Source organism: Cryptomeria japonica, chromosome 11 (assembly GCF_030272615.1).
Source record: "Cryptomeria japonica chromosome 11, Sugi_1.0, whole genome shotgun sequence".
Lineage (NCBI taxonomy): Eukaryota > Viridiplantae > Streptophyta > Pinopsida > Cupressales > Cupressaceae > Cryptomeria > Cryptomeria japonica.
Window position 1 is genome coordinate 389642002 of NC_081415.1, and position 72089 is coordinate 389714090.

General features: G+C 37.1%; 1 protein-coding gene across 8 annotated transcripts; it reads right to left on the bottom strand.

Annotated features, from left to right (window-relative positions):
* Nucleotides 1-12694: 12694 nt before the first annotated feature.
* LOC131071610 (uncharacterized) lies at nucleotides 12695-15490 on the bottom strand. 8 transcript variants are annotated; one of them, XM_058007523.2, is made up of 7 exons: nucleotides 15303-15489; nucleotides 15123-15214; nucleotides 14101-14623; nucleotides 13829-13992; nucleotides 13282-13334; nucleotides 13118-13178; nucleotides 12695-12951 (listed from the first exon to the last, which is right to left on the bottom strand). In XM_058007523.2, exons 1-7 carry the CDS (start codon nucleotides 15391-15393, stop codon nucleotides 12910-12912), a joined length of 1026 nt encoding a protein of 341 aa, XP_057863506.1. In that variant the 5' UTR covers nucleotides 15394-15489; the 3' UTR covers nucleotides 12695-12909. The 8 variants fall into 8 exon arrangements, 6 of the variants coding, with proteins under 6 accessions (XP_057863506.1, XP_057863503.1, XP_057863504.1 ...); XM_058007520.2 differs by having other exon boundaries at nucleotides 12695-12958; nucleotides 15303-15486; XM_058007521.2 differs by having other exon boundaries at nucleotides 12695-12958; nucleotides 14101-14614; nucleotides 15303-15484.
* Between the last annotated feature and the right edge of the window lie 56599 nt (nucleotides 15491-72089).

Here is a 72089-nt window from a genome sequence, read left to right on the forward strand (position 1 = left end):
AAAACCATCCACAAACTATCCCCCAAAAAATTCACAATATCATCATTTGTGCAACATTTAATAGAGAGTTCTGGTTTTTTGGGGTCTACAGGTTGACCAGTGTGGGGATTCACAAACAATGCAGCGATATCGGCTTTGGATATCTTGAGATCCTTGATCTCCTTATAGGACAAGTCATCCGCATATTTTTCCCTCATAGAATCTCGCCACAAAAGAGCAACATTGTGCTCCTCGGTGACGGTTTCTATACTCTTTATGATGGACGTGAGGGGATCAAACATTGGGTTTAGGTGAGGGATCCTATGATAGACATTTGCAATCCCCCTCAATTGGTTCAAATTTTGTGCAATTAAATCCTGAATTGAGGGGGGGGGTTTGGCAAAGGAGGGTTTTGTGCAGGAGGGTTTGGTTGTTGTGGTTGTGGTTGATCAATGTTTTCACTGTTATCCCCCATTTTTAACTTAATTGAATGTAAACAATTGAATTTAGTTAACAAATTTGAACAATTTTGTATTTGATTAAAAAAAACCTAGTTTTCATGAAAAACATATTTTGAATGAAAAAACAAATAAACATGCAAAAATTTGAATCAAAATGATGAAAAACAATAAAAATCCTACCTTTTATTGGATTTCTTTTTGCAAATTTGGGTCACAAAATTGGATATCGGGTCCAACTAGATATCAGATTTGCTTGAATTCGCGCAGCCCATTTGTAAAAAATAACCCACGGGCTATCATAGTCCTCTTTTATTGTCTCAGAGAAATCGGATATCCAATTTTTATAGTTAAATTATTTTAAAATAACATTATATTATATATTATATAATATATACTGTATTATATAATAGATAATATATTATATAATATATAATTTATTTTTTAGTTTAAAATTACCTATGAAAATCAGATATTGGATTGCCCAGGTGTTTACCATGCCAAGGTGTACTGATACCCAGGCCAAGAAAAAAGTCAACACAGATTTTCACATTTTTAGGCGAGTGGAAAAGGCTATTTTTTTAACATCGCCACTTTTTGGCCCCCCATGATCCTGCACTAATCCAATACTCTCACACGAGAGAATAACCAAAGATTGCAATCACAAGTGGTCAAAACCAAACACCCGATAACCACAAATTTCCCTAAAATGACAAAACACAATCACGAAGTCCGGGAGTTGCAGAATACAACTAGAAATTACAACACAAACTCCAAACATATGGAATACAATTTATAACACAAGGATCTGAGAATAAGAATTATACAAAGGAAGACACAAGGAATGTACTCTCGACAATCACATCCAAATTTTCCAAAAATCAAATACATTAATAAATCCCTTTCTCCAACTCTTCCCCCAAATGTAAAATTGATTCTTAAAATCAAATCTAAACTCCCCAACAATCTATAAACAAATTCCAGAAGACAATCTTTGAACAAACACAAAGCGGACAATTTCTTTCTGAAAATCAAATTCGAAAGATGAAGAACCAACTTGGAAATCACAATCCAATAATGGTAGATTTGAAGAAGAGTAACAATACAACACGCCAAGCAAATCCAATCTTCAACCAGCTCCCAATCAAACTCAGAAAACCAAAATGCAACTCAAAAACTTCCAGATGGTAACCCGACAACGTTCACAGAATGCTCAATAAATAAAAATCAAACCTCAAACTATAGAAAAATTCTTACAAATCAGAAAATCCGGAGAAACAATATTTCATACATACCATTACTAAATTCGAGGTAAATATTATTTACTTACCCATTCAAAAATAACCAATCGAATACAAGGGTAGGTAACTTTATATTATATCTGTTTATACAAACAATAATAATGTAACAATATAATTAAAAATAGATTATTAATCAATGATAAATAATTAAATAGTTAAATTAAATAATAAATCAATAATAAATAATAGATAAATAATACAACTATATTAAACCAAATAAATTGATCCCAACAATAAATTTAATAATTAAATAAATCAAAATGATAAATAAATAATAAATAAATCATTAAACAATAAATCAAATAAATTAAATTAATTAAATAAACCTCAATTAAATAAATACAAATCTCAATACTAGATAATCATCAAATAATTAAAATAAATAAACAATAGACATACTATAGGATAAGTTAACTTAGACATTCATAAATTACCTTATCCCATTAATTAATTAAATATTAATCATACATTTACATACTCAAGCAACCTGATGAAAAGGGAACATCAACACAACACTAGCCACCAACTTATGCCAAAACACAACTTACAAGGTGAACAACTAACCCTAGAGTGAGTGAGGGAAACTCATGCCATCTCCAACAACTTGCCATTGGGATAGGACACACTCAGATCTATGAGACCAAGTGGAGTCAATGTCCGGTACCTGCAATCACCACTACAACACAATACGATACATATACAACTTATATATATCATGTTAAACATGCAAGTGAAAAGAGAATCACAACACCTTATTATGCTCGCAATGAGTGATAAGGCATCGTCCCTTTCATGAAGTCAATCACACAATACAACATCAATACATCACATAATACCATAATCACGAAATAGGGGTTAGACTCATCTTTGCATCATAAATCATATAATCCACATAGGAGTATCTAGTGCATATAATCCATCAATCAAGTAATCTAGAATGTATCCTCACTCTCATGAATCATCAAATAGCATATGTCCATATAAGATATCTAGCAGCATCAATATCATCCGAATAGAAGTAAAGCCATAAGTAATCATCAAAACATCATCCATGTGTTTATATAGGTCTATCAAAGCATAAATCAAAATGTGAGTCTAGGAGGGACACTACATAGTCCAAAAAACAACCTTAGTTTGAAAAAGTCAAGGCATGAAAATTGAGGTTAATGTTCGTGATTATTGAATCCATAAGGCTGAAAAAACATTTCCAACATAAGACCTTTCGTGCTACAAAATATAAATAAATTACATGTTCTATATTTAGAATTTCATAAATTTAGTGGCTGAAATCACATTTCACCTTGATGAATAATGAAATTATTTAAAAAAACAAAACAAAAAAACTATGAATTTCTCAAATCCAATTATAGCCTTATTGATCTTATTTTCACAACATCACACTTTTCACATCCCATAAGAAATTGGATAAATTTTGCCATTATGATGGCATAAAAATGAGTTTCTCAAGATTAAAATACATAATTTGAAATCATCTAGTTGCATATATTTTAATATTCACTTTATATGAAATCCTTGGGAATAGATCACCATAAACAACTATCTAGTGTGGGTGTGGTTGAGAGCATGATCAACAAGCATAGTCAAGAAATATTTAAATGAATACCTTAATATTCCAATTCAAAAGTCACACAAAATCTTTGAAGAGATTTTGTTTTCCTTCACACAGGTCCGAAAGAGACAATTTTTCTAAAATATTCTTTCTTCACAAGTGTAAAAGTCCACGGAGAAATCAAACACTACTTTCAAATCAAGCAAACCAAGAAAGCAGAGAGGAGTTTTTTAATCAAAGACGAAAGAATGAATTCAAACTCCATCCTTTTTCTCTTCCAATTTTCATAAAAAAATTCCTTTTTGTCATTTCTTGCTAGTTAGATAATTCACAAGTAGCTATTTTCAATTAGGTATTCCAAATTATAGATATTTTTCCCACAATATATTTACAATTAGATATGTTTCCAAATAAATATATTTTTAGAAAAATACCAACATTGCCTCTTCATTTTTTTTTATGACTTATATAATTTTACTAAATTCACTAAGGCATGAAAAGCCCAAACAATCTTTTATATTTAATGCATTTTTGAATATCCAAATATAAAAAATGCATACTTCTAAATCCAAATAGCAATAAAGAAGCTAACTTCACATTTAAGAATATACATTATTTGCAAATATTTTAAAATAAGCATTGTCGAAACTAATTAAAGCCAAACAAAAGCTAAACATTAAAATAAACACACATAAGAGAACACACACTTCAAGGGTTTATTCACACATGGATCTAGAATAGACACTAATTCAAACCATGATTTTACAATATATTTCTCCCAACTCAGATTGAGTGAAACAAAAAGATTTACACAACATAAATTTGCCTAAACCAAATATCATTGCTAAAGTAAAGCTTGTGTCGATATGCTGAATAAAAAATCATTCATACCTTCTCCCTACGAGATAGTCAAATCACACCATATACATCTACCATGATATGATACAAATAAAATAATATGCACAAGCTACAACAACTACAAATTGTAAGGAAGCAAAGGTGTGCGGAAACGCTTCCTACACTAATCTTGAGGGGATGGTTATGCAACTTTCAACTTAAATATTACTAAGATATCAAGAAATGCACAATAAAGCATAAACAAAATAGCAATGTACACATAACACAGTGATTACCGTGGGGAAACCCTTCTGGGAGAAAAACCCCACCCTCCAAAACTCGCACAATGTATTATCAAATCAAGCTGATTACAATACACTTGCAATGCAAGTTCTTACAGGAGTGCATCACCACAACTCGAACTCAGAGAGACTCCTTCTAGCATCCAGTCTTGCAAAAAACTCAATGATCAAACTCCTCCCCAAGCCCTCCTTTTATAGTGATTTTACAACCTGGAAACCACTTGTGGTTTTACAAAACCATGGGCTTAACCACCATACCACATGGTGCCAATTTTTGACATTTACATTTCCAAAATGGAAAAACAACCAGGTTAAAATAGTAATCCCGTCCATAATTTTGTCCCCTAGCTTAGACCCTCTTAAAAGTCACAAAATGAGTCATTAAGGCTCTAAAAATGGCCCACCTATATTCTACTATGGACAAGACTCATTTTTAACAACTCACTAACCATTTTCCAATGCATAAACATGTGGAAAACTACCTCAAACAAATTCTGGAATTTTCCAGAAAAAGACTGCAAGGTTGAGACACATGTTTCTCAACATTCTCCCACTTGTCGAACACCTTGCAAGAGTCAGGGGATCCAAAATATCATGGACTTAATTGCTAGGGGCCGAGAGGCCCATAGACTCTAAACACCATCTGAATTTCTCTGTGCTCACGGGCTTAGTTAATGCATCAGCAACATTCACCAAAGTTTCTACCTTTTCCAGTTTCACCTTGCCATCCTCAATCATATCTCTCACAAAATGATATTGTACATCAATGTGCTTGGTCCTGGCATGAAAAGTAGGGTTCTTCGCTAGGCAGATTGCACTCTGACTGTCACTGCACCCTGTTTGAACTCTATATCTGAACACAATCTCTTTAGCCAGATGGCTTCCTTACAGGCATGAGTAGCTGCCATATATTTTGCCTCAGTAGTGGACAAAGCGACCACAGCCTGTCGCTTGCTCATCCAACTGATTGCACCACCGAATAATGTAAACACATATCCACTGGTGGATCTTCTTCTATCAACATCATCAGCCCAGTCTGAATCCACATAGCCTAGAATATCTAAGGAATGCTCATTTCCTGTTCCATGAAAACATATCGAGTACTTTGAAGTACCCCTCAAGTATCTGAAAACTTTTTTTACTGCATCCCAATGTGCTCTTCCTGGATTAGAAATATAACGAGAAAGAACTCCCACTACTTGGGCAATGTCTGGTCTTGTACAGACCATAGCATACATCAAACTTCCAACAACACTCTGATATGGTACTCGACTCATCTCTTCCATCTCCAATGGGGATGTAGGACACTGTGAACTAGAAAGCTTTGTTCCCATTGTAATAGGAACACTCAATGGTCTTGAATCCTGCATATTGAATCTTTTCAAAATAGTACCAACATACTTGCTTTGGCCTAGCCAAAGCTTTCTGTTTTGTTTATCTCTTACAATCTCCATTCCCAGAATGTGCCTAGCTGCACCAAGATCTTTCATTTCAAATTTTATCGAGAGCTAAGATTTTAACTCTGCAATCAAACCTTTTCCTTTGCCAATAAACAACATGTCATCAACATACAGGGCAATGACCAAGAAACGATCACCATCAGATTTAAAATATATACAGTGATCAGATTTAGATCGCACAAATCCCAAACTCAACACATATGTATCAAACTTCTGGTACCACATCCTAGGACTCTGTTTTAAACCATACAAGGATTTCTTCAACTTACAGACCAAATGACTTTTACCTTTCATCACATAGTGCTCTGGCTGTGTCATGTAAATTTCTTCCTCCAAATCTCTATGAAGGAAAGTTGTTTTCACATCCATTTGCTCGATCTCTAGATCATAGGCTGCTGCAATAGAAAGTAAAAATCTAATGGATGTCATTTTCGCTACTGGAGAAAAAATCTCACCATAATCTACTCCCTCAACCCAAGAGTAACCTTTTGCAACCAAACGTGCTTTATACTTCTCAATGCTTCCATCTGAACCCGTCTTCTTCTTGAACACCCATTTACAACCAACAGGCTTTTGTCCTTCAGGCAAAGGTACAAGGTCCCATGTTTCATTCCTCTTAAGAGCTGCCATTTCTTCATCCATGGCTATTTTCCAGGACTCTGAATCATTCATACCAAGAGCCTCTTCTACAGATCTCGGTTCATCAATGTTAGCATTCAATGCAAATATGCATCTCCAATCATCAGGAGAATACCCATACCTTTCAGGTGGTTTCCTTTGTCTAGTAGACCTTCAAGCAAGATCTGGTTCAGGTTCAGGTTCAGGTTCAGCTTCAGGTTCAGCTTCAGGTACCTCTTCTTCCTCTGATGATTCAGAACTCATAGAGCTCTCCTCGACTTCTTGTCTTTCTAAGGGCCTCGATTCAACTTTCTTCGGTGTAGCAGGTAGTTGAATCACATCTTTCTTTTGTTCTGTTTGTTTTGGCTGCACTGTAACAGAAGAAGGCTTAGTTTCTCTAAAAATAACACTTCTTGAATAAAATACCTTTTGTTCAACAGGATTCCAAAGCTTGTATCCTTTTACATCATAACTGTATCCGATGAAAATACATTTAACAGCTTTGTTGTCCAATTTTGTCCGCTTCTCCTTTGGCACATGAGCATATGCTTCACAACCGAACACTCTCAGATGTCTAAGTGAAGGCTTGTGGCCCGACCATGCTTCCATTGGCGTCTTATCAACAAGAGCTGATGTAGGAGACCTGTTTATTAGGTAGCAGTCAGTGGCTACAGCTTCAGCCCAGAACTTTTGTTCTAGTCCAGCTCCACTCAGCATACTCCTAGCCTTCTCCATCAAGGTCCTGTTCATTCTTTCTGCAACTCCATTCTGTTGTGGAGAATACGGAGTTGTCTTCTCTCTTTTAATACCACAATCTTTACAAAATGTGTCAAAATCATTGGAGCAAAATTCACCACCATTATCAGTTCTCAAACATTTTATTTTCTTTCCAGTCTGCAACTCAACCATTGCTTTAAATTCTTTGAAACGACTGAAAACTTCAGTTTTACTCGTAAGAAAATAAACCCATGTTCTTCTACTGAAATCATCAATGAAAGAAACATAATAAACTGATCTACCAATAGAAGGAACATCAACTGGACCAAATACATCCGAATGGATTAGATCCAAAATACATGAAGACTTATGAGAACTCGAGTAAAACTGAATGCGGTTTTGTTTACCATAGATACAATGCTCACAAAAATCAAATTCAAGATTGCAATCATTCAACCCATCAACAAGGTTCTTATTTTTCAAGGTTCGTAGACCCTTCTCATCTATGTGGCCAAGTCTCTGGTGCCATAACATGGTCTTCTCTGCAGGCAACTTTGATTCAGTAGACAAAGCACCCTTGGGTACCCAAAAACCACGACCATCTATTGAAAGAGAAACCCTCTCCCTTTTCCAACTGAGTAGTCTTTTTCACAATCTTATCAGAAGTACTATTGCACTCAACTGTGCATGCATCAAGCTGGTACAATGTACCCAATCTGCTTCCTCTTGCTATCACCATAGCACCTCTTACCATTTTCACACCTGCTTCAAAAAACTGTACATGCACACCCGCATCTATTAGCTTGCTAACAGATAACAAATTCCTTGCTAGTCCCGGGATATGCAAGACACCATCAAATCTTCTAATTCTACCATCAGAAAATTTCACACGAATACTTCCACGACCAACAATATCAAGTACTGAGTTATCACCCAAATACACCTTACCACCATCAAAATTTTCATACTTACTAAACCAGTTTCTATTAGGAGTCATGTGGAAAGATGCACCTGAGTCTATTAACCATGCATTGTCACCTGCACGAGTGGCCAAGGCTGCGATGAAAGCATCTCCATCTTCCTTCTCGGACTCAGAATCAGAATCTTGCTTCTTCTTCTTCTTTTTCTTCTCCTCTTTGCAGTCCTTTCGGAAGTGTCCGGGTTTGCCACAGTTCCAGCAGATTGCCTTGGACTTCGCAGGAGATTTTGATCTCCCCTTATTCTTGGACTTAGAACGACCATGCTACTTTTCGTTCTTGCCTCTTTCTTTTGGTCTTCCTCGAACACTCAAAGCCTCTTTGCATTCAGAGAGACCTTCCTTCTCATCTCTTCAGAAAGTAGAGAACCAACAAAATCCTCCATCTTCAAGGTAATTGAAGTGCTCCCTATGGCCATAACAAGGTTGTCCCATGAGTCTGGCAACGAACATAGCAAGATTTGACATCTTTCTTCTTCATCCATTGGCACCCCAATAGAGGTCAACTGAGTTACCAACATATTAAAGCTTTCCAGATGCTCAGAAATTCGTCCACCTTCTTCCATTCTCAAAGAATACAATTTCTTCCTTAAGAAGATCTTGTTCACAAGTGATTTCGCTTGGTAGATCTCACTTAGCTTCTTCCAAAGCTTCTTTGCAGTAGATTCTTCATGGACATTTATCAGAATAGAGTCTACAAGACACAATCTGATGAGACCTTTAGCTTTTCTATCAGTCACATCATATTGTGCAGCTAAAGTCGGATCTGTGGGCCTATGCTTATTCTCATCAATCGCATCCCATAGATCTCGATCAATCAACAGATCTTCCATCTTCAGCTTCCACATCTCAAAGTTTGTGCCAAAAAACTTCTCTACATCAATCCTCCCTGAAATGCTTTCCATCTTTTCAATCCTGCAACACAGAAATGAAATACTCTGCACAAGCTTCCACTCAAACCTTGATTAGCTCAAAAAACCCTGTACCCAACAAATAGAACCAAAATTGGTCAGGCTCTGATACCACTTGTAAGGAAGCAAAGGTGTGCGGAAACGCTTCCTACGCTAATCTTGAGGGGACGGTTATGCAACTTTCAACTTAAATATTACTAAGATATCAAAAAATGCACAATAAAGCATAAACAAAATAGCAATGTACACATAACACAGTGATTACCGTGGGGAAACCCTTCTGGGAGAAAAACCCCACCCTCCAAAACTCGCACAATGTATTATCAAATCAAGCTGATTACAATACACTTGCAATGCAAGTTCTTACAGGAGCGCATCACCACAACTCGAACTCAGAGAGACTCCTTCTAGCATCCAGTCTTGCAAAAAACTCAATGATCAAACTCCTCCCCAAGCCCTCCTTTTATAGTGATTTTACAACCTGGAAACCACTTGTGGTTTTACAAAACCATGGGCTTAACCACCATACCACATGGTGCCCATTTTTGACATTTACATTTCCAAAATGGAAAAACAACCAGGTTAAAATAGTAATCCCGTCCATAATTTTGTCCCCTAGCTTAGACCCTCTTAAAAGTCACAAAATGAGTCATTAAGGCTCTAAAAATGGCCCACCTATATTCTACTATGGATAAGACTCATTTTTAACAACTCACTAACCATTTTCCAATGCATAAACATGTGGAAAACTACCTCAAACAAATTCTGGAATTTTCCAGAAAAAGACTGCAAGGTTGAGACACATGTTTTTCAACACAAATTATCATAAAATCATATGATCCAAAACATAAATGTACGGGTCAATAATCATTATATTGAAAGTAGATAATATAATCATGTAACTTGTAACAATATAGTGAAAACAATGAAGTTGAAACATCAAAAAAGTTTAGACATACAAATCCACATGATCCATAAATCTTGATGACAATCCAAAGGAACCATATCAGTAAATATGAAAATAGTACCAAACTATAATATGAGTCTAAGCTTATAAAATCATGGCATACGCATCCCATAACATAGTCAGATAATACCTGTTCTAAATCAAGCTGCTTTGGTTTGGTGGTTTATCCACTTCCAAACTCTGCATAATCTCTTTTTGTTGATTCTGTATTAATATAAAATTTTGACTCCGCCTTTGATGGAAAACGTAGTCAGATAATAGATGCTAATACAAAACCTCACTGATAAAGTATATTGATAGCAATCCCAAAATATCAAGTTGATAAGTGCAGCAGTAAAACAAGCATAGACGAGTAGTCATACAAGGTGCACACACTTGAGGCTATGTTATGAATTCTCAGTATGATAATGACATGGGTTTTTGTCAAGACAAAGAATAGATTATCAATATACTTAAAATTTTGAACCTTTGCTATTCCATTTATAGATCAACATTGTCTATGCACAAATTAAGTTCATTTTTATCCAAGCTAATCCCAACCCACCTTGGATCCATATTGAAGGTGACAAATCAAACATGGAGAAATCGGGAGATACCTTTTGGTTTGGGAGTTCCTCTTATTGACATGTGGAACTAGTTCTTAAGCAAATTCTAGAGGAAAAGTTGGACTCTTGGGAGACAAGTTTTTATCATTGCCTAGTAGAATTCATCTTGTCAACAAAGTGTTCGTTGTCACACTTGTTTAATGTTGCTTGTGCTGCCTTCCTTTTAAGTCCAACTATAGTTTGATTCACTAAGTTTATCAAACATTTTCTTTAGATCAAATGAAATGGTAGCAAAGCTTTGCCAAACATCTCTTAGCAATAGTATATCCAACCAAAAGACAAAGGTGCTTTGGGTATCATGGGCCATGGGACACAAGACAAATGCCTTATTGCCAAATGGATTTATCCTCTTGTTGCATGATAATGAATCATGAAAATCCCTTGTGCCGCACTACATTGCTACTGCCACAGCCAGTGCTCAATGAAACCTCATACACATGAAGGACAAGTTACTCTCAACCAAGAACATCAAGCTCTTTGTTTCACTTCGCCTCAACATATTGAAGAGTTGGCAAGTAATAACCAATTAGAATTGAGTGGTTTTTTCCTAGGGAAGTGCTTACGTTTCCTCACCTCTTTAATATGGTGGAACAATGTTGTTCAATGGAATGTTCTTCCCTTACTCTATTTGGACATTTGTAAAGCAAAAGACTTAAAAGCAGGAATTAAATAATTTAGTGCCCACTCGTCAATGAACCAATGGCCCTTGCTAAAACCTTATTCAACTAGGCTACTTTTGACAAGTCATTAATGAAATCATGATTTTGGTGGATGACTCCCTTCTCACCCAGATGTCCACCTTGGTCCCTTGAAAGTTTGCAAAATATTGGAGGTTCCTCAATGATAGACAGCTGGACCATCTCACTTAAATGTGCTTATAGGCGTCTCAATTCAATACTACCCTTAGAAAAAAGATCCAATACCAAATGGAAACGTAAGTTCAAAGACTCCTAGTGGTGTTCCCTGTGTGCTGGTTTGTGGAAATCCAAGGCTGACTCCATGATACAAGTGATCGCATGAAAACTGTTACAGATAAGCTATCCTGTGGGCAAATGTATCTAATTTATCAACATTGCTTATGCCTAGTCCTCCTATTTGCTACAATCCTAAAATCATGAAGTATGTATTTTGGCTCTGCATATTTTTCAAACATACATTGATGGCATGTCATTATTATTTTCCTGCTCTGTTTGGTCAAAAAATTTCCTGGAAACAAGTTGTCCTTGCTTTACATAAATTTTACAAGGTTGTTTCTGAATCCTTTTGCCAGTTGATTATGTAACAGATGGAAATCACATTGTATTTCTGCTTTCACTGAAGTTTGAACTCCTGGAATAGTCATTCAAAAGCTTTACTCTGACATGTTATAAATGCCTAACGTGTCCAGATTCTTACAGGACCTTCTTAATTTAATATGCTGAACTAGGGCAGCATATGACTCAACTACAACAGTAAATGAAAAAAATGGACAATGCTCAAAGAATATTACCAAGAAACTGGTACAGATCAATGAATCTGTTGGTCAGCTTTCAGATGTGGATAAGAAGCTCAAGGAACAACAGATGTTTAATTACTTAGGAAAACCTCTGTTCTTCAAGGTCATCCATGGTGAGATATAGGGCATGTCCTTCAAATTGATGGGCAATTGTGATACTCCCATTGTTGAGGGGTGACCTTTGTTGTCTTCTGCTCTGTTTTTGCTTCTGTACATGTATTTTTGTGGTTGTTCCCATGTGAGGGGCCCTTGACAATTTAAAATGGCTAAGTAATCTTATGCTCAGTTGCTAAGCTGTTTCCAGTTGCAAGGCTTAGCCACTGAGTGCTGCAATACTCTTCATTGTGTATGATTTTCTTTTCTAACCGGGTCAATATAAAAAAATGCATTGCAAGGAGGGGATCTGGATGTAACACAGCAACGAATGGGGAGACAATATGTTGTAAAAACATGAATCGAACACAAGTACAGAACGTAAACGTTAAAAGCAAAAATATATTGTATGAAGCACTAATTGCACTGCCATTCTTTTAAAAATATATGCTTTGTTTCTTAAATGCCACATGTAAATCAATTTTCTTAATACAAATTTATCAGAAATTTAATACTTTGCAACAAGAGGAAATAGTGTTCCCTGCATATTTTCAAGAGGAATAACCCCAAGATTTAGTGTAGAGGATGGAAAAAGCAAGGCCCAGCTCCAAAAGTGTTGTTCATAGTCTGAGTAGCATCTTGTAGCATTGCTTGAAGGAATTCTGTAAACTGAATTGTAATCAGGATTAGTGATATGCTTCAATGTGACACTACTTAGATCTCATGATTGAGAAAAAGGAATTTTTTGACTAAAAGTGGCAGAAAATAGACATGCCCGTTGAAAATTATTAAAATTGATTTTTGCAATAAAAAATGGTCACGACTCACTTGCCCAATCTGTTCACCACATCTTACAATCTCTTCCCTGCTCCCCAAATCTTCATACTCCCTGAAACATACAAATAAGTATGCATCGCCAGCTCAGAATTATGAGCTTTAATGCAAAAGGACAAGGAAAAAAAAGAATAGAAGATTACTACAATCCAACAAACCTGATTCTGCACAGCAGTTGTTGATTAGTGGTGTCAAGTTTACCACATCTTGCCTGAGAAATTAGAGTCTTCGGATAAATACCCTCATTATTAAATAACTAGGTTATTACTATAGACGCATTTAATCTCAGATGCAATGCATACATTCTTGAATGAAAAAATAATTTCAAGGAAATCAAATGATCAGGTCACGAAATATATCTTGTCAGTAAAATTGTCTAGACTCTAGATTACTTGGACTAATGTAATGCAATTTAGTATTGTAAAGCTAGTAAGAACCTTTATCCTAAAATCACACGAGAACTAGAAAAGACAGCATGCAAAGATACATAAGTCTTTAAAACAAACAGAAAAATTGCTGGCCTACAAGAGTTTGGAGGAGATTAATGGAAAATAACCGAAGCACAATTAAGCCAAAATTACAAGCTATGAACTACGAGAATTTCTGGCCGTACCAAAATTAGGTATCGGTGAACTGTTGGATAAAATATTTAAGCTACATTGACCTGTGCATTGTCTTCAAGGTAGAGAAGAGAAACGAAATTACCTCAAGATCAAACATTTGATAGGACAGGGATGCAAGTTCGTTCTTCAAACCATGAACTTCATTTTGAAGAGCATCATTTTGGCTTGTCAAAAGTGCTGCCAAGTTACAGCAAGCTGAATGTCTGCCTTGAACGTCTACTGTAGCCTGAGCCTCTGAATTATTTTCTAAAATAGTTAATATAGGATTAATTCAAATTTGCAGTCAAATAATAACTAAAAAGATTTTACGGAAGACAACATGGGGAGAGAGACAGAGAGAAGTGGTTAGCATACCTTGAGAATTGTTTACTTCCGCCTCCCCTGAAATAATTTCAGTGTCATTAATGCTTGAGCTCTTCTCAGGCACTAATGTTATGTTGGCATCAGTGTTCAAATCCTCTAGTATTTGCGGTTTAATATGTTCATCGTTGCATATTGTAACGAAAGAAGGGCTATCCGGATGAAAGAATTGTGTATTTGGCACAAATTCCTGTGAAGTGCTTTTACGAGGGGTTCGGGGATCTTCTGCACCATCGTCTTCAACATTGTGGGGATTAATTCGAGTTTCTTCCACACCGCCGGTTAATAAAGTGTCTGGAAATGTGCAGGCAAAGATATTGGGATTTATTTCAGATTCCCCTGTAAGCGTGGAAACAGGAGCTTGGTTGAATACTTGATTGATTACGAGCTCCTCTTGGGCTTGCAAATTTTCCTCCACAGCAGATGACCCAACCTTTTCCGGATTCTCACTCTTGCTCTCTTCATACTCATGCGGGGGGATAGCTTCCCTGTCTCTTTCCACTGCTTTCTGCAATCGCTTAAACCAAAATAATGAAATATCAAGATAAATTTGCATTAGATCTTTGAGGTAATTTCCCCGCCCTTGCATTTTATAAACATATATCCGGATATTTTAAGACATAAACAAGTAGTTTGTTATTTCAGAGCTTTGGATGTCCCAAACAACAAACAACGTGGCCCTTATTTAAGCTTGACCATAAACATCACCATTTTCAATCCTCTTTGTTACATTTTCATCTCTGACAAAAATTGCGGATAGCCGTGTTTTAAGCATCATCTTATTTTGCTTAATTTATAGATTCAAGAATTTCAAATTTTCACAGATAAATAAATGATTAATCTCAAATCCTTGCCTAGGTACAAAAGGCATAGATATTCTGCATTATTATTTAGAGGTTACCTTGGAGCAGAATGCAGGGGATATTACAACGGCAGAGACATTTTTCCCGGAATTTAATTCAATATTTTTGCTAAAATTACTGAAATTGGTGGAATTGAAAGCACAATCATCTTACTGGTGACAAAGGATTTTCTGTAGCCTTGTTTTCTTCTCTAGCTTCATCAATGTTGGGGACATCGCTTGCCTTTGCCTCTTCCACAATATTATCTTAAAGCGAAAAGAAAATTGCTGTCATAATAGAGAATATAGTGTACAGCACTTTGTTTCTCAAAAAGTTTGTAGAAGAAAACCTTACCAGGCGAAGGAACGTTTTGGCGGAGAAGAGCAGAGTGCTTCCTTTTACAGGAAGGGGTGCCGCTGCCATTGCCATGCTTTCTTCTGCCCATTCTTGATGACTCTAAATTTATGGTCTTCCGACAAAAAACAATTTATAGCAAATGTTTCTCACTCACCAGGGAGAGAAAAAGTACTCTGTTTAATATCCACTTCTAAAGTTAATAACCCCGTTTTCCACTAGTTTAGGGAAGATACACAAAATGAATAAATTTTATTGACTCCTCCCTATTCACACTTCATCAATTTTAGTTTATGAATGTGAAAATTGTGTAAATTTGGTGGAATGGATTTTCAGGATCTAAATATTCATAGGTGGATATCTAAAAGTTATTTGGTGGAATGGATTCAGTATGTCTAAATATTTGTGGTCTTGTAGCTAAAAGTTTTAGTTCAATTGAGAGGATGATCGCATATGTCTTGATTAGTTCAAATCTTTTAGAGGCACAATTAGGTCATATTCAACTATTGGGCGGCTTTAATGGACAAGACTCCTTTGCTTGTGTCGAATTAGTTGAAATATGATTTCGTGTTCATATATATGTTTATTCATCATGTTGTAATCTACTCCTTCTTGAGATCATGTAATATTGGTTGTTAATTACTATATTTAGTATTTAAGAGTTTTTTGGTGTGTAAGTTGTCTCATAATTAATTTTTGGTTTATTTAAAGTAATTGTTAAATTTTATTATAATAATATAAATTTTAAAAATGAAGTACATGTAAATACAAATTTGGAGGAAAATGTGAAAAAGGAGGGAAAAAATATATGAAATGATGTAACTTTTTTTAATTAAGTGTGTAACTTCCACTCATGTCTATCCACAACTTTGAACTTCACAGTTATGTCATTATAAGAGAATATTATAAATTAAATTGTCTTTTGTACTTGGTAAAAATTACATGGAACCATTATGCTACTAAAAGATAAACTATAAACTTAATTAAATAGTCATATGGGATCACTCCATACAATTCAAGAATAAAAACAAACTTTTCCTAAGTTTAATCTAAACTAATTCAATAAAATACATAAAAACAAGCATAAATTAGCTTATATTAGTTAATGAAAATTGTGGACATAAATAATTTAGTGTTTAATGTTATTTTAGGAAAGTGAATGCAAATTATTTTTTATTAGAGGGCAAAACAAGTTTTGAAGGGATCCAAAACCCTTTTTATATAATGTTTCAAGGAGAAAAAACATAGCCAGCCAACAATCAAACAACAAAAGTAAAAAAAGAGACTAAACATAATAAACCCAACTACACCAACACCAAGGCCTCGGCCTCAACACAACCTAGCTCGAAAAAGGAATTTGCAATCTTGAATTGAGTAAAAAAAATTAAGCTACTTCCTTTTGATGTAGATACAAGATCTCATCATCACTCCCAAGAACTATCTCCACCTCAATAGGAGAAAAAAGAGTTAAATCTAGGATAAGGGCATCAAAGACCCCTTACAACAACTCCACAATCTTAGAGGCAAATCACCCAAGAGGGCCTCATAACTTAAAACTTGGGCAATAGGAGCCCTTTTACTTAGTCTAATACCAAATGAAGGCAAAACCCAACAACATCAACAAGCCCCATCAAAACCCACAAGATTACACTCCACCTCAATAGGAGAATCAAGAGTATAATTTGGGGTAGGGGCAACAAAAGCCTCCTTACAGAAGCACCACAACCTTGTGGGAAAAATGAACAAAGAAGTCACAAACCTTTTGACTTGGGCAAAACTAGGCCCTTTACCAAGGCCAATCGATAACAACTCAAAGCCTAGTAGAAGAGGGGAGGGATCCCCACTACTATTCATCACACCAAGAGAAGGAACTCCATGACCCCCATCAAAGAGAAAAATAGACCTATCCACTAGATCAGAATGTGATTTCTTACATAGGCCATCAATAGAGAAATGCATAACTTTCACTTCCTTCTAGCACATAGTCAAAACCCTAGCAGCATTGATCAGACTAGAGTCCAATCAAAGAGAAGAAGGATAAAAAAATTGAGAACTGAGCATTGAAATTTCCCTCACAAGAACCTTGGCGAAGAACAACTCTGAAGCTCAAACCAAGAGTTTTCCCCAATACAAAGACCCATAGAAAAAAGAAACTCTTCATGAAAATCTAGAAAGGTCATTGAAAGAGACTGAGGGGACCAAGAAGAAAAGACCACCTTGGCCTCAACCAAATACCAGTAGATCGATTCAGAGACTCCAAAGATAGAAGCACCTAATTCCACTACATAAGAAATGCTAGCACATATAGACATCTCAAGGGAAATCACAACCACAAAAAAGAAAAATCCATCTCCACATCACATCCCTCCAAATAAGTTGAAGGAAGAAAAATACCTCTTGAAAGAGCCCTCTCAAGGACCCCCAAAGAACTAAAAAAATGAGGACAAACATGTAGAGGGGAAACAAATTTGTGAAAACCACAAAAATAGAGTGTCCACATAAACCTCACATTGAGAGGTCCATAAGACTAGAGTGGATACACCACCATCATCTTCATCATTCTCGTCCTCTAAACCCTTGCTTTCACCCTACAATTTTGAAAACCCTCTCCTGCTTCAACCTTCACTCCCTCTCCCGCCCATCTTGTGGTTAAATTAAGACTTAGACTTATATAAGTGAATGCAAATTGTTAAATGTGCTTAGCTTTAGGTTTAATGATGAGTAAATTCTCTATGAGTTTAGAAATTATATTGACTTAGAACTAGACATAAGACCTCTTTGTCTATGCATCATCTCCAATTATGTGCATGATTTATGTCTTCATTTGGGTCAAGTCCACAATATTAGGACAAGTTTTTGTGCATAGATATGATTTAAGGGTTATGAATATAAAGATCCTACAATTTGTACACCTTTACTATCAATTTTATTGAATTTGTCATTGTTTGTTCTACTCTAGGGTCTAGTAGCATTGAAAATATCTTTAGAGGTTTCTTTGTTTAACGATGAGTAAGTCTACAATAGTTTAATAATTTCAATATTAATTTCATACCAAGAGCTTTGTATTCATGTTCTAGTAATCTCTAAGATGAATGCAAAGCTCTTAAGTAGGTCTACTCTTCAATTTGTTGAATCCATTGTTGTTTTTCTAATCTAGGGACTACTACTATTTAAAATACCTTTAGAGGAATACTAAATCGCTAGGGTACACATTCTCCTAGGTCACGCCCTAAAAAGGTTTGGTTTTACAATCATTGAAAAGATGCTTCTTAGCTTCAACCAAACCTAAACTCATTAAGTTGGGTCATTTTGTTGCAAACCTCATGAGCAGGATCTCATGATTTCTTTTATGCCCAAGGGCCTGATGTAGGGGCATCATCCTCTCTCCAATTTTGGTTTTTTTCTTTTGTTTAGTTTGTTAGTTTAGTAGGATTTGGTTTGAGGAGGTGTTTGGTTCTTCTAGTTGGTCGACATGTTCTTTCCTTGTTGGCAACCTCCTATCACATTTTGTTGAAGACGTTTAACCTTCCTTGGCTTGGAATAGACTTTCTATAATCTCACCAACAAGGAGGCAAAACATGGGAAGCCAAGCTGAGCACGATTGAAGTCAGACTATTGGTAGAAGTTCATTGTTCAATGGTTATCGTGCCTTAAACTTCCTTTTAAGCATGGGGAACCGCCTCTGTGGAGGTTGGTTGGACCATCATGAGCAGATAAAAGAGATGGATGACAAGAGTCAAGTGAAAAAAAAAGTCGACTATGTTGAAGGCAATCTGAAAAAGGGGTCATTCAAGTTGACTTTGTCAGTGGAGTCTAAACTTCCTTTGTAAGGGAAGATTGTTGTTTGTTTGTGTAAATAAACTTCAACAGAAGCTATAATAAGTGAAATTTGTTCCTATGCATATAGGATTGTTTCTTGTCACACATGAGTGTAGATGATTTGGTTATTAAGTATTCGTTCTTAATTTGAACTTCCTATCATTATTGTCCCATTGTGCTGTTGATTTCATTCATGTCCTATTTTTTTAGATTGGTTGCCATCATATTGGTATCATAGAAGCAAGTAATTGGGGTACTATGCTATGGTAAGAGGAGGCACCACAAGAAGAGGTAGAATAGGACATGATGAAGGAGTCCTTGAGATGTTGTAGAACTTGGCTGCCCTAATGGATGCCATGGAGAGGTTACAAGGAAGAGGAACACCAATAGATGTTGTAAGTGATTTTGGAGAGGAAGAACAGTTACAGAATGAAGAGGAAGCTCAAGAAGAACCTGGAGGATTTGAGGAAAGGTTGTTGAAGACAATCATGAATGTGGGAGCTAAACCTAAGATTGAAGTTCCTAATTATGCAGGAAGTTTAAATGGTGAATAACTCATTGATTGGATCAGTGGTTTGGACAAATATTTTGAATATGAAGGATTTGTAGAGGAGAGAAAGCTAAGTTTGCCTGTACAAGGTTGAAAGGCCATGCTTTTATGTGGTAGGTTAATGTTCAAGCTGAGAGACAGAGGAAGGGTGAGAAAAAGATAACCTCATGGAATCGTATGGTAGTGAAGTTGAAGGCTAAGTTCCTTTTGGGAGATTATCAAAATAACTATATACGATGAAATTTGGGAGATTAAATTATTGCAAAACCATAAAAGATCCAACTACATAAAAAACTCTAGTTCCACAATCAAGAATCCACAATACACCAATGAAGAACCTAAAACATGCAAATCACAACATAATAGAAGGATTATACCATTCACATGCTTCGTCAGGTTTTATCTCCATTATTTTGAAGGAGAACAATAGGTCACTGAGAGGGGGGTGAATAAGTGAATATTTAAAAACTTTTAATCTACATGTGCAAATACTAAAGATGCAAATCAAATAAGAACACACATAGATAAATTAAATCACAAGACACAAGATTTACGAGGAAAAATCCAATGTGGGAAAAACCTCAGTGAGAATAGTTGTTGGAGTCTACTGCTCCAATCCAACCTCACAATAAAAACATTGATTGCAATATGTTTAGTGCACCAACCCAAGGAGCACCAACCCCTAATGATTTTGAGCACCAAGTCAAGGAGCACCAACCCCCTACCAATTTAGAGCACCTACCCCTGATCTGAGAACCCACTCAGAGAAATATAATGAATAAAAGATTACAGGTTTTTTTGCCTTGTTACAAATGTAATTTTGTAACTCAAAGTTTGTTTGCCTTCTCTGTATTACTCAATCCTCTGCACCCTTCTCTTCTTCTCTTAGACTCTATATTCTCTATCCTCTGGTCTCTATATTTTCTTTGTTCTTGGCACACTACTCTATTACTGTTCTCTTGTCTTTGTTTCTCACTCATATTCTTTTCTTTTTCATCTCTCTTCACTTCAACAACTCCCCTATACTAACTTCTATCTAGAAAATTCCTTTATTTTGATCAACATAAACTATTTTTTCTCACCTTGCTCAACAATCACACCTACTACTATCAAATCAAATCAATCTCAGTATACATAAGATTTTTCTCTCCAAAATAGAATTTAGAATATTTTTCTCGAGCTCCTAAGAAATCATATCTACTAGCAACTCAATCCTTTGTACATATATATTGGACAAGTAGCAACCATTAATAAATGTATCCCTTCTATCGCTTGATTTATTCTCTGCATACAGATTGCTAACTTTAGTAATCTCCATCTGACTGAAGAGATCTGGTATCCTTCCTCGAGCCACACAAACAACCTACAACGCGGTCGCCATTAATGCATTCTCCATTCTCTTTCAACCTGCCCCAAAAAGATTGACAACTACCTCCATCATCATTGACTTCTACATATCTGATTTCCTCTTCGACAACCACAAAGATACATGTCATCACATTCGACATTCAAATCACATGCTCAACCACCACCTAGACCTTTTTGTCTATTGGGTTGCCAATGTGTCGACAAATTCATCTCAACTAATCACACCATCTGCAAACTCTGTCGTTGTGGGATGGTGAGATGCACGCCATCATCCTTTTATCTTATCCCGCAAGATTATGTTTTCATCCATCTGCATGTTGTGGGATGGTGGGGTATCGGTATCAACATTGTGGTTGTTACCCTATAATGCATCTGGTCTTCCGGTCTTTGATGTTGCAGGATAGCGGGCTCCACATTTTTTTTCTTCTTTTGTCTCCCCATGAGGTCTTCTTACTTTGTCATTTCTTGGCGTAGGATAGCAGGAGACTCCTTCTTCTTTTTCTTACTTACCACGTAAGGTTGTTGCACATCTGCCTTGCATGATGTGAGATAGCGGGGAGCCTTGAGCTCCTTTGTTTTTTCTTACCTTGAGCGATCATTGCATTTTGCTTTTCCATCCCGCGGGATGGTGGGGGACATCATTTCCCTTTTGACTTTTTTGTCCCGCACTAGTTTCACTTAGGCCTTCTTACCCTTGCGAGCTAGCGGGATGCATCATTTTTCTTTATTTTATGTTGCCCCGTAGGTCCATTTATTTCCAATCCTACACGCGGGATAGCAGGGTGCACCATTTTCTTCACTCCGATGTTACCCCACATGACCTTTACATTTTGACTTTCTGTAGTGCGAGATAGTGTGGGCCACCTTCCTCTTTGTCTCTTGTTTCCTCGCACGGTAATCACTCTTCCAACCTTTATTCTACAAGAGATAAAACATGTCATGTTATTGATATCCCATGTCACCTTTCACTGATAGAGATAACCCATGTGTTATGTGTAACTTGATGCAACAAAGTGTGACTAACACGACATGTTAGTCAAACTTCAACCAAACTTCTTTTTTTATTCAGATCAACTCGCCCAATGAAGTCAAACTGCAACCAAACTTTTTCTGATTCAAATAAGCTCGCCCAATGCATTCACCACACTTTGATTGGTGTCTTCTTTGTCCAAATGCAACTGCACTTGCTCTCTATGTTTCTCTATGTGGCACTTATCATCTTTGGGTCTTTGCTCTCCGAACATTGACATCAATGACAATCTAATGACAACAATCTCCCCCTTTGGCATTGATGTCAACACCAATCAATACAAACACTCCCCATTTGAAAAAAATGGCAAAGGGGCCATCTAATGACTTCTCCCCTTTTGGCTCAGACCACCTTTGTCAGAAAATTCTCCATAGTCATCCTCTTGATTCTTAAGTAAGTTGAGGCACATCTCCTTTCGATACATAGCAATGAATGAAACTTATAATTTTGGTCATGACACATTGGTGCAACCATGGTCTGGTAGGTCCTCAAAGAGAACTAACCAGATCATGCACCAAGAGTAACACAATGAAAGCAACAACAAAATCATTGATAAAATTCAAAATCAGATATTTGCATCATTATATTATCATCACAGAACAACTGATAAGCAACCGGTTACATGCTAGATTACCATTCATCCAGACCTCCAAGAGGCATCCGAATTACAATTCCAAAAATCAAGATCCTCACCACTTCTGAACTACCCTCCTAAGGATCACATAAAACAATATATACCCTTCGGAACACATCCGGGTCGACCACAAAAGATTGCATTTAACAAGAAAAAAATGAAACGTGCAAATAGCTTAGCCCCAAGAATGAAAAGAAAATCCTCCAGAAAAGAACAACCAAGAAGTGTGGATCAAAAGGAAGGTCGACCAAGGACTCAAGAACATCGAGAAAAGAACCAAATGGATCCGCAAGCCAAGGAATCACTCTGCATGAGAAGGAATCACCTACTAGTCGTTAAGCTCAAAACTGCTCTGGGAACCAGGATAGCCAATCCGGAAGTGATAACTCACTGGAAAAGAATCCAAATGAACTAACAATCTAGAATGACGAACAAGAACAAGTTTGGAAACTAAAAATTTGATCCGCAATGAAAAAGAACTATCTACCGGAACACATTGAAGGAAAATACATTAAACTGCTACTAGAACTGAACAAGAACAAAACTATGGAAATATTTTTGATTGATGCAAGATTTCTCATAGACCAGGGATGCTTCAGCATCAGACAACCTAGGTAGAAAGAGATGTTCCATGAGAGGCAACTCATGAACATCAAAAAGTATTCGAGATATAGATCCCATGCTCATTTATGATCCAAACATATTCTTTGTCTACAAACCTCTTCCTTACTTCCTCTGGAACCTCAACCAGATTCTCCAACTTCTGATTCTCTTTATTTCTCTTCCCTTGCTTTAGATCTGCACACTATATCAAACTACTAATACTCTCTTTCTTCTGCAACTCTGATTTATTTATGCCACAAGCCTTCATCCGGTTTGCCACCATAACCTTACTACCATTCGGTTCCTTCTTACTATCAGACTTATCTATCATACCCTTATGTAAATCCATGCCATCATCCGACACAACCACTGCAACTGATTTCTCACCACTGCAACTTCTCTCAAGGCTCACATTCCTCACTTCCTTCTCTTTCTCCTTCAAAGAAGCCAATGTGAACTTCTACCTATCCTTCTCAATAGTGATTAGGTTTCTTCTACAATCATAGATAACTCCTCTATCAAACTGCGAAGGTCTCCCCAACAAAACATGACAAGCACTCATAGACAAAACATCACACAAGACCTCATCCCTAAAAGGTCCAGTATTGAAATTCACCAAACACTTCTCTTTTACTTATAACTATTGATCATCTTGCAACCAACTTACCTTGTAAGGACAAGAGTGCTTAAGCCTCTCCAATCCCAGCTTCTCTACCATCTCCTCATATACCAAATTATCAATACTTCCACTATCCACAATAACTTTACAATTCTTACCACCTGATTTACAACCAGTCCAGAAAAGAATCTTCCTCTGAGTAGGTCCGATATCTCCATTCTGCTCCATCAAGATTCTTCTGAATATAAGGGATTCTCCCTACTCTGGTTCCAACTGATTCTCACTAGTAACCCTAACCTCTCGATCCTCATTTGCCACACAATTTCTTGCCATCCCTTGCTTACACTCAAAAGATCTATGTTCGGTTTCTCCACACTTAAAACATCTGCCTAAGAATTCTTTGCCACTCCCTTTTCTTTGTGCCTTTTGATATGGTTCTTTATTCCACTTAGGTTTTTACTCTTCTTCAACACTTTTCTTATGCTGCCACTCATTTGTCCTTTATATCTCTCCTTTCCTCTAGGGCTATTTTTTGTCTTCTTTTTAGCTTCTCCTCAACCTTCAAAGCATATTGGTAAGCCTCTTCCACTGTAAAAATCTTCAGCAGTCTCATCTCATCCTAAATGTTAAATGCAAGTCCATTTATATATCTAGCCACCTTCTCCCTATCCATCTCTCTATGCCCAGATATGATCATTACCTTGTAGAATTCCTTGGTGTATTCCTTCATGCTCATGTTTCTTTGCTTTAAGTTCTGCAACTTCTTGAATAGCTCCAACTCATAGTCTCTCGGAATGAACTTAGCCTTCAATCTTGCTACCATTTGTCTCCATCGGGTGATCTTCATCTCACCATTCTCAACTCCATCTCTCTGCAACTCCTTCCACCATAAAGCAACATGCCCTTTCAACTTAGTATGTGCCAACCAGACTCTCTATGGGTCCTTAATATCCTCAAACTCAAAGTAGTCCTCCAACTCTTCGATCCAATCGATCAGATCTTCTGGATTTAGTGTCTCGGAAAAGTTCAGAACCTCCACTTTATGAACTTTAGTCACTTGCACCACCGCTCTCAAAAATATTTCCTCTTTCATCTTCTGGTCCTTCATCCTCTTCGGCCTCAAGCTCCTCTTTGGCCTCTTCATACTCATCCTCAGACTCTAGATTCCTCCGCAAACCATCCAATGCATTTCGGATCTCATTCCTCATCTCATTCTTGAAATCCTCCATCATTTGCTCTACCCTCTATGGGTTCATCCTTCTTGGCGACATCTCCTCCTCTGTTCCGGTGCAAATGACTCAAGTCAGCGATCTGACTACCAATTTTGATTTCCTCACACTCAACAATCTATCAAACACACTCGCAACCTTCCTCCACTTGGCGATCTATTCACCCAAAGGAATGCCTCAAGGTTCGCAACCAGCTCTGATACCACTTGGTGCAGCCATGGTTCGATAGGTCCTCAAAGAGAACTAACCAGATCATGTAGCAAGAGTAACACAACGCAAGCAACAACGAAACATTGATAAAATGCAAAATCAAATATTTGCATCATTATATTACCATCATAGAACATCCGGTAAGAAACCAGTTACATGCCAGATTACAATTCTTTCGGACCTCCAAGAGGCATCCGAATTACAATTCTAGAAATCAAGATCCTCACCACTTATGAATTGCCCTCCTATGGATCACATAAAGCAATATATATACCCTCTGGAACACATCTGGGTCAGCCACAAAAGATTGCATTTACCAAGAAAGGAAAATAAAACGTGCAAATAGGTCAGCCCCAAGAATGAAAGGGAAATCCTCTGGAAAAGAACAACCAAGAAGTGTGGATCGAAAGGAAGGTTAGACAAGGACTCAAGAACATTGAGCAAGGCACCAAATGGATCCGCAAGTCACAGAATTGCTCTGCATGAGAAGAAATCACCTACTAGTCGTTAAGCTCAAAACTACTCTAAGAACCAAGACAACCAATCGAGAAGTGATAACTCACCGGAAAAGAATCCAAATGAACTGACAATCTGGAATGACGAACAAGAATAGGTCTGGAAACCGAAAACATGATCCATGATGAAAAAGAACTATCTATCGGAACACATTGAAGGAAAACACAAAAAACTACCACCAAAACTGAACAAGAACAAAACTAAGGAAATATTTTTGGTTGATGCAAGATTGCTCATAGACCGAGGATGCTCCTGCATCACACATATGCAATACATTAGAAATTTCCTTTACAAATTCTTCCTCCATGTCCTTTGATGAACCATTATTAAAATATACAAAGTAGTGCCAAAACTGCTTACAAGGATTTTAGAACTCCCCTTGAGACAATATAAAAAGTAGTGCCAAAATTGCTTACAAAGATTGCATAAGGTTCAAGAATGAAAACAATAAGACAATATGCTCCCCCTGAACCACATACCTCAAAATATGCTTAAGTGCTGAAGAAAGGTGGGACAACCCCCAATTTGAGTCTCAAATATTCAAATGTTTCCTTGGGCAGTGTCTTAGTGAAGATGGCATCTACTTGTTCACTAGTGCACACATATTCAAATTTTACCTCTTTCTCTGCAATCGTTTCCCTAAGAAAATGATACTTGATTGCAATGTGTTTTTTCCTAGAATGCATGATAGGGTTCTTTGATATATTTATAGCACTTGAATTGTCACATATTATAGGAATAGGGTCTGAAAACTCTACCTGAATGTCCTTGAGTGTCTGGTTCATCCATAGTACTTGTTAGCAACATGTGGCAGCTGTAATATACTTCGCTTCATCAATTGACAAGGAGATTAACTCTTGCTTCTTGCTATGTCATAAACCAACCTATTTCCAAGGAAGAAAGCACCGCCATTGGTAATCTTCCTATCATCAATACAACCAGCCCAATCAACATCAATGTACGCTTGTAGAGTGAACTCACCATTCTTTGGATACCATAGGCCATAATTAAGTGTTCCTTGCAGATACTTGAAGATTCTTCTTACTGTATTGGCATGTGATTTCTTAGGAGCTTCTTGGAATCTTGCGACCATGCAAACTACTTTAACTATATCTAGCCTTGATGTTATTAAATATAACAAACTACCAATCATTGATCTATACAAAGTCTGATCTACACTTGATGACTCATGATCCTTAGTTTACATCCTGTCACCATGGGGATACTAACTAGCTTTCTATCCTCCTTTTGAAATTTCTTTAACATATCTTTGGCATACTTGCTTTGTGATATAAATATACCCTTATCTAACTAAGAGATCTACAAACCAATAAAATATGACAACTCTCAAAGCAAAGACATCTCAAACTCAGACTACATTTCAATATCAAATTCTTTACATAGGATATATTTATTTCCTGCAAAAATAATATCATCTACATACACAACAACTGTGATCATAAGATTACCATCTATTTTTATGCACAAGTTGTTGTCAGCACACCCCTTTTTGAAACCTTGTTGATGTAGATACTTGTCCAACCTAGAGTACCATGCTCTTGGTGCTTGTTTTAATCCATATAATGCCTTTTTCAATCTCCATAAAAAATTCTCATATTCATGTAGCTGAAATCCTTCAGGTTTCTCTATGTATACCTCTTCGTCAAGATGTCCATTTAAGAAGGTAGATTTGACATCCATTTGATATACTTTATATCCCTTGTATGATAAAAATGCTAGAAACATTCTAATTGCTTCAAGTCTCTTCAAAGCCCATCCCTTCAACTTGAGCATATCCCTTGCATACTAATCTTGCTTTGTTCCTTATTGCTTTGCCTTCTTCATTCATTTTTGTTCCTATACACCCATTTAGTTCCAATGAATTTTTTGTCAACGGGTCTATGAACCAATTCCTAAGTCTTGTTCTTTTCAATCTACTGTAACTCTTCCTCCATTGCATTCATCCACTTTTTACTCTTGTTGGCCTCACTATAATTTATTGGTTCCATTTCAGTCACGAGGCAGAAATTTACTTGTTCATTGTTCCTTGCATGTCTTCTCTTTGTTTGCACACCCTCATTCTTATTGCCAATCATTTGATCATCACGGTGATTCTTTTGAACATACCTATTAGAAGCTTTGCTAGGTACTTCTTCCTCACTTTTAAATTGCACTTCCTCTTCAACATAAGATTCTTCAATCTGATTTATTGTGTTTTTCTTTCCTTTATGCAGATCCTTATGTATCCTGACATGTACACTACAAACCACCTTCGTTAGCCTCTTGTTGAAACATTTGTAGGCCTTTCTATGATTTGGGTACCCCAAGAAGATACCTTCATCACATCTCGACTCAAAACTACCCAAGCCATCATCATCTCTTTTGATGAAACACTTACTACCAAACACTTTGAAGTACTTAACTAAAGGTTTAATATCATACCATAACTCATAATGTGTCATTTTGTTGTTCACTCTTGGATGAACTCTGTTTAAGGTGTTTATAGTTGTGTGGACCACCTCTTTCCAATAAACATCGGGCATATTTTCTTCATTTAACATTGTTCTTGCCATTTCCTTGACTGTCTTATTTTTCCTTTTTACAACACCATTTTGATGTGGGGTCCTAAGATATGAATATTGTCTTTTGATTCCATGTCTTTCCCAATAGTCTTCAAATTTATTTGATGTGAATTCACCTCCATGGTCTGATCTTAGACACTTCATTTTATAACTACTTTCTTTTTCGACCAATCTTCTGAAAATTATGAATCTTTCGAATGCCTGAGAATTGTCTTGCAAGAAGGTGACCCATGCCATTCTTGAAAAATAATCAATAAGCAAAATGAAATATTTCTCACCATTGAGAGATTTTGTCCTAGTAGGACCACATAAATCAATATATACAAGATCTAAAGGCATTGTGATAGAATAATCTTTTGTTTTGAAACTGACCTTAGTTTGTTTTCCTCTTTGACACTCATCACAAAAGGTGCTTGCCAGTTTAATAATCTGAGGTATGTGCCTTACATATCCTTTCTTGCTCACTTTGACCAAGCTATAAAAATTAATATGTCCTAGCCTTCTATGTCACAAGCAACTCTCATCAACTTGTCCTGGCATGCATTGGGACTCATAACACTCTTTCAAGTTGTATGCATTTCCATCAGTCCTTTTTCCTTCTGCAACTAATTTTCCATTGCTCTCTTTTTTGATTTCACATCCTTTTGAATCAAATGAAAACTTGTATCCTTTGTCACACATCTGACTCACACTAAGGAGATTATGTTTCAATCCTTCCACATAATATACATCATGAAATTTTAATTTTCCATCTGTGCTTAGTGTACCATTGCCTTTTATTTTGATTTAATAATTTCCTCCAAACCTTATTGAGCCTCCATTCCAATATTCAAGCTTAATAAACTTTTTCTTATCACCATTCATGTGGTTGGAGCAACCACTATCTACTACCCATAAGTTCTTTCTTTCTGCATGTAGGGCAGTTTGGACAATCAAACTTGACTCATTTTTGTCCTTCTCCTTTTCCATCCAAACTTGTTTTGTTTCAATCTTCTTCTCTACTGTCACATTCTGATCTAATTTTGTCTTTGGTTTCAAAGGTGATATTTTCTTCTTTTGTTTAGAAACTCTAAGTTTACAATTCTTTGATATATGACCTAGGTTTTGACAATGATAACATTTAACATTCCTATTGAATGATGAACTTGGGAAATTGCTATAGGATTGAGACACTTTTCTCCTACACTCATAACTTCTATGACCAACACCATTGCAATGATAACAATGACATCAACTTTTCTAAGAGTAGCAAAAGGATTCCTACTTTCATAACTAGGAGGAGACCTACACATAAGCTTACAATCAACAATTCTATGACCATAAGTATTACATTTATAGTAGTAGCCATGGAATTGGGGTACATACCAATTATTGTTGAATGTGTTTCTCATTGGTCTCCTTGAAGCAACATAACTCGGTATTCTTGAATTCTTCCTTGTGTCTTTGAACTTTATGAAGCCTCCATCATCTTCCTTGGCTTTTCTTTTTGAATCCTCATGTTTGTTCTTTGTAGCAGAAACATATGTCTTCCTCTCAGTGGGTTTGCTGACTGTAAAAGTTTGTTTGTTTCCATTTTCACTTGATGAGGTGAAGGCTATTTCTTTACTGGATGAGCCCTCACCTTTAGAGCATTTACCAACATCAAATACAACACCTTATGTGTCTTTGGAGTGCTTTTGTTTGTTCAACATTTTATCCAATGCATCAATGTTGCCCTCATACATGATTTTCACCTTGAGTTCATCTTTGCACTTTTCAAGTTCCTTTCTGAGATTCACAATTTCTTCCTCCATCTTTTGATACTCCTTCTATTTATTCTCTAAATTTGATTTATTTACCTTATACATTCTCTTAGCTTCATCCAATAATGTTCTCAAATCTGAAATGTTTTGCTCAGACTCCTCAAGACATTTGTTCAATCGGTCTTGTTCTTCAACAACAACATACTTAACCTTTTTGTATTCTTTCCTCACCTTTCTGAGTTCTTCAAGTGCACTCGCAAGCACACCTTCAAGATCTACCTCAGCTTCAACTTCCTCTTCCTCATCATCAACAACATGTTCATCATGGAACTCTCCTTGTGCCATAAAGAGATTGAATTCTCCTTCATCCTCACTACAACACTCTTCAGAGACACTTTCTTCATCAGAAGCATCATCTTCAAATGTGTTAAGGCTTCTCTTTCTCCTAAAATTTCTTCTTCTTGGCTTGTAAGAATTTTTCATCTTCTCTTTTCCAAAGGCCTTCATATTTTGCTTCTCATCTTCATCCTTCTCCCCATAAGGACATTTAGATGCAAAGTGTCCAGTCTTACCACGATTGAAACATTTGAAAGGAAGCTTACCTTTGTATTTTCCTTCACTCTTTTTGAGATTCCTTGTAAAGTTGGCTATAGCAGCATCAGAGTCATCTTCCTCCACAATGACAACTTCTTCTTTTTCTTTCTTTGTAGTATTAAAGGCATCTTCTCTCTTTGAAATTTCATTACTAATTGTCCTCATCTCATAAGCTGATAGGGAGCCAAATAATTCATCTATGGAGATAGATTTTAGGTCTTTAGCTTCTTCTATTGCAGAGACCTTTGTGTCATACCTAGTGGTTAATGATCTCACCTGACCTTCTTGACAATAACTTCATTTGTGACATCCTCTCCAAGTCCTCTTATGGAATTTACAATTTCATCTACTCTTTAAATGTATTCAGCCATTTTCTCTTCTTACTTCATTTTTCAATCCTTCAAACTAACCTCTAAGATTTTGTAGTTTGGCCTCCTTTACCTTGACATCTCCTTCATAGATTCTTTGCAACTTGTCCCATGTTTTTTTTGCAGACGTACAATGCATAACTTTAACAAACTCCATATCAGATTAACCACTAAGGATGACATTTTTGGCTTTTGCATTGTTCTCATATTCTCTTTTAGCATCAAAATCTGTAGGGGGTACTTGGGGAATGATATAGCCATTTTTTACTGACATCCAGACATCAAAGCCTAAAGAGGATAAATAAGTTTCCATTCTTTTGCTCCAAAAGGCATAGTTTGTGCCATCAAACATAGGTACTTTAGAAGAGGAGGATTCATTCCTATCCATTGTATTCACTAACCAAAATCTACTCAAGCTAGAGAAATATTTTCAAGCAGGGAACCTAGGGCTCTGATACCAATTGAAGGAACACAATAGGTCACTGAGATGGGGGTGAATCAGTGAATCTTTCAAAACTTTTGATCTTTGTGTGCAAATACTAAAGATGCAAATCAAATAAGAACACACACAGACAAATAAAATCACAAGGCACAATATTTATGAGGGAAAATCCAATGTGGAAAAAACCTCGGTGAGAATAGTTGTTGGAGTCTACTGCTCCAATCCAACCTCACAATAAAAACACCGATTACAATATGTTTAGGGGACCAACCCAAGGATCACCAATCCCTAGTGATTTTGAGAACCAACTCAAGGAGAACCAACCCTCTACCAATTTAGAGCACCTACTCAAGGAGCACCTACCCCTGCTCTGAGCACCCACTCAGAGAATTACAATGAATAAAAGATTACAGGTTTTTTGCCTTGTTACAAATGTAATTTTGTAACTCATAGTTTTTTGCCTTCTTTGTATTACTCAATCCTCGACACACTTCTCTTCTTCTCTTTGACTCTATCTTCTCTATCCCCTGGTCTCTATATTTTCTCTATTATTGGCACACTACTTTGTTACTATTCTCTTGTCTTTGTTGCTCAATCCTATTTTTTTCTCTTTCATCTCTCTTCACTTCAACAACTCCCCAACAACTAACTTCTATCAAAAAACTTCCTCTATTTTGATCACCATACACTACTTTTTCTCACCTTTCTCAACAATCACACCTACTACCATCAAATCACATCAATCTCGGTATACATAAGATTTTTTCCCTCCAAAATAGAATTTAGATAATTCTTCTCGAGCTCCTAAGAAATCATATCTACTAGCGACTCAATCCTTTGTACATACATATTGGGCAGATAGTTGTCATTAATAAATGTATCCCTTCTATCGCTTGATTTATTCTCTATGTATAGATTGCTAACTTTAGTAATCTCCATCTAACCAAAGAGATTTGGTATCCTTCCTTGAGCCACACAAACAACCTGCAACACGGTCACCATTAATGCATTCTCTATTCTCTTTCGGCCTACCTCAAAAAAATTGACAACTACCTCCATCATCACCGACTTCTATATATCCGATTTCCTCTTCGACCACCAGGAAGCCACATGTCATCACATTCAACATTCAAATCACTTGGTCAAACTTGGTCAACTACCACTTGGACTCCCGTGTCTATTGGGTTGCCAACGTGTCGACAAAGTCATCTCAACTAATCACACCATCGACAAACTTTGTCGCTGTAGGATGACGGGATGCACACCATCATCCTTTTATCTTATTCCACAAGATTATTTTTTCATTCATCTGCATGTTGCGGGATGGTAGGGTACCAGTATCAACATTGTGGTTATTATCCCATAGTGTGTCTGGTCTTCAGTCTTTGACGTTACAGGATAGCGAGCTCCAACTTCTGTTTCTTCTTGTGTTTCCCCGCAAGGTCTTGTTACTTAAACTTTTCTCGGTGCGTGATAGTGGGAGCCTCATTCTGCTTTTTCTTACTTATCCTACAAGGTCTTTGTGCATCCATCTTTCATGATGTGGGAGAGCAGGGAGTCTTGAGATCCTTTTTTTTTCTTACCCCAAGCGATCATCACATTTCACTTGTCCATCCTGCGGGATGGCGGGGGACACCATTTCTCTTTTGACTTTTATGTCCCGCACTGGTTTCACTTAGGCCTTCTTACACTTGTGGGCTGGCGGGATGCATCATTTTTCTTTATTTTATGTTGCCTCGCATGACCATTTCTCTCCAATCCTACACACGGGATAGCAAGGTACACCGTTTGCTTCACTATGATGTTGCCCTGCATGACCTTTCCATTTTAAATTTCTATAGTGCGAGATAGCATGGGCCACCTTCCTCTTTGTCTCTTGTTTCCTTGCGCGATGACCACTTTTCCAACCTTTATGCATACCAAACTGTAGCGCCCACCAATTAACCCTAGGGAAACATACAACAATTTACCTAAAAGAGTGGAATAATTTTTTTTTGTTCACTAATAAGCTTTGCATATAACTCAATTAAGGCATTGAATTGTTAAGTTGGTTCAATAGCCTCATCTGAAGGTTAACTATCTAACTGATGGTTGATACATTACGCTCCTAACACAAGTGGAATCATGTTTACATGTTTTCATAATCTCCCTAGGGCATTGGCTCCACTATGTAGTTCAACATTATCTGTGTTTTATGATTAGTACATTTAATTTACCATCATCATAACAATGCACCTCTATGCACCTAATGATCTAACCTTACTATGGAACACAAATATTAGTGCTTATATGCATACTAACCAACATGGTAACTCTCATTAGGAACTCTACTACTGCTGCCCTCTAAAACTCTTAATGAATACAACCCACTACAATGCTCAATCACTACTAGCTAAGCATGAAACACACTTCCACAACCATTACACCATCTAGGAATCTAATGCAACATTACAACCAACCTAATAACTATATGTGTAATACTTCATAAAATAAGCATGGCAATTTCCATCAAAGTTTTATGTATCCCAATCAAGGGTTTACAATGTTTACAATAATAAGACATTACTTGCAAAGGTACACAATTTATTTCTCCCTAATTACATAATAGTAGCTTACAATTCTTCCATTAGAAGTCTAATCTAAAGCATGTTCAAGATTCCAATGAATGTTGTTGTTACATAAGGTAAAATAGTGAGATTAACTCACTTCTAAATCAATACTCCTAATCTATTACAAATGATAGCTTGTCAAATTATGAAGTAATTTGATACAAAAATCTGCTCCAAGGATCCAAAATCAGCATGAAGAAGAACCAAGTCCATGCATGAAGGAAACACCAATGAAGAGGGAAAACCCCCAATGGAAAAAATCTCCAACCACCTGACCAATGTGGAACCTACAAGGAACCACCCCCCAAGCTAGGAGATGTCGCTAGGTCCTGACTCACACACTAAGCCTAGATTGACACTTTTAACCAAAGGGACTAACATCAAGCACTTCGCATACACAAGCATACACCAAAACAACACCATGAATAGGAAACACCAGAGGCCGATAAGACACCAAGCATAATGTGAATGTAAACATAAGGTACTCGCATGTACAAGGGAGTGTCATCACATGCCAAACCAAGAACAAGGCACTATCCTGTGGGCATGCAGAGCCATCTCGACCTTTGAGAGACCAAGGGATATTGGCTTACCATCTCCACGGTCTTCTCATGCTTAGCCTAAAACATCCTCCCTAGGATTGAGTCATGAGGCACTAATAAATTATTATCTTTTTAAATTCTCTAGCTACCCATACCCATTCATTAATTTAGTTATCACTTTCTTAAAATATGGTTAACTCCCTTACACCCGAGAGGTCTGGATTTCATGCATCCTTACAAGGAACCTCATGACAACCCATCTCTCATGATCCTCGACATCATAAGGAATCCCACTCCCTTTACATGGACACATGAATCAACAAAACAAGAGGCTCATAAAGAACCAATCAAATCTATGCGAACATGATACAATGACATACCACAAATCATCACATACCCAAAGGACCAATCATCAACTCAACAAAAAGGCAAGCCTCTTGACCAAAGGAATACATAAAAATATTATAATATGACTGCTATCAAGTAACTAGCAACTCAGCGAGGTGTTCACGCTTGCTGCCTCAAAATCAGTAGCATAAAGAATTCACCCTCATGGAAAAAATCATTACGAGGGTACACATGAGCAACAAATAACTCAACATGAGATGAGAACTTTAACATGTATTAAACAATCACCCAAGCAGCCTCCGGAACTAAACCAACAAAATACACAACATTGACAACACAGAGGTGAACAATGAACAAATTTGAGTAGTGAGTATTTTATGCTTAAACTATGCTAATACTCGCGGCTCACCCCCAAAATTATGAGTGAACTTCGCAAATACTCATTTAGACTAATAAATGACGTTTAAATAATCAAATTAACTACAGTTGAGAACGTAAGTATGTTGGCATTTGCATGAAGATTTCATTAATGATATGTTGTCATTGATGTCAATTGAACTGGTAATGGTATTTATGATATTGTTGATATTGTTGTTATTGATATTGTCTTGTAACCGGTAGGAATAGCTTTGAGGAAGATGTTGTAAACTGGTATGTAAGTTTGTGAGTTGAACCGGTAAACCAGTGTATAAGGTTAAATCCTTTCTATGTAGTGTAACTGGTAAACCCTACCAGTTGTTTTTGTTAAACCCTAACCGATCAAGTTTGTTGGTTTAAGATCTAATGATGAGCGGTAATGATGGAGACATGTGTGATCATTGTATGAGGATAAGTTCAGATTGTTTGTTCATTTATTTGATTGTCTAGGGAATGAGAAAAGTGGATTGCATCTAATGCATAGCACATGATGAGTTACAAAGTCCGATGAAGCAGTAATCATGGAGCGGTTGGAATTTTCTTGAAGAATGTATATAGATTGCTATGTAAATCCAACGGTCACACTTGAACCAATTTGTTTGTAATCTCTATGAGAGAACTAGGTTTTTGTTGTGTTACCAACCTAATTGATTTGTATTTAAGGTCGACGAAGTTATTTGTAAAAGTGTTGGCAAAGTGTTGGCTGAAATTAGTTGAGTGTGTGGTTGCCTAATCTGTGAATGTATCTGCAGTTTGTGTAAAGGCAGATTGAAGCTTAAAAGGATTTGATCAAGCAAATGTAGTGCTATTCAGACAAATCAAGAAAAGTTGTTGTTTTCTAACAATTATAACAGAATTGAAATCCCCTAACCGGGTAAGCTCTAACAAGATTGGTTACTTCTTAAATCCTCTAACAAGGTGGTCTATTAGCTTGGATTCTCAAACCCTCTACCAAGGTTACTCCTAACAGTGTATTTTTATTTTCATCAAGGCATTTTGTAAATCCCTTAACCGAGTGATTCCTAATAGAATCAATTCTTAACAGGACTTATTGTAAAAGCTCTAAGATGCTTGGCTCGTAATAGGGTAAACTTTAGAAGAGTTTAGATAGTTATCCTTGTGAGTCTCATCTCACCATGGTTTTTACCTATTTGGGTTTTCCACGTATAAATATTTGTGTCAAGTGGTGAATGTTTTTGTGGTGATGATCTTGTTTGCTTATTTGATTAACTTCTGATAAGGAATGATAACTAGAAGCATTGAGAGATGAAGTGTGTTGATATATGATTAAGCACTTTGATGTTTACAAGATTGATGTTGTTTATTGTTAAGTTGTTATAACAGTCAAACTGGTTGATGTTGAATATTCTTATGAGTATTGATCTTGACAGTGAAAGTTTACTTTGTGTGATTGAATTTGAGTTTGGGAAGTTTGTATCAGTTTTTTAGTATACTGATTCACCCCCCTTTCATTTTTCTACCAAATACTTATTCTTTCATCATACCATCAATTGGTATCAGAGCATCTCAGGTCCTATTTAACCTAAAAGCTTAACAACTTGAGGAAAGATCTTGTAGATCATGATGAAGAAGGAAGGTCTGAAGATCAACAAAGATAACTATAGGATATGGAGTGACAGAATGAAGATTTACATTAAGAGTCTAGGAATTCAGTATTGGGATCATGTAGAAACTCAGTATGTTACACCTACTAGAACTCTGTTTGATGATCAAAAGAAAGAACAACAATAAAATCATCAAGCAGTGGAGGCGATTATCAATTCCCTGTCTGATGTTGAATATGTAGATGTTCATGGTCTTGAAACTACATATGAAGAATGGAAAAAACTTGAAGAGATTTATAGTGGTGATGAACATGTTAAGATTGCTAAAGAGGAGAGCCTAAGAGGAAAGTTTGATGACATGAGAATGTCTAAAGGTGAGAATATCCAACAGTATGGTCAAAGGATAAAAGAGAAAGTTGGTGAAATAAAGAGTGCAGGAGGGAAAGTGGAAGATGCCACGATGATCAGTAAGGTACTGAGAACCCTGCTACTGGTCTATGCTATCCGAGTTACAGCTATTTAGGAGCTGAAGTTCATTGACAAAACTAAAGTAACTCTTGACTCTATCATTGGCAGACTTACTACTTTTGAATTAAATGGCTATGATGGTAGTGTACATAAATCATAATCTACATTCAGAGCTCCTGTCTCTAACCCATCTATGAGAAAAAGTAGATATACCGACCATAGCTATGAATCTAGATCCAATAGAGATGTTGATGATGAAGACAACTTAATGGAACTTTAAGCATTGTTGGCAAAACGAATGCCTAGAGGCACTGGAAAATAAAGATTTAAACTACCTTTAAAATGTTTTGCATGCAACAAGATTGGTCATATAGTAGCTAATTGTCCTAATGGTGAAAATGAATACAAGAGAGACAAATTCAAGAAGTATAAGGTCAAAGATAAGAGAGACTATCTTATAGCGGTTGATAGTGGTATTACTGATGAAGAATTTGATGATGATGCTAGTGAAGATATTGTGTTTGTAGCTATTAAGGAAGAGATGTCAGATCAGAAGGCATTAGTGTCCAGGATGGATAAATTTGATGATTGGATTATTGACAGTGGTTGTTCACATCACATGACTAGTGATCAGAGAAAATTTATTTCCTTGAAGGAATTTGATGGAGGTGTTGTCAGATTTGGCAATGCCTCACCCTATATGGTTAAAGGTAAGGGAGTTATTTCTCTTGATGGGAAGAGCAGTGCTGACGACGTCTATTGGGTTGAAGGTCTAAAGAACAATCTTCTGAGTGTGGCACAACTTAATGACAAAGGATACCCACTGGAGTTTAGAAATGGTATGTAAAGAATCTTTGACAACCAAGGTGAATTGATTGCAACCGAGAAACAAAACAGAGGTAATCTATTTCATCTTAATCCTAAAGTTAGCAACTGTTTGATTGCAAAGATAGATGATAGCTCGCTTTGGCATAGGAGATTTTGTTGTATAAACTTTGATAACATTGTTAAAGTGAGTAAGTCTAAGACAGTAAGAGGTCTACCTTATCTAGACAAACCAGTTAATGCTCTTTGTAGAGAATGTTAGTTAGGAAAGATGACTTCTTCAACTTTCAAGAGAAAGTCCTTCTCAGCAGAGCACTTGTTAGATTTGGTTCATACAGATCTATGTGGACCAATAAGAACACGAAGCATTCAAGGTGATAGATATTTCATAATCTTCACTGATGATTGTTCAAGGATGATGTGGGTCACATTCTTGAAGGATAAGAATGAATCTTTTGGTAAGTTCAAGGCATTTAGGGCCTTAACTAAGAAAGAGAGTGGCAAATAGACAAAATGTCTGAGAACAGATCAAGGCAGTGAATTTACTTATGAGGAATTCACTAAGTATTGTGATGAGAACGGTATCAAGCGACAACTTTTTGCACCAAGGACACCACAACAGAATGGTATAGCAGAGAGGAACAACCGGTCAATGGTTCAAGTTGTTAGGACAATTTTGATACAAGGAGGTGTAGAAATTTTTTTTTGGAAAGAAGCTGTAAGTACTGCTGTCTACACAATGAACCAAGTTCTGGTGAAAAGACGTAAGGACAAGACCCCTTATGAATATTGGTATGGGAGATCACCTGATATTAGCTATTTTAAGATATTTGGGAGCAACTGAATTATTAAAAGAGGTGATTACATTAGCAAGTTTGAAGCTAAGAGTGATGAAGGCATATTTCTTGGCTACTCCACCAAGAGTAAGGCCTACAAATGCTTCAACAATCGGACACAGAGAATTGTTGAGAGTGTTGATGTTCAAGTAGATGAATGTCCCAAAGTCTCAGATGGAACCAGTTCAGAGAAAAAGGATTAGGATCCTTGCATTTTTCTTTTGGAACCTAAAACTATTAAATCAAAAACTGGTAAAGCAAATTTTGATGTACTTGTTCAACCGAAACAAATAAATTCAGAAGAAGATGATAATGAAGAAGTTGAACTTGAAAAGAATGATCATGTTATTCCTAGGTATGTGAGACTGAATCACAGTCCTAAGCATATTATTGGGGATAAGGATGTTGGAGTACTAACCAGAAGAAGAATAAGAGACAACTCTTGCATGATTTCCACCATTGAACCTAGAAGTGCTAAGGAGGCATTTGGTGATGATCATTGGGTTAAAGCTATGGAGGAGGAATTGGATCAAAATGAGAAGAACAACACTTAGAACCTGGTACCCCGACCGGTAAACAAGAATGTTATAGGTACTAAATGTGTATTCAAAAACAAGTTAAATGAAGATGGTGTTGTAGTTCACAACAAGGAAAGATTAGCTTGCAAAGGTTATGCTCAAGAAGAAGGAGAATATTATGGAGAAACTTTTGCACCAGTAGCAAGACTGGAAGGTGTCACAACTTTACTTGCATTTGCAGCCCATAAGAAGTTCAAGGTATACCAGATGGATGTTAAGTCTGCATTTTTGAATAGGATATTGGAAGAAGAGGTTTAAATAGAGCATCCTAATGGTTATGCTTTGGCAAATGAGAAAGACATGGTATGCAGATTGCATAAAGATTTGTATGGATTAGAGCAGGTACCCATAGCATGGTATGAAAGGCTTCATACACATCTGATGAAGATAGGCTTTGCAAGAACCAGTGATGATAGTAATATTTATCTCAAGTCTGAAGGAGATGAAATACTGGTCAGTGAAGTATTTGTTGATGATATTATTTTTGGAGGTAATGATGTCATGAGCAATAGTTTTGCAGATGAAATGAAAAATGAGTTTGAAATGTCTTTAGTAGGGGAAATAAAAAATTTCATAGGTTTGCAGATACAACAAATGAAGAATGGTATTTTCACTACTTAATCTATGTATGTGAAAGAGGTTTTGAAGACTTTTGGCATGAGTGACTGTAAACCAGCTGGAACACCAATGGTTACAAGTTGTAAGTTATCCAAGGAAGATGAATCTAAGTCTATTGATGAAAAGGAATATAGGTCAATGATTGGAAAACTACACTATGTTGTGTTGGCATTATGTGAACTGGTACGAGAATATAATGACATTGTATGTTGTCATTGATGTCAATATGCTGAAGAAGTGAGAACCGACATATGAGACAACCGATAGAACAATGTGAACTGACATTTCTGCCAAAGTGAAGCGGTGTGTTTGTTCATGATGAACCGACATATAGTTATGGGAACCGACACATGGAAGTGTTGTATGACTATCGGTTGGTAGTCTCAACCTCAGGGTTTCCAGTTTAGTCTTAACTTCATGGTTTCTGGTTTAAGTGCTTCAAGCCTGTGTGGCTCAACCGGTGACTTTGTGTGATGAGTTAGCATAGTAACAAAGAACAGATCATGTTGCCACGTAATCCTTGTGCACGTGAAGGATTTTGCATGAAGGAGATTGTTCCTATCTACCTCGGGAATGTGAGAAGTCTATAAAACGGTGATAACGTGTGATGGGTTATCAGTCGCCATAAAATCGGTGGAAATGGATGATGGAGAATGTCTTGAGATTGGATCAAGAACTGCTGCATTTAATGTTGTGTGCTCAATGGTCAGGATTGAATTGTTTGAATTCCTTAACCTAACAGGTTTAAGGTTTAGGGTTTATGCTACCGACCTATCTGTTTTCCTATAAGGTCGATATTGTGTCTCTTTCTGAGGTTGTTGGCAAAAAGTTGTGTGTGTATCCAAGAGAAGGGATATGTGATTCTTGCCAGACCAAAAGGAGAGAAGTGATACTTGTAGAGTGTAAGTGCAGAAGGTAAAGAGGAGCTTGAGCGGATCTGCATTGGCATTGAGTGTTGTTACCAGATCATTGTAATACCTGTTGATCTCTAACCACCTCAATAGTTGGAAAATCCCTTAACAACGTAGCCTTAACCGGCTTGCTGTAAATCCTTTAACAGGGTAATTCAAAGCTATTGAGTTATTGAAATCCTCTAACAAGGTAACCTTTAATAGGGTTTAACCCTTAACCGGGTATTCTAGCCATCCCTTAACCGGGTGATCCCTAACAGGATCGGTTCCTAGCAGAACCTATTGTAATGTCTCTAACCAGACAAGGCTCCTAACAGAGTGGACTTCTAAAGACTTCAAAAATAGCTTGTGGGTATTCATCCCCGCCGTGGTTTTTCCCAGTTGGGTTTCCACGTGAAAAATATGTGTGTCATGTGTGATGCTTTGCTATTGTCTGTCAAGCATATGATGGTTCTGTGTTTTATGCCTGTCAATAAAACATTTTGACCTAGTTGTTATTATGGTTTGATGATAGATTACCTATTTATGCATAAGGGTGAAATGGTAGTGTAGTCTTGAGTTGAGTGAAAAGCTAAGTGAGTAACCGGTTAATGCTTGTCTCAGACATTCTTAGCTTTACCGGTTGCACTCTGTTTCAAACCGGTGTCACTGTTTGCCAGTCATTTAAAGTGTCTGCTATCAAACTGGTTTAGAACTGTATTTTTGTCTGCACTGATTCACCCCTCTTAGTACCGGGTTAGTACTATCCGTTCATCATTGAGTTATCAATTGGTATCAGAGCGTCCTGTAGGTCCTCTGTGCTATAAGCTTAACCGCTTGAGGTAAAGATCCCAATCTAATGATGAAGAGGGAAGGTCCAAAGTTTAACAGAGAAAATTTCAGTATATGGAAAGACAGAATGAAGATATACATCAGAAGCATGGGTGCTCAACACTAGAGCTATGTTGAGAATGTCTATGTTGCTCCTACCAGTACTCTCACTGATGAAAAAAAGAGAGAGATGCAGGAGAATGGGCAAGTCATGGAAGCTCTAATTAGTAGCTTATCTGATATTGAGTTTATTGATGTTCAGGATAAGGTAAATCCCAAAGAGGTATGGGATACTCTTGAAAATATCTATGACGGTGATGAGCATGTAAAACAAGCTAAAGAAGAAAGCCTTAGAGGGAAGTTTGAAGATATGTGGATGGTTGAAAGTGAGACCATTCAACAGTATGGAATAAGAATCAAAACCATTGTAGGAGATATCAAGAGTGTAGGTGGTAAAATAGAAGATTCCATTGTGGTAAGCAAAGTCCTGAGATCTCTATTGCCGGTCTATGCAATAAGGGTTGCTGCTATTCAGGAGCTAAGGTCAATAGACAAGACTAAGGTATCCCTAGACTCCATCATTGCAAAGTTGATAGCCTTTGAGCTAAATAGTTTCGATGGTAGTTTTCAAAAGACTGAATTAGCTTTTAAAGCTTCTGCAATACCATCCAGAAAAGGAAAAGAAGCTAGCACTAGTGGTGAACCAAGACATGGTAGAGAAATGGATGATGAGGAGATTCTGATGGCATTTGAACCTCTCCTTTCCAGGAAACTTCCTAAAGGAACTGGCAAATACAGAGGTAAGCTATCTTTGAAATGCTTTTCTTGTAATCGGATAGGACATATTGCTATAAACTGTCCTAATGGCGACAACAAGGACAAATCGGAAAGGTTGAAGAAATTCAAAGGAGGAAATCAGAGAAACTGTTTTGTGGCAGTTGATGAAGGTGTCATAGATGAAGAATCAGAGGATGAAGAAAATGAAGATATTGTGTTTGTTGCTGTCAAGGAAGATGTGTCAGACAAGAAGGCCCTTGTCTCCCAGTTTGATAATTCCAATGAGTGGATCATTGACAATGGTTGTTCTCACCATATGACTGGTGACCGAAGCAAGTTTCTATCCTTGGAGGAGTATGATGGTGGTGTGGTTCACTTTGGCAATGATGCACCATGCATGGTCAAAGGCAGAGGGTCCATCTCTCTAAATGGAAAGAGTAGTGCTAACAATGTGTATTGGGTTGATGGTCTTAGACACAACCTTCTGAGTGTTGCCCAGCTGAATGACATTGGCCTCACTCTAGAATTCAAGAATGGAGTTTGCAGAATCAAAGAAAACAATGGTGAATTGGTGGCCATCGGCATGCAGACCAAAGGTAACCTATTTCAGCTGAATGCAAATATAAGTACATGTCTTATGGCTAAATTTGATGATAGCTGGATATGGTATAGGAGACTCTGCCATGTAAACTTTGATAACATTGTGAAGGCTAGTAAGATCAAGGAAGTTAGAGGGTTGCCGGTGCTAAGCAAACTGGATAATACCTTGTGCAGAGAGTGTCAATTGGGGAAAATGTCTTCCTCAACCTTTAAAGGTAAATCTTTCACTACTGACAACTTGCTTGATCTTGTGCATACTGATTTGTGTGGTCCTATGAAAACTAGAAGTGTGCTCACTGATGACTGCTCAAGAATGATGTGGGTCACATTCTTGAAAGACAAATCTGAAGGCTTTGTAAAGTTCAAAGCTTTTAGAGCATTAGTGGAGAAGGAAAGTGATAAAAGGATCAAGTGCCTGAGAACTGATCAAGGAGGGGGATTCACTTCTGGTGAATTCAACAAGTATTATGAAGAAGATGGCATCAAGAGGCAATTGTCTGCCCCCCAGACTCCACAACAGAATGGCCTAGTAGAGAGGAATAGCCAGATTGTGGTTGAAGCAGCTAGAACTATATTGATTCAAGGAAAGGTAGCTCACACCTTTTGGAGAGAAGCGGTGAGCACTGCAGTCTACACAATGAACCGGGTACTCATCAAGAAAGGTAAGGATAAAACTCCTTATGAGTATTGGATCGGTAAGACACTTGTGGTTAGCTAATTTAGAGTGTTTGGTAGCAAATGTTACATCAAGAGGAGTGAACACCAGAGCAAATTTGATGTGAAATGTGATGAGGGAATATTCCTAGGATATTCCACCAAGAGCAAAGCTCTCAAGTGTTTCAACAATAGGACTTAGAGAATTATGGAAAGCATCAATGTAAGAGTTGGTGAAACCTCTGAGAAAACTGAGGAAACCGACAGTGAGCAAGTGATAAACGAACCAGTTGCAACCTTTTGGGAACCAGTTGACAGCCAACCGAGTACTAGTAACAATGTTCCTACAAAGGCAAATGTAGATGCTGATACTGGTGGAGGTGAGGATGAAAAAGAAAAGCAAGAGGAATCTATCAAGACCATTCCTCGGTATGTCAAGCTGAATCATGATTCTAAGAAGATCATAGGAGATAAGGATGTAGGAATCCTTACAAGAAGAAAGGTCAAAGAAAACTCATGTATGATCTCTAAATTTGAGCCTAAATCATTCAAAGAGGCACATAAGGATGAAGACTAGATCAAGGCAATGGAAGAGGAACTTGACCAGATAGAGAAAAATGGTACATGGTATTTGGTACCCAGACCGGAGCACAAAAATGTCATTGGTACTAAATGGGTTTTCAGAAATAAGCTGAATGAGGATGGCATAGTGATTAGGAACAAAACCAGATTAGTGTGCAAAGGATATGCTCAAGAAGAAGGAGAAGACTATGGAGAAACCTTTGCTCCCGTAGCCAGATTGGAAGGAGTCTGTATGCTTCTTGCATATGCAGCCTTTAAAGGTTTCAAATTATATCAAATGGATGTAAAATCTGCATTCCTAAATGGTGTACTTGAAGAGGAGGTGTATATTGAGCAACCAGATGGGTTTGCCCTATCTTAAGACAGTGACATGGTATGTAGGCTACATAAAGCCTTATATGGACTAAAGCAGGCACCTAGAGCATGGTATGAACGTCTGCATTCCCATCTTGTGAAGATTGGATTTGAGAGAACAAGTGAAGATAGTAATATCTACTTGAAGTCTGAAGGAGATCAGATCCTGATCTGTGAGGTATTTGTTGATGACATTATCTTTGGTGGAGATGACAAGATGAGTCATGAGTTTGCAGATGAGATGAAGAAAGAGTTTGAAATGTCACTCATAGGGGAGATTAAATTCTTCATTGGACTACAAATCCAACAGATGAAGGATGGAATCTTTATCACTCAGTCCAAGTATGTCAAAGAGGTGTTGAAGACCTTTGGCATGGAAGATAGCAAACTGGTTGGTACTCGAATGGTGACTGGTTGTAAACTATCTAAAGAAGATGACTTAGAATTGGTTGATGAGAAGGAATACCGATCAATGATTGGTAAGTTGCATTATGTAGTGCATAGGAAACCGGATATTGCACATGTAGTTGGCATTACTTCAAGATTCTAGAAAAGCCCAAGAGAATCTCACTTGGTTGCAGTCAAGCGGATTCTTAGGTATCTGAAGGGAAATGTTGACTATGGATTGTGGTATCCTTATAGCAAGGATTTCAACTTGAAAGTATACACAGATGCTGATTGGGCAGGCAATATAGATGACTGGAAAAGCACAACCGGTGGTGCATTCTTTCTCGGTGGTAGACTGGTCTCATGGATGAGTAAGAAGCAGAGTTGTATCTCTCAGTCTACAGCGGAAGCAGAGTATGTTGAAGCTTTCATGAACTGCACTTAGACAATTTGGATGAAGCATGTATTAAATGGTTTCAAAGTTCCTGTATCTGAACCGGTAAGTATATTTTATGACAATACTAGTGCAATTAATATCTCCAAGAATCCGGTTTTACATTCTAGAACCAAGCACTTTGAGCTTAAGTATCATTTCTTGAGGGAAAAGGTTCAGAACAAAGAGATTGCACTGGAACATGTTTCCAGTCAGGAGCAATTAGCAGACATATTCACCAAGCCTCTCCCAAAGGCTACATTTATGTACTTAAGAGGTGAATTAGGGGTGTTGCCCCTTCAGGAGGTAAACTAAAGGTATATGCTCCACATTAGTCAGGTATTGCAAAGTCAAATTTTTCTTCAGGATTGATGTGTTGAAGGATGCTACTTCTCAGGGGGAGCAGCATAATGGAATAGGGAAGCTTGTGCCTCCACTTTGGCATTGTTTTCAAAGGGGGAGAAGATGTGAAGCGGAGAAGATATCTGCAGAAATTGGGGGAGAAGATGTGAAGCAGAGAGATATCTTTGTATGAGATTGTTGGCATTATGTGAACCGGTACGAGGACATAATGACATTGTATGTTGTCATTGATGTCAATATGCTAAAGAAGTGAGAACCGACATATGAGAGAACTGGTAGAACAATATGAACTGACATTTGTGCCAAAGTGAAGCGGTGTGTTTGTTCATGATGAACCGACATATAGTTATGGGAACCGACACATGGAAGTGTTGTATGACTACTGGTTGGTAGTCTCAACCTCAGGGTTTCCGGTTTAGTCTCAACTTCAGGGTTTCCGGTTTAAGTGCTTCAAGCCCGTGTGGCTCAACCGGTGACTTTGTGTGATGAGTTAGCATGGTAACAAAGAACAGATCATGTTGCCACGTAAGCCTTGTGTGCGTGAAAGATTTTGCATGAAGGAGATTGTTCCTATCTACCTCAGGAATGTGAGAAGTCTGTAAAATGGTGATAACGTGTGATGGGTTATTAGCCGCCATAAAATCGGTGGAAATGGACGATGGAGAATGTCTTGAGATTAGATCAAGAGCTGTTGCATTTAATGCAGTGTACTCAACGGTTAGGATTAAACCGTTTGAATTCCTTAACCTAACAGGTTTAGGGTTTAGGGTTTATGCTACTGACCTATTTGTTTTCTTATAAGGTCGATATTGTGTCTCTTTCTAAGGTTGTTGGCAAAAAGTTGTGTGTGTATCCAAGAGAAGGGATACGTGATTCTTGCCAAACCAAAAGGAGAGAAGTGATACTTGCAGAGTGTACGTGCAAAAGGTAAAGAGGAGCTTGAGCAGATCTACATTGGCATTGAGTGCTGTTACCAGATCATTGTAATACCTATTGATCTCTAACCACCTCAACAGTTGGAAAATCCCTTAACAGGGTAGCCTTAACCGACTTGCTGTAAATCCTTTAACAGGGTAATTCAAAGCTATTGAGTTTGAAATCCTTTAGCTATTGAGTTCTTGAAATCCTTTAGCTATTGAGTTCTTGAAATCCTCTAACAAGGTAACCTTTAACAGGGTTTAACCCTTAACCGGGTATTCTAGCCATCCCTTAATCGAGTGATCCCTAACAGGATTGGTTCCTAGTAGAACCTATTGTAATGTCTCTAACCGGACAAGGCTCCTAATAGAGTGAACTTCTAAAGAGTTCAAAAACAGCTTGTGGGTATTCATCCCCATTGTGGTTTTTCCCAGTTGGGTTTCCACGTGAAAAATATGTGTGTCATGTGTGATGCTTTTCTATTGTCTGTCAAGCATATGATGGTTTTGTGTTTTATGCCTGTCAATAAAACATGTTGAACTAGCTGTTGTTATGGTCTGATGATATATTACCTGTTTATGCATAAGGGTGAAATTGTAGTGTAGTCTTGAGTTGAGTGAAAAGCTAAGTGAGTAACCAGTTAATGCTTGTCTCAGTCATTCTTAGCTTTACCAGTTGCACTCTGTTTCAAACCGGTGTCACTGTTTGCCAGTCATTTGAAGTGTCTGTTGTCAAACCGGTTTAGAACTGTATTTTTGTCTGCACTGATTCACCCCCCCCACTCTCAGTACTGGGTTAGTACTATCCGTTCATCATTGAGTTATCATGTTGTTCATAGCAGAGTGGATATTTCCCATGCGGTTGGTATAGTTGCAAGATTTCAGAAGAATCCAAAGGAAGCACATCTGATAGCAACCAAGAGAATTTTTAGATATCTGAAAGGTACAGTTGAGTATGGATTATGGTATCCATATGGAGGAAACTTTGATTTGAAGGCATACACAGATGCTGATTGGGTAGGAAATATTGATGACCGGAAAAGTAGTACTGATGGAGCATTCTTTCTAGGAGGAAGGCTAGTTTCATGGAGTAGTAAGAAGCAGAGTTGTACTTCACAATCTACTGCTGAAGCTAAGTATGTTGCAGCTCATATGAATTGCACACATGCTATTCGGATGAGGCACACTTTGGAAGGTTTTAAGATGAAGATATCATAAGCTATAAAGATTTTATGTGATAATACAAGTACCATTAATATCTCTAAGAATCCTGTTTTGCATGCTCGCACCAAGCACATTGAATTGAAGTATCACTTTTTGAGGGAAAAGGTTCAAAGTAAAGATGTTATCTCAGAGCATGTTTCTACCAAGGAGAAGCTTGTAGATATATTTACCAAACCTCTGCCTAAGACTACATTTGAGTGTCTTAGAAGACAACTAGGGGTTGTACCCCTTCATGAAGTTAGTTAAGCATGATGTTGATTGCATCAGTCCCTGAACCACTTGTAGAATTTTACATGGATGCATGAAGGAGTGGATGTATTCCACAAGGGGAGCATCAAGTTGCAGTATGTTGTTGATGCACGGTGAAAATTTGATATTACATGTTTTACTTTCAATTTCACATTGTTGTCAAAGGGGGAGAAGAATTATGTGATTGAGGAGAAGAATTATGTGACTGGCAAAGGGAAACTAGTGATAGGTGAAGATAGATAGAGCATGGTGAATACTTGGTAATGTAAACCATGATTCCTATTCACTAATCACAACAACAATAAGAAGCATTGATATTTGTATTGCCATCAATGTCAAAGGGGGAGATTGTTGGCATTTGCATGAAGATTGCATTAATGATATGTTGTCATTGATGTCAATTGAACTGGTAATGGTATTTATGATATTGTCTTGTAACTGGTAGGAAGAGATTTGAGGAAGATGTTGTAAACTGGTATGTAAGTTTGTGAGTTCAACCAGTAAACTAGTGCATAAGGTTAAACCCTTTCTATGCAATGTAACTGGTAAACACTACTAGTTATTTTTGTTAAACCCTAACCGATCAAGTTTGTTGGTTTAAGATCTAATGATGAGCGGTAATGATGGAGACACGTGTGATAATTGTATGAGGATAAGTTTAGATTGTTTATTCGTTTGTTTGATTGTCTAGGGAATGAGAAAAGTGGATTGCATTTAATGCATAGCACGTGATGAGTTACAAAGTCCGATGAAGCGGTGATCATGGAGTGGATGGAATTTTATTGAAGAATGTGTATAGATTGCTATGTAAATCTAACGGTCACACTTGAACCAATTTGTTTGTAATATCTATGAGAGAATTAGGTTTTTGTTGTGTTACCAACCTAATTGATTTGTATTTAAGGTCGATGAAGTTGTTTGTAAAAGTGTTGGCAAAGTGTTGGCTGAAATCAGTTGAGTGTGTGGTTGCCTAACTGGTGAATGGATCTGCAAGTTTGTGTAAAGGCAGATTGAAGCTTAAAAGGATCTAATCAAGAAAATGTAGTGCTATTTAGATAGATCAAGAAAACCTATTATTTTCTGACAATTATAGCAGAATTGAAATCCCCTAACTGGGTAAGGTCTAACAAGCTTGGTTACTTCTTTAATCCTCTAACAAGGTGGTCCATTGTCTTGGATTCTTAAACCCTCTACCGAGGTTACTCCTAACAGGGTATTTTGCTTTTCATCAAGGCATTTTGTAAATCCCTTAACCGGGTGATTTATAACAGAATCAGTTCTTAACAGGACTTATTATAAAAGCTTTGATAGGCTTGGCTCCTAACAGGGCAAACTTCAAAAGAGTTCAGATAGCTATCCTTGTGAGTCTCATCTCACTGTGATTTTTACCTATTTGGGTTTTCCACGTATAAATATTTGTGTCAAGTCGTGAATTTTTTTGTGGTTATGATCTTATTTGCTTATTTGATTAACTTATGATAAGGCATAATAACTAGAAGCATTGAGAGATGGAGTGTGTTGATATATGATTAAGTACTTTGATGTTTACAAGATTTATGTTGTTTACTGTTAAGTTGTTATAACAGTCAAACTAGTTGATGTTGAGTATTCTTATGAGTATTGATCTTGATAGTGAAAGTTTACTTTGTGTGATTGAATTTGAGTTTGGGAAGTTTGTATTAGTTTTTTAGTATACTGATCCACCCCCCCTCTCAGTATTCTATCAGATACTTATTCTTTCACCATACCATCAAATTACACACATTGAAATCATACTAGACAACTCAAGAAGAGAACCAAATCAAACTATAATAATAGTTAGAGAGTCACACATTTTAGAACACCATAATGTCAACCATATTGAATTGATAATTAACAAAAACATACATGAGTGGCAGGCTGAAAAGAGATAAATTTCATAATTTTATAATGTCGAGAAAACGAATTTACACCCCATATAGGCAAATCATTTCCAACAGGGTATTATTTAAACACTAACTTGCAAGGTCGAATTCTATCTGGTTTTGTATAAGTTTTTTATTTGCTTTCATCAAATTGTTTCATTTCATTTTTTTGATTCAATATTTATCTATTTGGGGTTACGTTTTATTTCCTTTTTCCTTTGAATAAATTTCAGGAGAGAAAACCTACCATGTTATTGATATCCCATTTCACCTTTCGTGGATAGCGATAACCTGTGTGTTATGTGAAACTCAATGCAACAAAGTGTAGCTAACATGACATGTTAGACAAACTACAACCAAACTTTTTTTTATTCTGATCAGCTTGCCCAATGCATTCACCACACTTTGACTGGTGTCTTCTTTGTCCAAATGCAATTGCACTTTCTCTCTGTGTTTCTCTATGTGGCACTTATCATCTCGGTATATTTATCCTCTAGACATTTACATCAATGACAATCTAATGCCAACATGTTTCCTAACTCCATTTGATGCTTATAAGGCACTGAGAGGGGGGCGTGAATTAGTGCAAGCAAAAACAATATAAATCTGATCACCAACTTTAACAACTTAAAACTTATCAAGCATATGAGAAATATCACCACATAAGCGAATGCCCAAGAAAAAATAATCCACATAATATAAGAGATTATACATGGAAAACCCAAAAGGGAAAAATCACGGTGGGAGTTAGTACCCACAAGATTCACTATTTGTAGAATAGAAATCTTGACCAGTTAAGGTCTTACAACTATGCCCTGTTAGGAGCATACCCAGTTAAGAGTCACCCGGTTAAGGGATTTGAATGATAAGCCCTATTAGGAGCAATGACCAGTTAGTATCAACCTCACAAGAGGATTTAAGACTCTGATTCAGAGCTACCTTGTTAGGGGATTTACAGATTAAGGTATGTTAGGACCTACCCAGCTAGGGGATTTTGCTGCTGCAAATTATTACGAAAACAACAGTGATAAGATCTTCAAGCAACACCTTTTGTGTCTGATAAGATCCACTTTTGATCCTTAAAACATCAACAACACTTCATTACAGAACTTCCCTAATCACCACACGATCACATTCACAATATTCGCTCATGAATTCTCTCTTCACACACATATATCGACTTTATACCTCATCACACTTTTTATAAACATTTTATTTTAGTCGGCTACAACCTTGGAACAATTTCCTAGGTTCAATTAATCTATACAAACTTACATCACATGATTTATATGTCATCCACTGAAATAACATATTTAAAACTTGTGTCATGTTACCGATTTAAATGACTATATCACTACCGGTTAAGTGTACTACCAGTTTGTCTATTCTATACATCAAAGCTCGCTCATCCAATTGAATTTGCTAATGTGGTTGTGAACATAGCTCCAAATACCTATCACCAACATCATTGTTTCACATCATCCAACTCTTCATGAATCTCATGTACCAGTTGTCAGAATGCAACTCTGTCTCAGTTTACCGGTTGAGATCCTAATTATCAGTTTTCTGTAAAATTGTCTTTTGTACTGGTTAACGCTTACCGATTGGCTTCTAAGACTTAGAAGTCTATAAAAACATTGTTTCCATCAATGACAACACAAAAATGAGTCATCAAACATGAATCTCAATCTCTTCATCACAATCACTAACTAATCATATATCAATTGCATAACAACAACAATCTTTACCGGTTCAGTCAATTGCCAACAATCGCCCCCTTTGGCATTGATGTCAACACTTAGGAAAAAATTTGTTAACTAAATGTGCAAAACAAAAATTGACTATTTGACAACTACTCCCCCTTAGCAATTGCATGCTATATAATATACAATTACATATAAAATTTTGACTTGACTCTTACTCTCCCTTTGACAACAATGCCTAATGAAATAAAAATACATGTGATATCAAAATTTGTATCAAAGCATATATATAGATATAAGAGTCATAAAGTCTTTACATAGGAATTCTGGAAAAAAACATCACTAAAATGAGACTTCAAATTTTTAAATTCGTTATGCCATGTCTCTAAAATTATGCCCACGCTCTCCACATGAGTCTTGATTTGTCTAGCTAGTTCCTCCATACTATCAATAGTGATCATTTCCAGTGTAACAATAATGGCTTCACATTCTTTGTATTCTCTCTGCAAAATTTTAACCTTTGGTATGAGATGTGTTTGAAGTTCCCGTAGGGATTTGAAGTTATATTTTATTAGCTAATAATTATTTATTTAATTATTAGTCTATTATACTCCATGCTTAAGCTAAACTTATGAATCTTATAATTCTTTAGGGTTTCCTCCTTTAGGGTTTCAAGTATCCTCTTATAAGGATTCTCTCTTTGTATTTTCATAACAACTGTAATTATTGAATTTCATTCTTGTTGCACAATCAATATGACTCCACTTTTCTGAATCTCTAAATTCTAGCCTCCATAGCTTTTTTGATTCTCTCTTTCTGTGATAGGTTTGCATGCACGTGATCTTTGGGAGCTGTAGAGTTGATTTTTCCTCAACTCCAATATGGTATCAGAGCTCCAGATCTGCATGCCCCTGTTCTCTTCATGAGAGTTTTTGGGCCTTGTTCTTCAAATCTGAGTATTCGGGAGTTTGTGCAATTGTTTTTTTTTTCATTTATGGGGGTATCTGATTTTTTGGTACATTTTGGTGCCAAAAGGACCCCATGGTTGGATTCAGGAGGCCGTTTCCATGAATTTTGATATATAATTCAACCTGTTTCGGTGATAAGGGCATCTGGGCCATTATTTTTTCATTGGCACACTTTACGAGGCACAAAAGTCCATATGGCTGTACCTGCAAATGCGTCTAAAAATTTTCGTCAAAATAATAATAATAATAATTTGTTTTTCTCCTTTATGCCCTAAAAGAGGGGTTTTTTTCTTTTGGTCGTAACTTGGTCATATAGAGGCATTTTTCGATAAACCTTATATCATCGGAAAGCTCTTTCTGAGCTCTATCCAGATCTAGAGGTTTGAACTTTTTCTTTTTCTTTTTTGATGGCATTTTTTTCTGTCAAATCCAGAGGTTCCTTTTTGCAGTTCGGGAGACATAACTTGAGAATCCGAATTCCATTTTTTGAAAGCCTTATATCATTTGAAAGCTTGTTTTGTGTTATTTCCATTCATATAAGTTTTTCTTTCCAGATTCTTCTCTTGGTATATTTTATTCATTTTTTTGCTTTTCAACACTTTGGTGAATATCTTGGATGTTTCAGGTCCTGGGATCTCTTTCTTTGAGTAGGATGTCTCGTCTTTGGCTGTTCTTTCTTTTTCCAGTCTTTTGTCTCTTATGATCATTGTAGCATTTTATTTATGCAAACACACTGAGATAAAGTGCCACCCTGCATTGTATACTTGGGATCTTGCACACCTTGTGTCTTATTGTACATGCACTACTTATAAAGTGCGATGGAGGGGTTGATGTTTGATTTTGTTTGTCATCTACCTTTGTCACGTGAGTGTTCCTTCCATGACATTAGCCTAATGATGTGTGTCAAGTGAGCATTCCTTCCACAATACTGTGCTTTCTTTGCACCTTTGATGTTCCTGGTTCTTCGTCATGCAATTCTTGTTGGTCGTTCTTTTTAGTGTACCTATCTCTCTCCCTTTTCAGCATTATGGGGAGGTTTGTCCTGTTGTTCTAATGCTTCATTGGTTCGATTGATCAACTCTTTAGGCTTTGGTGTTTCATGCCATCTGTATCTTCGAGTTCAATTGTTTGCCTTTGTTTGCCATCTGATTCGAGTAGTGCTATTTGAGGGCACTCATGCATATTACAGTCTTCTCTACCTGGTCATGTTCTATTTCAGTGGAGGTCTTTAGATCAATAGTTACTCTTTGACAGTGTTTGCAGCTATTTCATGCTTTAGTGGTGTTCTTCATGTTTTTTTCTTGTTCCTATCTTTTAGAGCACTCTTGTTTGGAGGCTTCTTAGTCCTTCACTTGAGCTTTCATCTCTTCTTGGAGAGGATTTTTGTTCCGATGGGGTCTTCTTTTTTCACCACTTTACAAAGAGTTTTATTGTACTTGGGTACATCATCAGGCCTAGTTGTCGGGACCCATTGTTTCTTTCATGCATTTTTTACATACTTTTTTAGTCCTTAGTTGTTTTTTAGCTACTCCCTAAGTTCATCTTAAGGGGGGGTGTTGGAGTTATCTTTTATTAGCTAATAATTATTTATTTAATGGGTTAGTGTAGGATCATGGGGGGCCAAAAAGTGGCGGTGTGAAAAATATAGCCTTCTCCACTCGCCTAAAAATGCAAAAATCTATGTTGACTTTTTGCTTGGCCTGGGTGTCAATACACCTTGGCATGGTAATTACCTAAGCAAATCGGATATCCAATTTTTATTTGTAATTTTAAATATAATATAATATTATATAATACATAATGTAATATTATATATTACATATTATAGAATATATAATATATTATTATATTATATTATATAATATAATAATATATTATATTATTATATTATATAATATTATATTATATAATATTATATAATATATTATAATATTATATCATATATATAATGTAATAATATATTATTATATTATATTATAATATTAAATTATATTATTATATTATATAATACGTATTATATTATATTATTAAATATAATTATATATTATATTATATTATAGAATATATTATTATATTATATAATATAATGTTATTTTAAAATAATTTAAGTATAAAAATCAGATATCCGATTTTTGAGACAATAGATTTCGATTGTGACAGCGCGTGAGTCATTTTTAACCCATGAGCTATGAGATTTTATAGAAATCCGATATTCGATTGCATTTGATATCCGGTGTTTTGCCCAAAAATTGCTAAAAAATAGATTGAAAGGTAATATTTTTATTGTTTTCAATCATTTTCATTCAATTTTTGTATTTTTTTAATGTTTATTTGTTTTTTCATTGAAAATATGTTTTTTTCATGAAAACTAGGTTTTTTAAAACCAAATACAAAATTGTTTAAATTTGTTAACTAAATTCAATTGTTTACATTCAATTAGGTTAAAAATGGGGGATAACAATGAAAACATTGATCAACCACAACCACAACAACCAAACCCTCCTTTGCCAAACCCCCCCTCAATTCAGGATTTAATTGCACAAAATTTGAATGAATTGAGGGGGATTGCAGATGTATATCGTAGGATCCCTCGTCTAAACCCAATGTTTGACCCTCTCATGTCAATCATAAAGAGTATGGAAACCATGACTGAGGAGCATAATGTCGCCCTTTTGTGGCGAGATTCTATGAGGGAACAATATGCAGATGGCTTGTTGTATAAGGAGATCAAGGATCTCGAGATATCGAAAACTGATATCGCCTCATTGTTTGTGAATCCCCGCACTGGTCAACCCATAGACCCCCCAAAAAACAAAACTTTCTATTAAATGGTGCACAAATGATGGTATTATGAAAAACTTTTGGGATCGTTGGTGGATGGTTTTCGTCAAACCACCTAACAACAATCTTGATGTCCCCTTCTACTTCTTAAAAAAATTGTATGCTGAGTTTGTTTTAGGCAAACATGTGAACTACTTTGACATCCAACCTTTCCAAGGTGTGAGTTTAGGTATACCCCAAAATAGACCTGAGGTAGTCAGAGTAGTCCAGGGCCCTCCTCCTATTGATCCCCCACCTCTAGTGCACCATCCAGATATCATTTGTGAGGCGGCTTCATGGACCATATCGACTATTCACTCTTTGAGTAGCCTTTTGGTTTCTCAAGCTGGGTCATTAGCTCCCTACTTTTGATGGTAGCGGTGCATCCGGTGATATTGCCATGTCATCCTTGGCTCCGCACATATGCGTGCCCCATAGTTGTGTCATATGTGGGAACATATGCTTGGGTCTAGTTGGATAGCTTGTTGATCCTCCTACGGACAGTGCAAATTATGAGGTGCATGAGATGCATGATGCACCAGATGTTATGACATAGACTAGAGGCAAGGAGGCACTGTCATCATACATTGATGATGTAGTGGTAAGATTTGTATTTTCACAGTTCATGCTATATTTTAAATGAATATTTATAATCTAGATAATATTAAGTACTAATTTTTATTTACATGGTCTATTTAACAGTTGATGACCGAGGAGGAGTTGAGACAAATTTAGGAGGGCACTTTATCGGCCATTTCATTTGGCCTTGATAGCTTGACGGTACATATATTATTGCACCTAGTCATTTATATTTTATTGTACATGCATTCTCATCATTTATATTGGTATTAATTAGATTATGTAGTAACTTGCATGTATATCTTATTTTACTCTTGTAGGGCACAAGCAGCACGAGTGCGGGGTAGTGTGATTTAGGATCTGGTAGTGTGGTTGGAGACAAGGGAAAGGTAATTGAATGCAAATATGATTGAATGAATAGTTTAAATAACTTATAGTGATTATACACGTCTAGACATAGATTGATAGTTTCATACACTTGTGTTATGTATAGAGAATTCTTGGCTTCACATCCTTGATGACTACACCCAGTATACTTGAAGATGAAGAAGAAGAAGATATGCCTCAAGTAGATGTGTGTATTTTATTTTGTGTTTAGTAGATATAATTTGTTATTATCAGTGACAATTGTATGCTAACTTGTATCAATGTCATGTCTCTGAACATATGTAGGTTGTGTATGAAAATATTGAAAACATACCTCCTCTACCGAAGACATACATCAAGAGTCCTACAAAGTTGAAGAGAAAATGTGGAGATGAGGTAAACATGAATATTTCAATTATAGTTCATTTTTATGTTAACTTTTCGAATGTGAATTATATAATATAACTAATATTAATCGTGGTTTGTTTTTCTTATGCAAAATCCTTCAGAGCCGAGCAGTGCGGTGAAGAAGATCAATTTTAATGATCCATCAATAGCTTAGGATGTTATAGATAGTTTTGGGATTCTTACATGTCTAGTTGGCATGTATATTTTGTATATGGACATGCATTCATGTATTTAGACATACATTTTGTTTGAGTTGGCGTTTATGCCATATTTGTGTATGGACATACATTTGTAATCATTTGACATTTTTATATATACATAAGTTGATATTCGATCATATAAATTGTTGCTCATATGTGCATGGTGTTATCATGGAAATCTTTAATCTTCATTCCAATAATTAACAATGGTAAATAATGGTTATTTAATGAAAAATACAATTCATTTCATTTCATCGTAAGTGTTGTTTGTATAATGAAAAATACAATTCATTTAATGAACAATACAATACAATTCATTTAATGAACAATACAATTCATTTAATGAACAATACAATACAATTCATTTAATGAACAATACTTGATACAATTCATAATTACCCTATGCATGGTCCTATTTTGCCCCCCCACTCAGTTGAACGCTTGGGGTCATACCCTACTGGCGTCGTCCCTTGAGCGCCCTAAGAACTAAAATTGTCAAACTTTGACGAGCCCTAACTCAGAATCTGTGGCACCTTCGAATGATCGGTTTGAACCTATAGGGCCATGAGAGGGGTCCCTACAAAACCCTATATTGGTTTTTCAAGTTTCCCTATGGTTTTATTAGGGCAGCAATTTTTCGGTTGGCGAAAAAATCGTCAGTTTCATTCATTCGAATGTTGTCGTGTGGCCAATTTCTTGTTCTGCTCATTGTGATGATGAACCATCGGCTCTGACATGTCTAGTTAGGCATTATTACCCTATGCATTCTCCTATTTTTTCCCCCAACTCGGTCGAACACTCAGGGTCATACCCTACCGACGTCATCCCTTGAGTGCCCTAAGTGCTAAAAATTGTCAAACTTTGGCGAGCCCTACCTCAGAATCCGTGGCACCTGCAAATGATCAGTTTGAACCTACGAGGCCATGAGAGGGGTCCCTAAAAAATCCTATCTCAATTTTTCAATTTTCCATACGGTTTTATTAGGGCAGCAATTTTTCGGTTAGCGAAAAAATCATCAACCTCATTCAATCGAATGTTGTCACGTGACCAATTTATTGTTTTCCTCGTCGCGATGATGAACCATTGGATCTGACATGTCTAGTTAGGCATTATTACCCTATGTATGCTCCTATTCCCCCCCCCCCACTCGGTCAAACGCACGGGGTCATACCCTACCGACGTTGTCCCTTGAGCGCTCTAAGTGCTAAAAATTGTCAAAATTTGATGGGCCCTAACTCGGAATCCGTGGCACTTGCAAATAATCCATTTGAACCTATGGGGCCATGAGAGGGGTCCCTACAAAAGCCTATCTCAGTTATTCAACTCGGTTTTATTAGGGCAGCAATTTTTTGGTTGGCAAAAAAATAGCCAGTCTCATTCATTCGAATGTTGTCGCATGGCCAATTTCTCGTTCTGCTCATCCCGATGACAAACCATCAACTCTAACATGTCCAATTAGGAATTATTACCCTATGCATGCTCCTATTTTTCCCCCCACTCGGTCGAACGCTCAGGGTCATACCCTACCAGAGTCATCCCTTGAGTGCCCTAAGTGCTAAAAATTGTCAAACTTTGACAGGCCCTAAAACGGAATCCGTGGCACCTGCAAATGATCTGTTTGAAACTATGAGGCCATGAGAGGGGTCCCTAAAAAAACCTATCTTGGTTTTTCAATTTTCCCTATGGTTTTATTAGGGCAGAAATTTTTCGGTTGGCGAAAAAATCATCAGTCTCATTCATTCGAATGTTGTCTCGTGGCCAATTTCTCGTTCTACTCATAGCGATGATGGATCGTCAGCTCTGACATGTCTAGTTAGGCATTATTACCCTATGCATGCTCCTATTATGACCCCCCACTCGGTTGAATGCACGGGGTTATACCCTACCGACGTCATCCCTTGAGTACCCTAAGTGCTAAAAATGATCAAACTTTGATGGGCCCTAACTTGGATTTTGTGGCACCTGCGAACAATTGGTTTGAACCTACCTACAAAATCCTATCTCGGTTTTTCAAGTTTCCCTACAGTTTTATTAGGGTAGCAATTTTTCGATTGGCGAAAAAATCGTCAGTCTCATTCATTCGAATGTTGTCGCATGGCCAATTTCTTGTTCTGCTTGTCGTGATTATGAATCCTCGATTCTAACATGTCTAGTTAGGCATTATTACCCTATGCATGCTCCTATTTTGCACCCCCACTCAGTCGAACGCATAGGGTCATACCCTACTAGCGTCATCCCTTGAGTGCCCTAAGTGCTAAAACTTGTCAAACTTTGACAGGCCCTTACTCGGAATCAGTGGCACCTGTGAATGATCTGTTTGAATCTATAGAGCCATGAGAGGGGTCCCTACAAAAGCCTATCTTGGTTTTTCAAGTTTCCCTACGGTTTTATTGGGGCAGCAATTTTTCAGTTGGCAAAAAAAGCGTCAGTCTCATTCATTTGAATGTTGTTGTGTGGTCAATTTCTCGTTCTGCTCGTCACGATGACAAACCGTCAGCTCTGACATGTCCAGTTAGGAATTATTACCCTATGTATGCTCTTATTTTACCCCCCAACTTGGTCGAACGCTCGGGGTCATACCCTACTGACGTCGTCCCTTGAGCGCTCTAAGTGCTAAAAATTTTCAAACTTTGATGGGCCCTAACTCGGAATCCATGGCACCTGCAAACAATCCGTTTGAACCTACGGGGCCATGAGAGGGGTCCCTACAAAAACTTATCTTACTTTTTCATGTTTCCCTACGGTTTTATTAGGGCAACAAGTTTTCGATTGGCAAAAAAATCGTCAGTCTCATTCATTTGAATGTTGTCTCGTGGCCAATTTCTCGTTCTTCTCGTCGCGATGACGAACTGTCGGCTCTGACATGTTCAGTTAGGAATTATTACCCTATGCATGCTCCTATTTTTCCCTCCCACTCAGTTGAACGCACAGGGTCATACCCTACCAGTGTTGTCCCTTGAGTGCCCTAAGTGCTAAAAATTGTCAAACTTTGACGGGCCCTAACTCAAAATCCATGGCACCTGCGAACAATCTATTTGAACCTATCGGGCCACGAGAGGGATCCCTACAAAATCCTATCTTGGTTCTTCAATTTTCCCTGCGGTTTTATTAGGGCAGCAATTTTTCGGTTGGCAAAAAAATCGTCAGTCTCATTCATTTGAATGTTGTCGCATGGCCAATTTCTCGTTCTGCTCGTCGTGATGATGAACTGTCAGCTCCGAAGTGTCTATTTAGGCATTATTACCCTATGCATGATCCTATTCCCCCCCCCCCCCCCACTCGGTCGAATGCATGGGGTCATACCCTACCGACGTCGTCCCTTGAGTTCCTTAAGTGCTAAAAATTATCAAACTTTTATGGGCCCTAACTCAGAATCTGTGGCACCTGCAAATGATCTATTTGAACCTATGGGGCCATGAGAGGGTTCCCTACAAAAGCCTATCTCGGTTTTTCAAGTTTCCCCATGGTTTTATTAGGGCAATAATTTTTTGATTGGCGAAAAAATCATCAGTCTCATTCATTCGAATGTTGTCGCATGGCCAATTTCTCGTTCTGCTCGTCGCTATGATGAACCATTGGCGCTGACATGTTGAGTTAGGCATTATTATCCTATGCATGCTCCTATTTTTCCCCCCCACTCGATCGAATGCTCAAGGTCATACCCTACCGACGTTGTCCCTTGAGTGCCCTAAGTGCTAAAAAATGTCAAACTTTGATGGGCCCTAACTTAGAATCTATGGCACCTCCAAATGATCTATTTGAACCTACAGGGCGATGAGAGGGGTCCCTACAAAAGCATATCTCGGTTTTTCATGTTTGCCTACGGTTTTATTAGGGTAGCAATTTTTCGGTTGGCGAAAAAATCGTCAGTCTCATTCATTCAAATGTTGTCTTGTGGCCAATTTCTCATTTTGCTCATCGCGATGATGAACCGTCAGCTCCGACATTTCCAGTTCGGCATTTTTAACCTATGCATGCTCCTATTCCCCCCCCCCCCCCGCCCCACTCGGTCGAACGTGCAGGGTCGTACCCTACCAGTGTCGTCCCTTGAGCACCCTTAGTGCTAAAAATTATCAAACTTTGATGGGCCCTAACTCAGAATCTGTGGCACCTACAAACAATCCGTTTGAACCTACGAGGCCATGAGAGGGGTCCCTACAAAAGACTATCTCAGTTTTTCAAGTTTCCCTATGGTTTTATTAGGGCAAAAAAAATTTGGTTGGTGAAAAAATCATCAGTCTCATTCATTCGAATGTTGTCACGTGGCCAATTTCTCGTCCAGCTCGTCGCGATGACGAACCGTCGGCTCTGACATGTCTAGTTAGGCATTATTACCCTATTCATGCTCCTTATTTTCCCCCCCACTCAGTTGAACACACAAGGTCATACCCTACTGAGGTCGTCCCTTGAGTGCCCTAAGTGCTAAAAATTGTCAAACTTTGATAGGCCCTAACTCAAAATCTGTGGCACCTGCGAATGATCTGTTTGAACCTATAGGGCCACGAGAGGGGTCCCTACAAAAGCCTATCTCAGAATCCATGGCCCTAACTTTTTCAATGAAAAATATAGATAAACAAGCATTACATTGTAGACACATAATGATCATCAATATTTCCATGTATTGTATACACAAAATTACCATTACACTTGCATGTGACATCCATGAAGGGATATGAAAACATGATTTTTTTTTCATTATCAATACAACTACACCAATGTACTCATGTACAGATACATTGTATATCATCAAGATAACTAAACCAATTTTCTCATGGACATTGTATATCGTCATAACCAAGTTACATCAATTCACACCATATAAAAATACAACATCCCACTTCATCTGCATCTGACTTCCTCATGTCCTAAGAGAAAAGCTTACTTACAGCAATGCCTGCATATAAATGAAGACCAAAATAAGTAACCTTTTTATGCGAAATGAATGTGCTACAGGAAACAAACTATAACACTTAATACAAATTACTTTGTCAAATTATAAATAGATCATTTGAAACATTTTTAAGATGCACATGATTGTATAATTATGAAACTTACCAGTTTCTCTGCAAAGTATACAAGCATAACTTTGAAGAAAGACACATGTTGATTAAATCCCTTCTCACTGCATTTCTCTGCATGGTTGAAGATGATGGTAGATATGGTCATTTCTAAATAGCAATACATTCACTTGACTTAATGTTTATGCATAGAATTTAATCTCATTAATTCACAAACGAATATGTACCATCACCAAGAGAGGGTCTTGTCAATGGCAAATGATCTAGCATGAACCTGCATTTTTAAGAATTGTTAGTCTACACATAAAATGCATGGATGAACATAAAGGCTTTATGATAATCACTTCAACTGAAATGCATGATAATAAATGAAAAGGTGGGATTATATACCATAAAAATACGTCCCTTCGAATTATATCAATAGAACCCACTATGTTGACGCAAAAAACATAATGTGATACTATTGTATATCATCAAAAAAGACCTGCATGAGCATAAAGGTTTTGCGATAATGATATCATCAAAAATTGTCAAATAGTGTTCTCTAATAACAAAAATTGTAAAGCGACTCAAATGCATGATAATAAGTCGTGTTGCAAAAATACGTCCCTTCCAATTATATCGAGTGTACCCGCTATGTGCATGCAAAAACCGTGTTACCAAAAAAAATGTTCATCAATAGACCTACATTTTGAACACATCCTTAATATACACATAACAAACTTGAACATTAAGGTTTAATGATCATTGTTTGAAATGAAATGCATGATAAAAAAAATAAGGCACCATTAAAGACCTACTACTCAAGTATGCCTGAAGGGTCATCTCTTTGCTTAAGAGTATCCAGTATTGCTTCATGATCAGCAGTAGTCACTGTCCATAGCTCTTTGGTCTTTGGTTTTGCTTGATGCTTCAACAACTTGACATTTGTAGCTAAAAAAATAGGTGTGAATATATTATAGTGGTTTTGTGTCTCTCATAGTCTTCAAATGAAGGTATGCCATTTTTTCTAGTCATGTATGTTCGCAACCAAGCTCCCACAACAACAACTGAACCTATAGGATATGTGAACCCGTCATCATCTATCACTGGTTGTGTTATCTTTTGTTTTCCTTATACACATCATGCCAACCAATATTCTGATCTCTCTTCATTCCCTTGTGGTGTAACAACTGCAAAAACATGTCCTGGTTGTACAAGATGTGATAGACGGTCATACTCAAGTGAACTTTTCATGTCATCATTTGACAAGGATATTGTTTGAGATAAAGGAGTTAGATATTAGGGAACCCACATATCAACCCACTCATTTGACTCGCACTGATCCCAATCATACCAAGCACAACTCTGACAAAAACAAGCCAACACTTGTGTCCAAATGGTCCATGTACTTGCATCTGAGCTAAGAAATGAATGCATCTTTGAAGAATCTTTAATTGTTTGACAATCCAATATATCTCCCATTGTGCCCTCCTCAACCAACCAAAAGAATCTGGTCATTGCTGAATCAAGAGTACCTCCATGTGACAATGTTGGACTACACCAATCAACAATAGAACGTGCATAAGAGAAATTTGCACCTGAAATCCTCAATTGCTCCTTAGCTATAGCTCTCTTCAAACATGCACCTGCTCCATCATGCTCCCCCTTTTCAAGCCCTGCCTCAAAAAAACACCAAATATGAGATATATGCATCTCTACATGCATTCTACTCAACCAATAAAACATACGGGCATTCTTGAATTGATCCATATAGTTATCTGACCATATGATATGTTGATAAATTGCAATATCTTTCTCATGCAAGAACTCAAAAAAGTTCTCGAAAGAATGTTGCACATACTCAGAGGAGTGTGATCTATCATCACTCATATAAAAATGATACTTCGTGATTATCTTCTTGTCCTCTTATGTACTATCAGAAGCATGTCTATATGTAATGTGAACGAAAATAGCAATCTAGATTGAATTTTAGTACTGAGACTGTACCTCATTCTATGGTTGCAATGTATAGTTCTCTGCAAAATCAACCACTGATACAATATTGCCAATCGGGAAAGAGTTCTTACACATCTTGAACTATTGATCCAACCATTGAGACCTATGGGTGTGCCTTGCATACTTGTAGAAAATATTTTCCATAAAATCCAAAATAAAATCAGCAATACTCACTTCTCTTGAGACTAATTTGCATCTAGAACCTTCACCTCCACTCTTCAAAGTATATTTCACTGTCTCATATCTTTTTTTCTCAACATAATTCTTTCCAAACTCGTGTTCACTGCCCTCATGAAAACATGAAACAAACTTTGACAACCCACCACATTCTGAGCACTTCTCATTCAAAAAATCATTTCTATAGAAATAGAATCCATCATCTCTAGGGCATAAAATAGATCTTGCAAGTCTCTTGATGATCTCGGAAATAGCATTGCACTACACTCTTGCAACATCTCATTAGTATGCATCGTAGAATGAATATGGCATAAAAGTTCATGGTACATTGAAAACTGCACATGGTACTTGCAACAACAAGTATTGCAAATCTTAAGAGGAACATAATAAAATGGTTTCAAAGATTCAAAGGTCCTTTGTGATATTTGCAAAGTTGGATGTACTTCACAAAAAAAATTGTACAACATTGTTTGGCTTGATTCCAAGAAATGTTTGGGATGTGGTGTGCAGTCTCGGTTGCCAGTTCTTAATTTCAAAACGTCCTTTACATTGGGTGACACTCTAGAATTAGAGTGCCAAAATTGTTGAATCTCCCCCTTCACATTGTCAGTCAACTTTCTATCAACATGTGGAAGCCTCCCACCAAAAGCCCATGTATCTTGTTGAAGTGGATCGTCAAGTCTTTGTCTTCGTGTAAGTGCTCTATCCAAAGTTTTACGATTGATGTTAAAATCAACACAAGTTTGTCTCATTTGACAAGCCTTCCTCAATTGATGGCTTACTAAGGAGGTTGTAATCACTCTTCGAGTGGCTCTCTTATCTCTTTCTTTGGTATTCTTTCCAATAGAATTGAGAGCGCCAAATAGATTTTTGGCAATAATAGAATTTCTCTCCAACTTCTTGTTCATACGAATCTTCAATTTGTTTAGCAATGGTCTCATCTTTATCATCTTTAGCAATTGAACAAAGAGTTGGCATTGCTCGGTCAATGTCTTATTGCTAAAATTTTGGTCAAAAAGTTGTGTAGCCCACAACCGAATGGTTCTTGTTGACCTCTTGCCTTCAAGATTCGCAATAATGTTCTCATCGATTTCAAATAACCATTTTAGGGTTCTTGAAGGTCGTGGATTTGGAATTTGTCTTTCATCCATGGGAGGCTCTTCATTTCTAAAGTAATTAGGTGTTACATATGGTTCACTTGGTTGAGCAATTCCACCTTCAATGTCAAAGTTTTCCACATTTTCACCTCCTATGTCAAAATTTTCCACATGTTGAGCATTTTCATTATCACTTTCAACATTTTCAACATTATTCAAAATTTTCACTTTCAAAATCTAATTTTTCATTTTCAATAACTTGTGACACATTTTCAAATTGAATGTCCTCTTCACTTGAAGTAACATTAGCAATAATTAACATACCTTGTCTTCTCCTCCTCTGACATTCTCTATCTCTTTCTCTATACACTTCAACTTGGTCATTTGAAAGTTTTCTTTTGTGTTTAGACTTCCGACGACTACTACTCCCCATTTACCTCCACAAAGATGCTCCTAAATGATTGACAATGTAAGATTTGACTTTAAGAATCTCCCAAAAGCACAAATTTGTCTCAACTTGTCTGAAAACCCATGATCATCGACATAAAACAAAATATGCAGACTGTGGGCCGTTGGAATCCAGAAAATGGCCCAGAAGGCTCTTTTTTATTTACAAAAATCGAATATCCAATTTTAATGTGTAAATTTGTGGTCCCAAAATTTTTTCCCGTTGCTGCCTTTTTTTACTGTTGCCACATTAATGACAATGGCAGAAATCGGATGTCCGATAAAATCCGATATCCGATTTTACTACTCATATTTTAGAGAGAGAGAGAGAGAGAGAGAGAGAGAGAGAGAGAGAGAGAGAGAGAGAGAGAGAGAGAGAGAGAGAGAGAGATGGGTCATAAGGGGTCCTATGGTGTCCATAGGGGTCATATGGTGTCCTATGACCCCTTAGGACACCATATGACCCCTTAAGACACCATATTGGGTCATTATGGGTCCTATGGTGTCCTAAGGGGTCATATTGTGTCCTACGACACCATAGGACCCCTTAGGACACCATATAGTGTCGTTAGGGGTCATATGGTGTCCTAAGGGGTCATATGGTGTCCTAAGGGGTCATATGATGTCCCATGACCCCTTAGGACACAATATGACCCATAACAACACAATTTGGTGTCTTAAGGGGTCATATGGTGTCTCATGACACCTTATGACCCCTAATGACCCCTTAGGACACCATATGACCCCTAACGACACCATATGGTGTCATATGGTGTCCCATGACCCCTTATGACGTCCTAGGACACCATATGACTCCTTATGACACCATATGATGTCATTAGGGGTCATATGGTGTCCTAATGGGCCATATTGTGTCATATGACCCATAAGGACACAATATGACCTCTTATGACACCATACTGGGTTGCTTTGGGTCCTATGGTGTCCTAAGGGGTCATATTATGTCCTACGATCCCTTAGGACACCATATGACCCATAACGACACAATTTGGTGTCTTAAGGGGTCATATGGTGTCCCAGGACACCATATGACCCCTTATGACACCATATGGTTTTGTTAGGGGTCATATGGTGTCCTAAGGGGTCATAAGGGGTCATGGGACACCATATGACCTCTTAAGATACCAAATTGTGTCGTTATGGGTCATATTGTGTCCTAAGGGGTCATGGGACAACATCAGACCCCTTAGGACACCATATGACCCCTAATGACACCATATCCTTAGGACACCATATGACCCCTAACGATACCATATGGTGTCATAAGGGGTCCTATGGTGTCCATAGGGGTCATATGGTGTCCTAAGGGGTCATAGGACACCATATGACCCCTATGGACCCCTTAGGACACCATATGACCCCTATGGACACCATAGGACCCCTTATGACACCACATGGTTTCGTTAGGGGTCATATGATGTCCTAAGGGGTCATGTTGTCTCATGACCCCTTAGGACACAATATGACCCATAACAACACATTTTGGTGTCTTAAGGGGTCATATAGTGTCCCATGACCCCTTATAACCCATTAGGACACCATATGACCCCTAAAGACACCATATGGTGTCATAAGGGGTCACATAGTGTCCATAGGGGTCATATGGTGTCATAGGACCCCATAGGATACCATATGACCCCTTAAGACACCATATTGGGTCATTATGGGTAATATTGTGTCCTAATGGGTCATATTTTGTCATATGACCCCTTTAAGACATCATATGACCCCTTAGGACACAATATGACCCCATATGACACCATATTGGGTCGCTTTGGGTCCTATAGTGTCCTAAGGGGTCATATTGTGTCCTATGACCCCTTAGGATACTATATGACCCATAATGACACAATTTGGTGTCTTAAGGGGTCATATGGTGTCCTAGAATACCATATGACCTCTATGGACACCATATGACCCCTAACGACACCATATGATCCCTAATGACACCATATGGTGTCATAAGGGGTCATATGTTGTCCTTAGGGGTCATATGGTGTCCCATGAACCCTTATGACCCTTTAGGACACCATACAACCCGTTATGACACCATATTGGGTCATTTTGGATCCTATGGTGTCCTGAGGGGTCATATTATGTCCTACAACCCCTTAGGACACCATATGACCCCTAACGACACAATTTGGTGTCATAAGGGGTCCTATGGTGTCCATAGGGGTCATATAGTGTCCTAAGACCCCTTAGGACACCATATGACCCCTTAAGACACCATATTGGGTTGTTATGGGTCCTATGGTGTCCTAAGGGGTCATATTGTGTCCTATGACCTCTTAGGACACCATATGACCCTTTAGGACACCATAGGACCCCTTATGACACCATATGGTGTCATAAGGGGTCCTATGGTGTCCTACGACCCCTTAGGACACCATATGACCCCTTAAGACACCATATTGGTTCGTTATGGGTCTTATGGTGTCCTAAGGGCTCATATTGTGTCTTACGACCCCTTAGGACACTATATGACCCCTTAAGACACCAAATTGTGTCGTTATGACTCATATTGTGTCCTAATGGGTCATATTGTGTCATATGACCCCTTTAAGACATCATATAACCCCTTAGGACATAATATGATCACTTATGACACCTTATTGGGTTGCTATGGGTCCTATGGTGTCCTAAGGGGTCATATTGTGTCCTACAACCCCTTAGGACACCATATGACCGATAACAACACAATTTGGTGTCTTAATCTCTCTCTCTCTCTCTCTCCTCTCTCCCCCCCCTCTCTCTCTATCCCTCTCCCCTAATCTCTCCATCTCTCTCTCTCTCTCACACTCTCTCTCTCTCTAATATCATATACTAATTTATTTATAAATTAATATATTAAAATATTATATATTAATATATTAATAAACATTAGATTAATTATGTGCAAATTTAGTTAGTGAATTTACTTATTAAAATCGGATATCTGATTTGTGTTGTAAAATTTTCAAATTTCAAATTTCGGCTCGGGAATGCTTTGGGATTTGGCATGGAAGTGACAAGCTTGGAAAGTCAACTACAAAAACGTGTTTTTCAGTATTCCTTGATTTTTGAGACTTTACATTGGTGGCTGACGACTTTTTTTGTAGCCAAAATTGATAAAATGAAAAAGGTTTTTTAAGGATGTTCTCAGCTTTCCAACAATATAGGGCTTGTCTTATTTCGACTTTAATAAATAATTATTATTTATTTTCTAATTGAATTTTGATAATAGTCCTAATTGATAGACTGATTGAAAAACACTCGTAACTTTCAAACGCTATAACATTTTTTGAATCCGAAACATGCATCACATCCTATGCTTCGTCTACTATAGGGAAATTTTTTTAAAAAAAATTGATAAGTTTTTTTTTTTAAAATTGATAAGTTTTTGACCAAGTTAAGGTGGTCAGACGTAGGAGTTTCTGAATTTCTAAAAAGATGTAGTAAAAAATTCATAAATAATTATTTACTTTATAAACAATTATAAAAAAATATGCGTCACACCTAGACATGAGTCTAATAATTATATTATAAATATTATAAAAAAATATTATGATTTGATTGTGATTAGGGTGGTCAGACATACGTCTACTTCTTATCTTTTTCCTGAAAGTTTAGTACCACTACATTGAAATTTGAAATTTTCATCAAACATGATTTTTTTTTCCAAAAAGCAGCTAGTAGCTTAGAAACTACATTCATTTTTCTATAGATTCTCTTCTTACATATTTTAAAAATAATGTTCACAACTTATTCAAATTTTCATGTCAAGTTGCATAACTCTGATTTTTTGAAATTTCGTTGCCACTTAAGGGCCTGTTTTGGTACACCATGATCCTGCACATATCGTAATTATTAGTCTATTATACTCCATGCTTAAGCTAAACTTAGGAATCTTATAATTCTTTAGGGTTTTCTCCTTTAAGGTTTCGAGTATCCTCTTATAAGGATTCTCTCTTTGTATTTTCATAACAACTGTAATTATTGAATTGTATTCTTGTTGTACAATCAATATGACTCTACTTTCCTGGATCTTTGAATTCTAGCCTCCATAGCTTTTTTGCTTCTCTCTTTATGTGATAGGTTTGCATGCAGGTGATCTTTGGGAGCTTTAGAGTTGATTTTTCCTCAACTCCAATAAGAGTCATAAAGTCTTTACATAGGAATTCTGGAAAAAAACTTCACTAAAATGAAACTTCAAATTTTTAAATTCATTATGCCATGTCTCTAAAATTATGCCCACACTCTCCACACGAGTCTTGATTTGTCCAGCTAGTTCCTCCATAGTATCAACAGTGATAATTTATAGTGTAACAATAATGGCTTTACATTCTTTGTATTCTCTCTGCAAAATTTCAACCTTTGGTATGAGATTTGTTTGAAGTTCCTGCAGGGATCTGAATCTCTTCACTTGTTCCTGCTCATATACTTTCATCTTGTGTTGAAGTTCTACAGTTGATCTTTCAAAATGAATAGTAGACTCATTAAGGGGTTTAAATGACTCACTTACAACCTCAAGTTCATGCTCAACTTCTTCTCTTTTCTTCTTCAAATCAACACAAAATAAGGAAAATGTTGAAACAGTAGAGAGGATTTTACCTCTGGTTTCCAGTACTTCCTTCAAATAATCCTTATTAACAGTAAGAGCCACTTTACCTTTATCAATTTCAGACATCAAGTGCTCTGTTCTTTTCTTCTTGTAGTTTTTCTCCACATTGACATTAGTTGCATCCTCTAATGACTTCATTTGCTCTCCGACATCAGAAACAAGTTGTCCAAGCTTGTCAATAGGTGTGGAAAAATTTCCTGTATCAGTCTCCGGTAGGAGACTAGACAAAATATCTACAATATTCCTTATGGTCTCTTCCTCCTTCTGTTGTTATTTCATCCTCTTCTTTTTAGCTCAGGATTGACTGGCAGTTGCAATCTCCATTAACTCAGTAGAACTCAGTTTATCCATGTCAAGAGGTCCTTGGATTCTTAATGCATTATCATCATCTTCTTCATCGACACCTTTCTTTTTGGAATTAATTGATAAAGGTGTCACTATGGGTTCGGTCTTTTCTGCCTTATTCTCCTCTGTTCCCTCTTGATTTTTTAGTTTTTTCCTTCCTTTTCCTTTTTAGATTCTTCATTCCTCTCTTCTTGCTTATCTTCATTAATGTCCATTACCGGTGGCAGTTGAGTATCTACAGTCCGATTATCTACTGGTGGCTCCTCATTCTTCTTTTCTTGTTTATCTTTCTTTCCTTCCTGTTCCAGATTCTGCTCATGTTGTTCAGACATCTGAACGTCTACATCATGCACATCTATATTATCAGCAGTATTATCAACATTATCACCAGTATCATCATCAGGAATAAACACCGGTTTTGTTTGTGTGTTCACTGGTTGGTCATTTAACACAAATTCATCGGGCTTAAAATTAGTAGCTTTATAACCTTCTAGAAAATCTTCACCCTTAATCTTTATAGGTTCAACATCCTTATCATATTCCTCTTCGGTAGGAATTAGACCCAAAGACTTCTTTAACAAAATTTCAGTCTCTTGCTGGATTGACTGAGTCTCACCAACTAACGTCCTTGTCAGTCTTTTCTTAGATTTGAAGGAAGATTTTGCATTCAAAAAATATCATCTAATTCTTCATTTGCGGATTCCGGTTGAAGACTTTTGAGTGTATACTCAACAAAGTCTCTATCTTGCTTCATTGTATC

Coding starts and splice junctions, on each gene's coding strand:
- LOC131071610 (XM_058007520.2), bottom strand. CDS start 15,393: ATGGGCAGAAGAAAGCATGGCAATGGCAGCGGCACCCCTTCCTGTAAA. Junction 15,215..15,302: donor CCAAAACGTTCCTTCGCCTG/GTAAGGTTTTCT, acceptor TTTCGCTTTAAG/ATAATATTGTGGAAGAGGCA. Junction 12,959..13,117: donor GTGGTGAACAGATTGGGCAA/GTGAGTCGTGAC, acceptor ATTACAATTCAG/TTTACAGAATTCCTTCAAGC.